This window comes from Lolium rigidum, chromosome 3 (genome assembly GCF_022539505.1).
Source record: "Lolium rigidum isolate FL_2022 chromosome 3, APGP_CSIRO_Lrig_0.1, whole genome shotgun sequence".
NCBI classification, from domain to species: Eukaryota; Viridiplantae; Streptophyta; class Magnoliopsida; order Poales; family Poaceae; genus Lolium; species Lolium rigidum.
This window is the reverse complement of record NC_061510.1, coordinates 355,036,894-355,108,982: the sequence shown is the minus strand read 5'-3', so window position 1 is coordinate 355,108,982 and position 72,089 is coordinate 355,036,894. Positions and strand designations below refer to the sequence as shown.

General features: G+C 44.8%; 2 protein-coding genes and 2 pseudogenes across 3 annotated transcripts; 3 read left to right on the top strand and 1 right to left on the bottom strand.

The window, feature by feature from the left end:
• The window catches only part of LOC124697249, a 38,809-nt pseudogene extending 37,805 nt beyond the window's left edge, over nucleotides 1-1,004 (top strand).
• An 18,789-nt stretch (nucleotides 1,005-19,793) lies between these two features.
• On the top strand, nucleotides 19,794-20,445 carry LOC124700339 (annotated as a pseudogene).
• An 18,307-nt stretch (nucleotides 20,446-38,752) lies between these two features.
• Nucleotides 38,753-41,869, top strand: LOC124704094 (glutamine synthetase cytosolic isozyme 1-3-like). Of its 2 annotated transcripts, none has more exons than XM_047236338.1 (13): nucleotides 38,753-38,948; nucleotides 39,190-39,229; nucleotides 39,494-39,597; nucleotides 39,758-39,806; nucleotides 39,954-40,060; nucleotides 40,157-40,244; nucleotides 40,448-40,576; nucleotides 40,697-40,771; nucleotides 40,854-40,907; nucleotides 41,041-41,078; nucleotides 41,171-41,330; nucleotides 41,449-41,509; nucleotides 41,598-41,869. In XM_047236338.1, exons 1-13 carry the CDS (start codon nucleotides 38,875-38,877, stop codon nucleotides 41,708-41,710), a joined length of 1,092 nt encoding a protein of 363 aa, XP_047092294.1. In that variant the 5' UTR covers nucleotides 38,753-38,874; the 3' UTR covers nucleotides 41,711-41,869. The 2 variants fall into 2 exon arrangements, with proteins under 2 accessions (XP_047092294.1, XP_047092293.1); XM_047236337.1 differs by having other exon boundaries at nucleotides 39,758-39,848.
• Nucleotides 41,870-42,072: 203 nt separating this feature from the next.
• On the bottom strand, nucleotides 42,073-48,903 carry LOC124704092 (phosphoglucomutase, cytoplasmic-like). The gene is made up of 18 exons (XM_047236336.1): nucleotides 48,791-48,903; nucleotides 47,453-47,534; nucleotides 47,046-47,101; nucleotides 46,670-46,783; nucleotides 46,246-46,308; nucleotides 46,033-46,152; nucleotides 45,839-45,939; nucleotides 45,618-45,677; nucleotides 45,435-45,534; nucleotides 45,192-45,349; nucleotides 45,016-45,111; nucleotides 44,031-44,094; nucleotides 43,878-43,959; nucleotides 43,566-43,741; nucleotides 43,408-43,484; nucleotides 43,018-43,150; nucleotides 42,477-42,593; nucleotides 42,073-42,380 (listed from the first exon to the last, which is right to left on the bottom strand). The coding sequence occupies exons 1-18, from the start codon at nucleotides 48,866-48,868 to the stop codon at nucleotides 42,309-42,311; spliced, it is 1,749 nt and encodes a 582-aa protein (XP_047092292.1). The 5' UTR covers nucleotides 48,869-48,903; the 3' UTR covers nucleotides 42,073-42,308.
• Between the last annotated feature and the right edge of the window lie 23,186 nt (nucleotides 48,904-72,089).

The window sequence follows — 72,089 nt, the reverse complement described above, 5'->3', positions numbered from 1 at the left end:
CAACGAGATCTAATCTCGTAGGCTTTGGAATCTTCGAGGGTTAGTCTCATGATCTTCTCGTTGCTACCATCTTCTAGATTGGATCTTGGCTTGTTATTCGTTCTTGCGGTAGGAAATTTTTTGTTTTCTATGCTACGAATCCCATCAAGATCTGTATAACCGACGCTCACATACAAGCGCATACACTCATCTCTATGAACGCACACACACCCTACCCCTATGAGCATCTCCGGAAACTGAGCCGACAGATTGGATCTTGAAATTGACGAAGTCACCACATCCGCCTCGCTGTCGAGGGAAACGTCACCTCCCATTGAATGAATATTCCGCCTTTATGAGATACACAGATGTCAAACTTGGGGTTTGAACTCTGGTGTGCTGGGGGTACAACCACCCTTCTAACCACCCAACCTCAGGTTGGTTCTCGACTGACTAGCCTTGCTTACTCTTGTTGACAATTGTTTTCCTCGCTTAGCACTAATGGTTTATCTTCTTTTAATGGAATAATGCAGGCCAGAAACTAAGAAGATGGCGGGCTTGCCACTTGCCACCAGTTCACCAGCGGGGAGCTCCACGCCCTGCAGCCGATCTTCCGAATGTACGGTCGGCGGCAGGTCTTCGCAGTCCCCGTCGTGACGCTCAAGGTGTTCAAGGACAACATCTTGGTGCGTGAGTTCCTAGAGAAGGGGCAGGGCCGGGTGCTGGTGGTGGAGGGCGGCCTGCGCTGCGCCATCCTGGGTGGGAACCTCGCGCAGCTGGCGCTGAACAACGAGTGGGCGGGCATCGTGGTGAACGCGTGCATCCGGGACGTGGACAAGATCGATGGCTGCGACATCGGCGTGCGCGCGCTCGGCTCGCATCCCATGAAGTTCAACAAGTAGGGGATGGGCGAGAAGCACGCACCGGTGGCCATAGCGGGGACAAATGTCTGCGACGGCGAGTGGCTCTACCTCTACGCCGACGCCAACAGGATCCTCGTCTCCAGGACCAAGCTCATCGTGTAGACAGACCCTGTAAAATGATGGATGAATGAACTGGGCTGTAAATAAAAGAGGACGAGTGAGCACTCTTGTTTCTGCTTGCTTCTGCCCTCCCTAACTGAATATGTTGGCGATATATCACTTCTCGAAATAGACTTTCACCCCGTTTTATAAATAAAGCAACCACATTCATACAAGGTCGAGTACAACACACCTAGAAACTACCGAAACACCAAAGGTCTGCTAGGGCCACAGCACATCATGCCTAAAGAACGAGCTCAAGCGATACAACCCAAAGAGAAGGGCCACTCAGCTGGCGCTATATCTGAAGCTCAGAACTTTGCAACAAGGAAGCTTTGGCAGATGCGAATAATAATTTGATGCCGTCGAAGTTCCAGGTTGGGGTCCGAATCCTGCTGTATCTCCAAACTGCCTGTGTGTGGGTTTAGGGTTTGATCCCTCCTGATGTATCTCCAAGTTGAGGATGTGATCCCTCCTGTGTTCAACGGCGTTGGGGCAGCGAGGGCAGCACGGCGACTTGAGAAAGTTGTATTCCTGATACCACCCATGCCCAATACATGTCTACCTGGTCAATGACCGCTGCAAATGGTACAGCGTGCTAGCCAAGGTACTTGTTAATAGCTCATTTACATCGCACGAAGCAAACACTGGATGCATCGGGTGAGCGCGTGTATATATATACACACGCATCTGACACATCTTACAAAGGCATAGCTCGACTACTGGGGTCCCAGTTTATCAATGATGTAAGTGTCGGAAATGTGCTCTTATTGATCATTGAGGGATAAAAGATTTGATGAAATGGCACTCATATGCACCAATTGAATCTGATCAATGTAATCGCAGGAACTTGAACTTGAAATAGGGCCGACGCAATCCATGTAGTGAAGCCTACTTATGATGCTCTAATATAGAGTAATGTTCCCTGGTACGTTTTCGCTGAACGGTGATGTTTTCCTCTCAGCCAGACGCATAAAAGCAATGCTCCGGGCTACACACAGGGATAACCCTGAGTCATAGCCATTGAGCCACCATGCTAGAAGAAGCCATTGAAATCCGACGGTCCTTGAATAAAACAACGCCGTAACCATGTATCTAGAGTCCATTGGGACATCTCGTACTCGTACCAGTCTGTAGAGCTTGAAGAGGCTCACTCGTACCAATCTGTAGAGCTTGAAGAGGATCACTCGTACCAGTCTGTAGAGCTTGAAGAGGCTCACGATGCCGCATGGCCAGAAACAGTGAAGTTTTGTTTTTTTTTTAAAAAGAAGGCAGTGCCCAAACATTTGCACTGATCGATGCATGCGACTCCTTTTGTTCTTCTATTAAAAAAATAATTCTTACAAAAAAAATACATCATGGATCATATATGGTTGATACAAGAATCAGACATCTATAAAAAAACATGAAGTGGCTCTACACTAATAACATGTTAACCCATGATTAAAACGCCAATTGAAGCTAGTAGCTAAATCCTCACGACAACGGAATTACCTACACAAAAAGTTGATTTTACATATAATTATTCTGAATGTTCCATATGACCCAAAGTAAGGCACACTCCAACTTGAGTTTCCATTTTATCTTTTTTCGCAACCCTCGTAACTAATTTCCAAACAAATTCGTGATATCAACGGGAGCGATAATATTAAATATCATATGAAGACAACATGGGCTTAGCCCAGTGGTTGGGGTCGCAGTGGCGCATGTGGGGACCCCGGACTAGCTGTCCGAAATTCCCTGTTATGTATACAGTTCACGATCCCATGATCAGTGCGCCGTGAACACATAACCGAACTGATACCAAATTACACCATCCATTACAAAGCGGAATAAGAAAATTACAACATGGGCACATGACCAATACTTACATAATAGCCTCGAAGGGCCTAACTAAACATCGAGTAGCATCATCACTTCAGCAGCACGAAGCACCCAAGTCATCTCGCCATAACCCTACGAGCAACCGATCGGGAAGACGTTCCTAGCTCGCATAGACGTCGTCAACTCCTTCTTCATCTGTCGAGTTCCTTCAAGTCTGGCCAAGTAAATAGCCAGGGACAAAGCCGTGAGTACATTGGAATTGTACTCGCAAACCATCAAGAAGGTGATAACGATGCTAACTAAAAGAGACAAGAGAGGAAGAATAGTTTCTCTTGTGGATATAGCATGTGAAAGAGAATCAGTTTGATGCGGACACTATGGTGTTCCTATGACATCTCTATATCTTTGTTAAAGAAGATACTTCAAAAGTTACACTACGACATCTCTACATCTTTAGGGAAGAGGTAGCGTTCCGACATCTCAAGTGATGCGGTGCTATGGAAGTCCTATGACATCTCTATATCTTTATTGAAGAAGAGTTAGCATACCGCCATCTCATTTGGTGGGGATGCTAGGGAAGTCCTATGACATCTCTACATCTTTATTAAAGAAGAGTTCCTCTCCATGAAACACTAGGAAAGAGTTCCCCACTTGGTCTCAATTTTTCCCACGACCATCTCCATATGGTCAACACACGCCCATTTTCCGTACCCTTCCGGTACATATAAACACAACATTTCCTTTGCAAAGCTTTTGCCAAAACAAAATGCAAGCCCCGGTAAAGGTAGACCTTTGCAACCCGTCCATGACCGCGGACGCGGCTATTCGAATAGATTTGACTCTGCAGAGTTTGCACACTTTCCCCACAACTATCCGGATACCTGTCGTGTGGGCATCATCCCTGCATAACAACATATGCCACGACGGATACCCGGACATAACCTTTCGCCCATCTCCACTGGCACGAGTCCTTCCCTCGCGGGCTTACCCCTTCCCGGCACCCCGGCAGCATACCTCCTTTTGAGCGTATCTCCGGCGCCATGACGAAGACCCTCGCAATCGTCCGGCTATCGGCTAAGACAGTGTATTGCCTCCTCCGGAGCGCAACCCGGCGTCGGAGGTCGTCATGACCCTCCCTAGAAAGTTGTGAAGGGTGCTCCCGCCAGCTTCAACAAACTACGGGCTAAGCCCCGTCCCACACCAGGGTAGAGTGGTTGCGCGATAAAAGTTGGGCTGGTGTACACTTATACGCAAGTGCTCCTTTTTAAAACCATTTTTCCCACAACACCTTGGCTGTTCAACAAACAGCCATACACCACTTTTCCGAACATCTTTACCAAGATCCTTTGCTTTCTTAAACCATACGCTTGGGTTAACTCACCCAAGGTTTTCATAAAACATTTACAACAAGGTAAGCCTTGAGGGGTTCCCAACCTATAGTTTCATGAGTTGAACTAGAATTGCACTATGGCCGAGATGAGAGTCATCTTGTCATAGAGGGTGTAAAAAGAGTAATGGGTGGATCATACTCGCTTAAGGTAAGCATGTATGATGACAACACAACGAGGAATATAATCTCAGATTTGTGGTACTAACTATACAATTTGGATAGTGGAGAATCACTATCCAACCAACTCTCCAAGAGGGTACACGGCATACTCCTCTTAAATTGAGGATTACACCAAGATCATGACATTGATACCTCTAAACTACAAAAGTGGTGAGTGTGGTGTAAGTTACTATCTTGAGAGGGAAGATGCTCAAGTTGAGCATACAAGATGACCAAGTGGAATAGCACGGCCATGATGCCATGCATCCCATAATCACAACGACAATAGTGGAGTATCACCACTAGGGAGTACCCCACTAGGAAACACACATAGATGACATAAATAGAGAGATTAACACACATAGAATTCAAGGTGCTTTGGACATCAACAAATGACATCCAACTAGACACCAAATCAGAGATCAAAAGATGGCTTGCCTTGGCTTATTTGTCCCTGGACTTCTTCAACTCCATCAATATAAGAATCCCAACAATATAAATAAAATCCTCGTCCGATTCCACTTCTTCTTCTTCTCCGGAATTGTTCGCATCTATCGCCGGAAAATATAAAAGGAACACAATCAATCACATTGCACCAACAAAACAAACATACAACAATCAACAACTAACCAATCAAATAAGGGCCACTATACAAAGGACTTATAGATACCACAAAACAACTTTAAGAGAACCCATTTTATTTACCTAGTAAAGGTATGAGAGTATCACAACTTAGCAATTGCCTCTCTCGGTTATCACCATGGTATAAACCAAACATCCCCTGGTAGATAACATCATAAAGAGGACAAGAGCATTAGTTTGACATCATATGCATTCACAAAACATTTTCAAACATTTTTGGAAAAGTAGAAATCAGTTTTCCTAATTTAATTTGCTCACTTAACACTACACAAGATTAGGAAGCAAGCAAGATACCACACCATTTGAAAACTCAAGCAAAACAATAGAACTTGTTTAAGTTGCAAAGGTTTTGTTTTTCAATCATAAAACAAAGGTTGCCCATTTCTAATAAAAAGAGTTGGCCAAGGGTTTTAAATAAACCGAAAAGTCTTGCTTCAACAATGCATGTCACACATATACATTACTAACAGCAACAAATATGTTCGAACAGAGACTGATAGTATTTTTCCTAGATGGTCAGTACTAATACAAGACTAACCCAATTGGATTCACTCAAAAATATTAATCCTACAATTTTAGGAATTTCTTTGAATCTGACTGTACAGAAAAAAAAGATCTGTAAGCCATAAATCGTAGAAAAATCCTAAAAATATGAGGCCACTTGTCTTTGAAAGGTATTTAAACAGAGATTGACACACAATTGGATTTGGGTTCAAATTGTTTCTGAAACTCTCATAAATGGATTTACAAGTTTACTGCATGTCTGTACCAATTTCTTTCTCTCTGGAGTTACACAACAGATAAATGTTTGAAACTTGTTTGAGATGATTAAGAAAACATTCAGTAATCCTACAGAATTGGAATCACTCAATTAGGTACAAAATTGGATTTTTGATGATTTAAAAGCTAACAGCCATGTCTGCAGAACACACAGAACAAGTTTAATTCACCACAATTCGTATATAAAACATAAAAATATGAGGTCAGTTGCATCTGAAAGGCATTGAAAAGCTGGTTCTCACCCAACTGGTTTCATTCAAAAATTCGTTCCCAAGCTCCTGGTTTAATTCGACAAAGTCAGATCTGTCCAGATCTTGATCTGTGAACCATTTCAGTTTCAGGAGGTCAATCGAAGTGAAACCACCGCCAAAATGAAGGTATTGAAGAGGGCTTTCACCTACAGTTGAGTTTGTTCAAAAAGGTTTTGTAAAACGGGAGAAATATAACAAACAGTGATTCTGCATGTTTTCAGAACTTTATTTACCATGCGAAATCCGTAACGAATTTGAGGATGAGACCAACGCCATATTGTATATCTTTTCCGTATCTAACTGTGGAACTTTGAATCGCTCGATTTGGATCTGCACACGAGATTCGGTGGATTTTACAAGATCGTACCAGAATCTGAAACAGCAAAGTAGCAGAAATTACTGCAAGGTTTTGGACGAACTTTGCTCAAGAACTTCAGATCTGAGGATTGCTCAACCTTCTCCATGCTTGGACCAACATGCACCTGCATCAAGATCCAATCTTAGCAATGGAAGAAGAAGAAGAAGAGGAGATTAATCCATCTAGGGTTGGGGAGAAGATGGAGAGGGAGTCCCTCATGGTGAGGGGAAACTTGAGGGAGGGGGAGAGCTTCATCTTGGTGGGTTTCCATGGCCATGGCCGGCCATGGAGCTTGGGAGGAGCAGCAGCTCGTGGGGAGAGGTAGGAGGAGAGTGTGAGGGAGTGGGGAGTGAAGGAAATGAAGCCAAAGGGGAGGTGGTGGCCGGCTAGGGCCAATTTATAGAGGGAGAGGGGTGGCTGCCTCCTTTTTTGATTGGCCAAGGGAGGTGGCTGTCCATTTATTGATTGGGTTAGGTGGGAGGCAATGCTTGTGGGGGAAGAAAGTAATAAGGACAATGGCTGGCCGAAATTCTTGCCATGGCCGGCTCCTTCATGTTCCACTCAAAAATGAACAAAGAGAGAGATGCACAACATCCATGTGAATAGATCAAGGCATGATGTTGAGGAGGTAATGTCAATGAGTGATTTTGATGATGATAAGATGAGGAGTAAATACATATAGATAGAAAGGAGTATGAGGGTGGCATGTGCCATGTGCCATGATAATAATCTCCACCACTTTGGTTGAGACCATCTTATGATGAAGATGGCTCCCAAGGTATAGTTGATGAATAAAAGTTTTCATTTGAATTCAAAATTGAAAGATTGGGGTTGGCCACATGCAACAATGCATGAGCATGTCAAGGTAGATGGGATGGTGATGGTGGCTTAGTCAATGATAGAGCAAGATTAAGAGAGATGGTGAGTGGAGTATTCATATACTCACAAGGATGAATATATTGACACAATTCATGAGGTCAAGGTGATGATGGGAAAGAATAGAGGATTGAGATGGATATGATGAAATATAAGTTGCTATTCAAATAAGAGGTCAATTGGGAGTGATTTGAAAATATCAAATGATCATCCATTTGATCAAAAATTGGAGGATGAAGGAACATAATGTGGTAGATCAGAGATGTACACAAGATGTGCAAGAGTTGTCATTTGAAAAAGGATTTAATTGAAAAGTATATGGAACACCTCAATTGTCTAGACACAATTGGGAATGAACTCAAGTGAAATGGAATCTTGAAGATGTTGGGAGAAAACTAGTTGGAACATAGGAGTTCAAAATATTCTACTTACTTTCTCAAGTAAAGTAGAGTTTTTCCCAAATTTAAAGTAAACAAGAAATGGTATAGGTACCATAAACAATCCTTTTGTTAAAAACAAAACAAAATAGAGAGTAATGTTTTAGAAATCAGTACTTGGTAGAAATGGGATGAAAAACAAAACCCATTTTAGTTCCTTGTTTTCTTTGAAGAATTATTTTGAAAAGATTTAGTAAAACTAGAAGTAGTTTTGTGATAAAACTAGAGAAGGAAAATCAATAGGACCTTTGAGAGAGAAAACTTAATTTAGGGAGAAATGTTCTCAAGGGTAGATGATGATTACAAAATGTATCCATCATTCCCACTCTTGGTTTTGTGAAGATTAAACTTGAATAAAAACAAGAGGTAAAAGTGAAGGAAGTGATCTAGAGTCGAAGCATTGGATATGGTATAGGATCAAGTGGAAATATGTGCTGCAAGGATTGACTGAGACATGCAAGACGTGGAGGTTGAAGAGGGTGTTACAAAGATGAGATCAATGCACTGAGATCACCAATAACAGTGGTGGTTGCTTAGATATCAATTGCCAAAGTTTGGACATTTTAAGCTTGTCAACACAGATGGTCGACATGGCCTCAAAACCAACAAGGATGAGTGGGTACAAGAGAAAGATGTGATGAGGGGTAGATGATCCCAAGTTTTGAATTAAGGATGATTGAGCTATCTTGTACTACAAAGAGAAAATCAAGATGGCACACACATGTTGCCATCAGAAGAAGAGTTTGATGTAATAAGAAGGAAAACAACTTTTCCTAGGACACACATGTGTTTTATTAGGTGAGTTGTTGGTTTTACCACTAGAGGTGTTGTTCTAAGAGGTGGCTCAAGACAAAACTCAACAAGAAATCAAGACAATACATCTACCAACAGATCAAGGCAATTCAACATAACAAACAGATCAAGGCAATTCATCTTAATTAGTCTATAGAAAAAGTTTTTGTTCCTCCTAATTTTTGCAATAATGACAACTAATCAAGGTTGTAAAAGTTGGGGTGTTACAGATCTTCCACCCTTAAAATAATCTCGTCCCGAGATTACTTAGTGTAGAACTAGAGGGGTTGTAAAGCTTAACGAAAGTTAGACTCCATCCTTCTGTAGATGCACCATTGTAGAGAAGGTCGTTGCTTCATCTTCTAGCAGACATGATGGATTCCTGCCGATGGCGAGCTTCATGAAGAGGTTGACTACTCCGTGCAGATGTTAGACCTGTAGCTTCTTAACGACCCTAGTGGAGCTCACGACTTCAGAAAATTTAGTGCACTCCAATGGTGCCTTAGCGGGGTTGAAACTTTTTAGAGTTATCTTAAATTTTAGTGGAAGACGAAGTCTTCCACCCTTAAAATTGTTCACCGGGGAGGGGGCGTTAAAAACTGTAAGCTTCGGCCACGGGTCTTGTCGGGCGCTTCTTGGAGAAGTCATTGATCTCCTGTCTTGAGTTGAAAACATCTTCAGAGGGTGTTGTGTAGTCCACGGCTTCAAGAGGGGTTAGTGCATCCTACGTTTCCAACGGTGTGTTAGAAAGGTTTAAAATGTTAGGGTTAGCTCCAACTTTTAGTGGAAGACGAAGTCTTCCACCCTTAAGATTTTTCATCGGGCTTTCGGAAAAACTCAGAGCGTTCGCTTTGCGGTCCTGTCGGGGCTTCGAAGAAGTCGTCGATCTTCCTTGTTCAGTTGAAGAGTCTTCGGGGGTGACGTGCAGACCACATCTTCAAGAGGCACTCACGTGTTAACTAAACCATATGGGATGCGCGGTGAGTTAGTAAGTTGATGAAACACCTAGTTGGTATCCATATGAAACAGCAACAGAGGTCGTCGAAGGCAATCTTCAGCTTGACGGTCAGTGCTGACTTATACCAGTTGAGAAGTTAGTGGGTAAACTACACTTAATCTTGAGTCTTGAGGTATCTTCAGGAGCTTCACTTGGTAAGGACCAGATGAACAAGGTGATGTAGCTTGGCTTTGACGCTATTGTTCACTCAACGGGTTAGACGGTGTGTTAGGGGGTATTTTGAAGAAGATATCCTAGAGGTTAGCACGACTATACTCCAAGGTTAGACCAAGTTAGTAAGGCTTCTCGCAGAGGTGCAGTCACTCTTGAAGGTAGGGGCTTCTGCCTTCTTGGCGTAGTGGAGATGCTTCGGATGACCTTGAAAGTAGTCGGCGTAGGTAGGGGTCTGAGTTAGTTTCCCTGATGGTTGAAAAACAACTGCTAACGGGTTTAGAGTTAGAGTCTTTCGTTAATCTACCCAACTAACTAGCAGTTAGCAATACATCGGCGAGGCAAACTTTAATCCTATCATGGCATGTGACACCCATACAACCATAACCAGAGACAAAATACCACTAACAGAGGCTACTGGTATTTTTCCTAGATGCACAGAAACAAAACAAGATCAACACAATTGGAATCATTCAAAAATATTTATTTTTCAATTTTTGAGACTCAAAATACTAACCAGAAATAGTGATCAAGTTTTATTTATTAAAAATCGCACAAAAATCCTAAAAATACAAGGTCAGTGGCGTCTGAAAGATAATTTCATACTGGTTCTAGTGCAATTGGAATCACATCAATCGGAGCTACCAAACTATTTTTATTAGCAAAACAGTACACTGGCAGATTTCCATTTTTAATTTCTGTTTTACAAATTTTCAAACAATTAAAAAGGGCGGGAATGTCTAAATAGCAAGACATACATGCACACAGCAAACAGATACAAACACTCAAGGCAGCACACTAGGGAACTACAAGCAATCATCAAACCAGACATGGTACTCTAAGTACCCAGAAAGTCCTAATGCGCGGGGGTAGCTCAATCAAAGCGATTGAGTTTGTCCTATCCATCCTATAGGTTTGGGGCTGGTCACATATGTCGACGTCTTCATCTTGCTGGCATCGACTTCAATTTGGATCCTTGTAGCAGTTGGTGGTGAAGGGGCCGGGTGTTGAGTCGTTGATGTTGAGGCGGAGGAGAAAGCTGCGTAGAACTTCTAGTCTCGACATCCCGGAAACATGAGGTCTTCGAAGAGGTAGCTGTTGAGGTGCTTCTAAAGTAGAGATCTTCTCGTGGCTGGCCTAAAAATAACTAGTCAAGAAACCGAGGGCTTGATCCCCGACGACCGCAAAAAGTGCAAGTCCACGGAGGAACAAGGTCAGATCTTTGACATACTTTGGTGAAAACCAAAGACATGATGTTATCATCCCTACATGTGCACGACTAAATCGGCATCCAACCTTCAATAGCTGCCGTTGGAGATACGTGAGACTTCATAAAAGGTTGATCCATCTTCGACTTCGAGTCTCCGGTCCGAGTCGGGGACATCGTCCAACATGTAGGTTTGAAGTGGATGAGACAATAGAGCAAGAATTTTCAAACCTTTTTATAAAGCGGAGAGATAAGAATTTAGAAGCTTTGAATAAATAAGAGGAGTAGAAGCTATGCTTCCGACTAAAGAAATACTTTATTTCGCAAATAGTTTTTCCCCAAGTACTTGTTTCCAAACTAACGTCCATGCTAACTAAGGTCTCCTACAGTCAGGATAGCTCTGATACCAGCTCTGTGGGGACCCCGGACTAGCTGTCCGAAATTCCCTGTTATGTATACAGTTCACGATCCCATGATCGCTGCGTCGTGAACACATAACCGAACCGATATCAAATTACACCATCCATTACAAAGCGGAATAAGAAAATTACAACATGGGCACATGACCAATACTTACATAATAGCCTCGAAGGGCCTAACTAAACATCGAGTAGCATCATCACTTCAAGCAGCGCAGCACTCCAAGTCATCCGCCTTAACCCTACAGGCAACTGACTGGGAAGACGTTCCTAGCTCGCATAGACGTCGTCAACTCCTTCTTCAACCGTCGAGTTCCTCCAAGTCAGGCCAAGTAAATAGCCAGGGACAAAGCCGTGAGTACATTGGAATTGTACTCGCAAACCATCAAGAAAGGTGCTAACAATGCTAACTAAAAGAGACAAGAGAGGAAGAATAGTTTCTCTTGTGGATATAGCATGTGAAAGAGAATCAGTTTGATGCAGACACTATGGTGTTCCTATGACATCTCTATATTTTTGTTAAAGAAGATACTTCAAAAGTTACACTACGACATCTCTATATCTTTAGGGAAGAGGTAGCGTTCCGGCATCTCAAGTGATGCGGGCGCTATGGAAGTCCTATGACATCTCTATATCTTTATTGAAGAAGAGTTAGCATACCGCCATCTCATTTGATGGGGATGCTAGGGAAGTCATATGACATCTCTATATCTTTATTGAAGAAGAGTTCCTCTACATGAAACACTAGGAAAGAGTTCCCCACTTGGTCTCAATTTTTCCCACGACCATCTCCATATGGTCAACACACGCCCATTTTCCGTACCCTTCCGGTACATCCAACACAACACTTTCTTTGCAAAGCATTTGTCAAAACAAAACTCAAGCCCCGGTAAAGGTAGACCTTTGCAACCCGTCCATGACCGCGGACGCGGCTATTCGAATAGATTTGACTCTGCAGAGTTTGCACACTTTCCCCACAACTATCCGGATACCTATCGTGTGGGCATCATCCCCGCATAACAACATATGCCACGACGGATACCCGGACATAACCTTTCGCCCATCTCCACCGGCACGAGTCCTTCCCTCGCGGGCTTACCCCTTCCCGGCACCCCGGCAAGCATACCTCCTTTTGAGCGTATCTCCGGCGCCATGACGAAGACCCTCGCAATCGTCCGGCTATCGCTAAGACAGCTGTATTGCCTCCTCCGGAGCGCAACCCGGCGTCGGAGGTCGTCATGACCCTCCCTAGAAAGTTGTGAAGGGTGCTCCCGCCAGCTTCAACAAACTACGGGCTAAGCCCCGTCCCACACCAGGGTAGAGTGGTTGCGCGATAAAAGTTGGGCTGGTGTACACTTATACGCAAGTGCTCCTTTTTAAAACCATTTTTCCCACAACACCTTGGTTGTTCAACAAACAACCATACACCACTTTTCCGAACATCTTTACCAAGATCCTTTGCTTTCTTAAACCATACGCTTGGGTTAACTCACCCAAGGTTTTCATAAAACATTTACAACAAGGTAAGCCTTGAGGGGTTCCCAACCTATAGTTTCATGAGTTGAACTAGAATTGCACTATGGCCGAGATGAGAGTCATCTTGTCATAGAGGGTGTAAAAGGAGTAATGGGTGGATCATACTCGCTTAAGATAAGCATGTATGATGACAACACAACGAGGAATATACTCTCAGATTTGTGGTACTAACTATACAATTTGGATAGTGGAGAATCACTATCCAACCATACTCTCCAAGAGGGTACACGGCATACTCCTCTCAAATTGAGGATTACACCAAGATCATGACATTGATACCTCTAAACTACAAAAGTGGTGAGTGTGGTGTAAGTTACTATCTTGAGAGGGAAGATGCTCAAGTTGAGCATACAAGATGACCAAGTGGAATAGCACGGCCATGATGCCATGCATCCCATAATCACAACGACAATAGTGGAGTATCACCACTAGGGAGTACCCCACTTGGAAACACACATAGATGACATAAATAGAGAGATTAACACACATAGAATTCAAGGTGCTTTGGACATCAACAAATGACATCCAACTAGACACCAAATCAGAGATCAAAAGATGGCTTGCCTTGGCTTATTTGTCCCTGGACTTCTTCAACTCCATCAATATAAGAATCCCAACAATATAAATAAAATCCTCGTCCGATTCCACTTCTTCTTCTTCTCCGGAATTGTTCGCATCTATCGCCGGAAAATATAAAAGGAACACAATCAATCACATTGCACCAACAAAACAAACATACAACAATCAACAACTAACCAATCAAATAAGGGCCACTATACAAAGGACTTATAGATACCACAAAACAACTTTAAGAGAACCCATTTTATTTACCTAGTAAAGGTATGAGAGTATCACAACTTAGCAATTGCCTCTCTCGGTTATCACCATGGTATAAACCAATTATCCCCTGGTAGATAACATCATGAAGAGGACCAGAGCATTAGTTTGGCATCACAAACATTCACAACATAATTTCAAACATTTTTGGAAAAGTAGAAATCAGTTTTCCTAATTTAATTTGCTCACTTAACACTACACAAGGATAGGGAGCAAGCAAGATACCACACCATTTGAAAACTCAAGAAAAACAATAGAACTAGTTTAAGTTGCAAAGGTTTTGTTTTTCAATCATAAAACAAAGGTTGCCCATTTCTAATAAAAAGAGTTGGTCAAGGGTTTTAAATAAACCAACAAGTTTTGCTTCAACAATGCATGTCACACATATACATTACTAACAGCAACAAATATGTATCGAACAGAGACTAATAATATTTTTCCTAGATGCCCAGTACTAATACAAGACTAACCCAAATGGAATCACCTAAAAATATTAATCCTACAAATTTAGGAATTTGTTTGAATCTGACTGTACAGAAAACAAGATCTGTAAGCCATAAATCGTAGAAAAATCCTAAAAATATGAGGCCACAGGCATTTGAAAGGTATTTAAACAGAGATTGACACACAATTGGATTTGGGTTCAAATTGTTTCTGAAACTCTCACAAATGGATTTACAAGTTTACTGCATGTCTGTACCAATTTCTTTCTCTCTGGAGTTACACAACAGATAAATGTTTGAAACTTGTTTGAGATGATTAAGAAAACATTCAGTAATCCTACAGAATTGGAATCACTCAATTAGGTACAAAATTGGATTTTTGATGATTTAAAAGCTAACAGCCATGTCTGCAGAACACACAGAACAAGTTTAATTCACCACAATTCGTACATAAAACATAAAAATATGAGGTCAGTTGCATCTGAAAGGCATTGAAAAGCTGGTTCTCACCCAACTGGTTTCATTCAAAAATTCGTTCCCAAGCTCCTGGTTTAATTCGACAAAGTCAGATCTGTCCAGATCTTGATCTGTGAACCATTTCAGTTTCAGGAGGTCAATCGAAGTGAAACCACCGCCAAAATGAAGGTATTGAAGAGGGCTTTCACCTACAGTTGAGTTTGTTCAAAAAGGTTTTGTAAAACGGGAGAAATCTAACAAACAGTGATTCTGCATGTTTTCAGGACTTTATTTACCATGCAAAATCCGTAACGAATTTGAGGATGAGACCAACGCCATGTTGTAGATCTTTTCAATACCTATCTGTGGAACTTTGAATCACTCGATTTGGATCTGCACACGAGATTTGGTGGATTTTACAAGATCGTACCAGAATCTGAAACAGCAAGATAGCAGAAATTACAGCAAGATTTTGGACGAACTTTGCTCAAGAGTTTCAGATCTGAGGATTGCTCAACCTTCTCCATGCTTGGACCAACATGCACCTGCATCAAGATCCAATCTTAGCAATGGAGGAAGAAGAAGAGGAGATTAATCCATCTAGGGTTGGGGAGAAGATGGAGAGGGAGTCTCTCATGGTGAGGGGAAGCTTGAGGAAGGAGGGGAGCTTCATCTTGGTGGCTTTCCATGGCCATGGCCGGCCATGGAGCTAAGGAGGAGCAGCAGCTCGTGGGTGGAGGTAGGAGGAGAGTGTGAGGGAGTGGAGAGTGAGAAGAAATGAAGCAAAGGGGAGGAGGTGGCCGGCTAGGGCCAATTTATAGAGGGAGAGGGGTGGCTGCCTCCTTTTTTGATTGGCCAAGGTGGGTGGCTGCCCATTTATTGATTGGGTTAGGTGGGAGGCAATGCTTGTAGGAGGAAGAAAGTAAGAAGGACAATGGCTGGCCGAAATTCTTGCCATGGCCGGCTCCTTCATGTTCCACTCAAAAAATGAACAAAGAGAGAGATGCACAACATCCATGTGAATAGATCAAGGCATGATGTTGAGGAGGTAATGTCAATGAGTGATTTTGATGATGATAAGATGAGGAGTAAATACATAAAGATAGAAAGGAGTATGAGGGTGGCATGTGCCATGTGCCATGATAATAATCTCCACCACTTTGGTTGAGACCAACTTATGATGAAGATAGTTCCCAAGGTATGGTTGATGAATAAAAGTTTTCATTTGAATTCAAAATTGAAAGATTGGGGTTGGCCACATGCAACAATGCATGAGCATGTCAAGGTAGATGGGATGGTGATGGTGGCTTAGTCAATGATAGAGCAAGATTAAGAGAGATGGTGAGTGGAGTATTCATATACTCACAAGGATGAATATATTGACACAATTCATGAGGTCAAGGTGATGATGGGAAAGAATAGAGGATTGAGATGGATATGATGAAATATAAGTTGCTATTCAAATAAGAGGTCAATTGGGAGTGATTTGAAAGTATCAAATGATCATCCATTTGATCAAAAATTGGAGGATGGAGGGATATCAATGTGGTAGATCAGAGATGTACACAAGATGTGCAAGAGTTGTCATTTGAAAAAGGATTTAATTGAAAAGTATATGGAACACCTCAATTGTCTAGAGACAATTGGGAATGAACTCAAGTGAAATGGAATTTTGAAGATGTTGAGAGAAAACTAGTTGGAACATAGGAGTTCAAAATATTCTACTTACTTTCTCAAGTAAAGTAGAGTTTTTCCCAAATTTAAAGTAAACAAGAAATGGTATAGGTACCATAAACAAGCCTTTTGTTAAAAACAAAACAAAATAGAGAGTAATGTTTTAGAAATCAGTACTTGGTAGAAATGGGATGAAAAACAAAACCCATTTTAGTTCCTTGTTTTCTTTGAAGAATTATTTTGAAAAGATTTAATAAAACTAGAAGTAGTTTTGTGATCAAAACTAGAGAAGGAAAATCAATAGGACCTTTGAGAGAGAAAACTTAATTTAGGGAGAAGTGTTCTCAAGGGTAGATGGTGGTTACAAAATGTACCCATCATTCCCACTCTTGGTTTTGTGAAGATTAAACTTGAATAAAAACAAGAGGTAAAAGTGAAGGAAGTGATCTAGTAGTCGAAACATTGGATAGTGGTATAAGATCAAGTTGAATATATGTGCTGCAAGGATTGACCGAGACATGCAAGACGTGGAGGTTGAAGAGGATGTTGCATAGATGAGATCCATGCATTGAAGATCAACAATAACAGTTGTGGGTGCTTAGAGATCAATTGCCAAAGTCTGGACATTTTAAGCCTGTCAACACAGATGGTCGACATGGCCTCAAAACCAACAAGGATGAGTGGGTACAAGAGAAGGATGTGATGAGGGGTAGATGATCCCAAGTTTTGAATTAAGGATGATTGAGCTATCTTGTACTACAAAGAGAAAATCAAGATGGCACACTCATGTTGCCATCAGAGGAAGAGTTAGATGTAGTAAGAAGGAAAACAACTTTTCCTAGGTCACACATGTGTTTTATTAGATGAGTTGTTTGTTTTACCACTAGAGGTGTTGTTCTAAGAGGTGGCTCAAGACAAAACTCAACAAGAAAATCAAGACAATACATCTACCAACAGATCAAGGCAATTCATCATAACAAACAGATCAAGGCAATTCATCTTAATTAGTCTATAGAAAAAGTTTTTGTTCCTCCTAATTTTTGCAATAATGACAACTAATCAAGGTTGTAAAAGTTGGGGTGTTACAGCGCACCCCAACGACCGGAGTTCGATTCCAGGGACGAATTTCAGAATTGTCACGCCAAGTCCCGCTTCTACTATATCAAAAAGTATCTAGTTCCTCCTAGACACGGTTTCATTTTTTTTAAATATCATATGAACAACACGTCACACTATTTTTGCTAAGCGACATGATATGAATAAATATTGTATTTGTTCATCTTGATCATAAAAACAATACTATTTTATACTGCATTTGCCAATTTATTTTAGCTAAGTTATTTTTTGTGAGCAATACCTTGCGATGTAAGAACCACATAAAGATTTCTTATCTCGAGTGGTACTTTTATTTTCCTTGCGAAAGAATTTGTATAATCATTCGTGCAACGTAGATAGTATTATTTAACTGCGAAAGAACCTGATGGTGTTAGCTTCCAAACAAAAGCATCCAATTGCATGGACAACTGTATATAAATCAATCAACTACTTAAATGGAGCCATCTTTCTTCTATGTTACCAATTAGAGCTTTCCTAAACCCACTGTTATTGTTTAGTGACATTGGAGACATAACATTAGACACTGAAGCAGTTACGGGGGGTGGCGTGCTCCTTGACAAACATGTCATCTCACCACGGGATTTTGTGTGTGTACCGAGACTCCGCAACAAGCCGCTCGACAACCCCTAGTAGGGCGGTGCAAGGATCCTGAGGTCGGCAAGCGCGCTCCTACTTGAGGGTAAGGTTGTTGCAGCCGCCTCCTCTTCCATGACCCAATCCATCCTCATGTTTTTTTCTCCAGGGCGACATGGTGGCAGTGGCGTGGAGAAGGTGTGGAAGGGGTGAGCCGACATGAAGTGCTACGCAGCGTGCGCCGGGACGACCGGGTAGATCGATAAAGGTGAGGCGGTGCGCTACTTGCTAACACAAATCAGTAACATGTGCGTCATTTTTCGTTCACCGATAATACAAATGCCCCAATTAAGTAGTAGAAATCAACGCGTATGACACTAGGAGCTCCCCAACGTCAAGCTGTGACGACCTGCAAAATAAGTACGTCATTGGTTTTAGGAACAAAATTATGAAACACATTTATAATTGGCAGTTGTTGTTATGCTTTAGACCCTAGAAGGCCGGAAATGGACCACTGTCACCAATCCCCCCCCCTCCCCCAGGGCACTCCCCAGAGCAACTACCAATGATATGTTGTCATAATGGGCATTAGAGGATACATACCAGCCATCGACCTATCGTTCAAGGATTTTTCTTCGACTATATTTTAGATGGCTATTGCTCCGGTGTCCCCCCCCCCCCCCCTCTAAACTTTGTTCTATTTAGACGGCTAGGATCTCGTCGATACCCCTTCGTGGGTTGACTTAACATGTGTGTTTGGTTCATGGGCAAACATGTACGGGATGGGATGGGATAAAATATGTTTAATTAACGATTAATAGAAAAATATAAATATGCCATTAACACACCGGTTAATATGTAATTAACGGGTCCTTTTCCCTTTGTGGTGGAGGCCGGACCTAGCGGGCAGCCGCCTACCCGTGCCTAGCAAGGTCACTACCCGCACATACTTAGCGAGGCCGTTTCTTTGACTGGGTGTGGCGCAGACGTAGCAAGCTCGTTGCTCGCCACGCCATGGAGGCCGCCGCCGCCGAGCTAGGGAGCCACGTTGAAAATCAAGCCCCGCCGCTTACCGCGCCCTGGAGGCCGCCGATGTCGAGCTGGGGAGCCACGCGGAAAAGCAAGCCCACCGCTCGCCGTGACATGATGGCCGCCGCTGAGCTGGGGAGCCACACATACGACGGTGGCAGGTGTCGGAGTCGCGTCGACGGCCATGGATTCTCAGGCGGCTAGTGAGATTAGTCATGAAATTTACGGATCATATGGTCCAGCTTTTCTCAGAAATATTCGGCTTTTGGGATGGGATCATCCATATTTTCTGGTCACGAACCAAACGCACGTTTACCACCTATACGTCGTTCGCCGGGGGGGACACCGGAGCACAGCCCATTTTAGATCAACATGGTTTCTCCCCGAAAAACTCTTTCTAAAGACAACTACACCTAGAGGAGTGACATTAGGCACGCTGACCAATCCTTACACAAAATTATGAAACAAATCCGAAACATAACTGGAACACGAATATTTTGTGAAACAAACCCCAGTGATGTTAGGAGTGATGTCATCAGTTTCATTTTTTGGTTTAATATGCAGTCCCAAAGAAGGAAGAATTTTCTAATGCTTGTTAAATGGAAATTCAGCACCATCCCTGTTTGAGATCTGTATAACTGTTAAGCTGTATATAACTGAAGATGTCTTCCTTACGGCAATGTTAAGAACTTAAGTGCATATAATTTGCTTATATGGGTATGCTGAATTGGTGATTGACTGACCAGCCTTGCTTACTCCTGTTGACAATGGTTGCCCTCGCTCAGCGCTAATGATTTATCTTCTTTCAATGGCATAATGCAGGCCTGAAGCTAAGAAGATGGCGGAGTTGCCACTGGCCACGGCGGAGGTCTGCGACGCGAACTCGCACCTGATCACCAGCGGGCAGGTCTTCGCAGGTCCCGTCGTGACGCTCAAGGTGTTCGAGGACAACGTAGCGAGTTCCTGGAGGAGAAGGGGCAGGGCCGGGTGCTGGTGGTGGACGGCGGAGGCAGCCTGCGCTGCGCCATCTTGGGTGGAAACCTCGCGCAGCTGGCGCAGAACAACGGGTGGGCAGGCATCGTGGTGAACGCGTGCATCCGGGACGTGGACGAGATCGACGGCTGCGACATCGGCGTGCGCGCGCTCGGCTCGCACCCGATGAAGTCCAACAAGAAGGGGATGGGCGAGAAGCACGCGCCGGTGGCCTTAGCGGGAACCAGGGTCTGCGACGGCGAGTGGCTCTATGCCGACGCCGACGGGATCCTCGTCTCCAGGACCGAGCTCATCGTCTAGATAGACCCCCTGTAAAGTGATGGATGAATGAACTGGGCTGTTCATAAGAGAGGAGCAGGGAGTACTGCTGTTGCTGCTTGCTTCTGTCCTCCGCTATACTGAAGCTTTGCATTTTGTAACAAGGAAGCTTTGGCAAATGCGAATAATAATTTGATGCCGTCGAAGTTCCAGGTTGGGGTCCGAATCCTGCCGTGCTTCCAAACTGCGTGTGTGTGGCAGACAAGTTGAGGATCTGATGCCTGTGTTCAACGGCGTTGGGGCAGCGAGGGCAGCACGGCGACTTGAGAAAGTTGTGTTCCTGATGCCACCTATGCCCAATACATGTCTACCTGGTCAATGACCGCTGCAAATGGTTCATGGTGCTAGCCAAGATACTCTACTTGTTAAAAGCTCATTTACATCGCACGAAGCAAGCACTGAAAGTATCGGGTGAGCGCGTATATATACACAGTCTGACACCTCTTACAAAGGCATAGCTCGACTACTAGGGTCCCAGTTTATCAATGATATAAATGTTGGAAATGTGCTCTTATTGATCATTGAGGGATAAAAGATTTGATGAAATGGCACTCATATGCACCAATTGAATCTGATCAATGTAATCGCAGGATCTGGAACTTGAAATAGGGCCGACGCAATCCATGTAGTGAAGTCTACTTATGAGGCTCTAATATAGAGTAATGTTCCCTGGTACGTTTTCGCTGAACGGTGATGTTTTCCACTCAGCTGGACGCATAAAAGAAATTCTCCGGGCTACACATAGGGATAACCCTGCGTCATAGCCATTGAGCCCTCATGCTAGAACAAGCCATCGAAATCCCACGGTACTTGAATAAGACGACGCCATAACCATCTGGAGTCCATTGGCAAACCTCAGGACATCTCGTACTCGCACCAGCCTGTAGAGCTTGAAGAGCCTCGGGATGCCGCATGGCCTGAAACAATGAAGTTTTTTTTTTAAAAAAAAGGCAGCGCCTCTACATTTGCACTGATCGATCCATGCGACTTTGTTTTGTTATTTTATTAAAAATTACATCATGGATCATATATGGTTGATACAAGAATCAGACATCTACAAAAAGAAAATAAGAAAATATGGAGTCGCTCTACACCAATAAGTATTAACCTATGAAACGTCAATTGAAGCTAGTAGCTAAATCCTCGCGCTTCTCCATTGGTTATAAAGACCACAGACAGATTCAATGCGTAGACAATGGAGTTACCTGCACAAAAAAGTTGATTTTACATTGTTAAAAGTATAATCATTCTGAATGCTCCCTAAGAGCCAATGAAACGCACACTCCAACTTAAATTTCCATTTTATCTTTTTCTGCAACCCGCGCTAACTAATTTCCAAATAAATTTGTGATATCGGTGGGAGCGATAATATTAAATATCATATGAACAATGTGGTCAAACTATTTTTGCTAAAGAATGAATGTTGTATTGATTCATCTTGATCACAAAAACAACATTTATAATGCATTGTCAATTTTTTTTAGCTAAATTATTCTTTGTGAGCAATACCTTGTGATGTAAGAACCACATAAAGATTCTTATCTTGAGTGGCATTTTCATTTTCCTTTGCGAAAGAACTTTGTAGGAGCGATGTTTTGGCACATGGGAGCGTATGCTCCCTTTATTTTGAAATACATGTTACACACATTTTAAAATGTTAAAAAAATTAAAACAAAAATTTCGCACGTACATCTTCATGTGCTACGCGCTCACAAAGTCGTTTCATGAAAAATCGACATGTCATGTGGCGTGTGTAAAAAAGACAAAATTCGGTGCTGAAACAAAGACTTGTCACAAGATAAATTTTCTCTTTTTCGCTTAGACTACAAAAAATAACATTTTTTCGTGAAACTTGACGAATACACATATATTATGGAGATGTACATATAAATTTTTTTGTCAAAATTTTTTAACACTTAAAAATATATTTTTATGGTAGAGGGATCATACGCACCCGGGAACCGAATTGAGTTTCTGAACTAGATGGTGCTAGCTTCCAAACAAAAGCATCCGTTTGCAGGAACAACTTTATATCCGTCAATCAGCTACTTAAATGGACCCATCTTTCTTCTACTAGAGCTTTCCTGAAACCAACGTTTAATGACACTGGACAAACAACATTAGATACTGAAGCGGTTGCGCGGGGTGGTGTGCTCCTTGACAAACATGTCATCCCAACACGGGCTTTTGTGAATGTACCGAGGTTTCCGCCGCCTCGATGCCGTGGGCGAGGCCGACAGGTTGGACCGGCAGTACGGGCACGCTAGCCAGACTCAACACCAAGGTGCTCGACAGCCCCTAGTACGGCGGTGCAAGGATCCCGAGGTCGGCAACCATGCTCTACACGCCTCGCCTGCTCGGCACAATCATGTGTGCTTTTGATCGCCACGCTGGTCATCTCCCTCAAGCCTATGAACAAGATAAAATCCTTCCACACGGGCGTAGTATCGGAGGTTGGGAGTCATCGTGGTCCGCTTGAGTGGCTTGGCGGGAGGCACAAGAGCATGTAGCTAGCCAGCACACTCTTTTGCAAACCGGCTCCATTGTGAACCCACATCAAACACCACTAACCCAAATCTCGAATCCCCAATTCAAATTATAAATATAAGATGTTTTAGTTATTTTAAAATAAGCTAGATATACATCATAGTGAGTGAATCTACACACTAAATGTAGACCAGATACATATAAAATAGATGAATCCACTAAAAGTTAAAACATCTTATATTATGAACGAAGGGAGTAGAACATAACCGACGAATTGATGGTTGTAATACAACGACGGAGGCAGCGACTACACTGGCTTCTACCGTAATTTCGACATGTAGAAGGCCGTTATTAAATCTAGTTTTTGTTTCCATGTCGCCGAATTCAAATATATTACGAATTCGGCCTATATATGTACGAACTCGCCTATATATGTTAAATATCTTTAAATTTTGCCTATGTTTGAACGAATTTCGTCTTTTTTTTTCTAAATTCGCCACTATTTGTCTAAAAAATTCATTCATCCTAGACTCACCGCTGGGAAAATGGGCCTCCCTAGACCAAAAATTACATCCATCTGGCGCTAAATAGCATCAGATTTCGGCCTGGGGAGCCCCAACGGCTGGAGATGCTCTCAATTTACAATATATGACAAAGATATATTCCTAATAAGTCAAAATCTTTAATGTTTGATAAACTATATAAAAAAGGATATCTACACTTAGAATCTCAAACCGATATTATTACAACAAGTGTGAAATATATTTTCATATTATGTGTATTTGATATAATAAATATTTTACTTTTTATATACCTAGTCAAACTTTAAGTAGTTTGATTTTAACCAAAAACTATATGCGGCATATATATTTTGGGAAAGAGGAAGTACTCGGAATTGAGGTAGTAATAACTATGGAACTCGTGTGGTGGGGTTTGTCTAGAGTCTACAGGGATACAACTGTTGCATGCGAGTACCGCCTTGCCGGCCAATCAATCATACATTTGTATTTATGGTTACTAGGACAAATGCCCGTGCGTTGCCACGGGATAACAAAAAAAAAAAAACTACCGGTAAACAATCATTTCGGTCTATAAATGTGTGCGAAACATAAGTAATATGGTTCCCGTTCATATATGGATGAATATCGACTCTCTCTTTCTCCTGTTTTTCTCCTTTGTAAATGTCATGTCTCGCGGCTTCTTCCACTCCACCTCTCCACCCCTTCATTTACCTTTGGTTTAGCTATGTCATCTTCACCCCCTTTATTTGTCCTTGGTTTAGCATTGCCATCGCTTTAAAAGTCTGTCATCTCACGTAGCCTGATGGAACATCAAATAGTGATGTCAAACTTTGACGTACTAACCAAATCTACGTTTTTAGTCGAGGAGGAAAATCAATAGGAAGTATACAGTAAAATTTGCACTTACTTTACCTTACTACATCATTAATAAAAGTGAGGAAAAGAAGGGTATTAACTATATGTTGCATAGGACAAATTTTTGGTAAACATTAACAAATGTAAAATCCTGAAATTGTGGAATGCACCAGTGTTCCTGCAGAATCATTCGTAACAACCAACTAAAAAAATACTACTATCGAAAGTGTAGTTGAAAACATTTCTTTATTTGTATCCTTCGTATTTCGAAAACCGCCATCTGATCCCCAATCGATCAATCTTAGCCTCGCGCCGGCGGAGTCCCGTGCTCGCGCTAGCAGCCTCCTGCCAGTTGACTCCCACGATGCAGCCTCGCGCCGATGGGCGGCCTCCCGCCCTTGGAGTCGGTGGCCTCTCGCGGGCGGGCTGGCGTCCTCACGCGCTCCGCCGCCGCGTTAGCTCGCCTCTTGTCGCCGCTGCTCGAGCTCTCCTCTTGCCGCCACTGCTCAAGTTCACCTCTTGCTGCTACTGTTGGAGCTCGCCTCTCTCGCCGCCGCTAGAGCTCGCCTCCTCCTGCGCCCATGTGTCTGACTCAAGGAGGCCGGCGCCATCGGGCCAGCTTCATCTCCCACCCTGCTGGCCCCGACTACACCCTGTTCCCGGCCGGCATCCCTCTCGACATGATGCCATGGAGGCAAGCCCGATCGCCATCGCTTCCCCCGACGTAGCCCCTCCTATGTCTTGAGCTGGTAGGTTTGCATAACTTGTTAATTCACCTCATACTTCACCATAATCTGCAGCACGGGATGACTTATGCGCATCAGTAAGTCTAATTTTGCAACTCAAGAACGTGTTAATTCTGTCAATAAGAACACCTTGATTATCTTGCCCCCACCTAGATTGTGTCAAAATAAGAACAAGCCAGATTATATGCCTCCTGAAAGGTTATGCATCTGTGAAAGATAACAACAACTTCCTACTCCCATTTGCAAGGATAAGTTGATACTATACCACATTCCCATTTGCAAGTTAAGAGGGATTAGGTTTCTTGTATTGTCGAAAAAAAGTGGTTTGCTGGCATTAGTTTATTACTGCAGTCGGTCGGATTATTAGGATCTCATAAGGAAAGAAAGACATCAGTGACATCACGAAAGAAAGATCTCAGTTTCTTTTATGATTAGAAAGTAGAAGTAGTAACAACAATCTAAGTAGTTAATACTATTGGTCGGTATGTAGCTAAGTTTCAGAGATGTGGACTTCGCCTGAAGTTATTGTCTCCCCTAGATGGAGTACAATACTTGTTATTTAGCTAATGCCATATATGCCATGTACACTTACCAAAATTCCATATTGCCAAAATGCATTTGGTCTTGTCTGACCATGGATACCAGGCTTGATTCCTTGCACATTCTTGATCTACCCAAGCATGGAGTACTAAAGGGCCTCCTTTCTCTGTCAGCATCTTGCAAAGTGAGGATAGTTTAAGTATACAATACTATCCAGATCTTAATAGTGGGAAAAATAAGGAGATGTCATCATTATACAATATGCAAAGTGAGGATTGTTTTGCACTTTTGGTGCTGTATATTCTGCATTTGTTTGTAGTATGACATATATCGCATTTGTTTCACGAAAGTTGCAGGCAATTGGATTCATATAACCAGGAAGATATCTTAAATTATATGACACACCTAAAAACGAAATAAAGGAAGATTAGAAAAGGAAGTATTAAAAAATATATACCTCATACCCTCTATCTACAGGAAAGCCATGGAAAGCTGAACCACAGTAGTGTTACTCTTAATTAATAAAACATGAGACTCGGCCATGATTTGAACAAACGAAGTTTAAAATATTAAATAACTAAATCAAACTTCCATAGTCAAAAGAACCACATTATCTATTAGATGGTGGGAAAATTTGCACTGATCTAAAATGTCTACTTTTTTTTTGACACAAAAACAGTGGGGAAGGTCCCCACTATGTCATTTTTTATATATTTCATAAATGGGGGAATATTTCTAAAATGTCTACTTTAACATGCCATAAAGCTACATAAAAACAATACATGTAGCATCATAACTATTAAGAAGACACATAAGAAAATGATGATGCACCTTGTTGAGTAAAAATAATTTTAGAGAGATAAATTAAAATCCATGAGGTAAATATGAATAAGAAAACTATTATGTTTATATTTATATTCTGGCATGACTTGCAAATTTTGGGAAGCCAGACATACTGCTCGACTTGTTATAGTTCATTTGGAGCTAAAATAAGCCAAATTAATCAACTTGTTTCTCCATCCAGGCTCCCTACTTACCTCCATGAGAGACCAAAGAATTTCTTCGACAATAGAAGTAAGGCACACTACGTTGATGTTTACAAATATAAATTAGAATCCACATGGTATAACAAGCAAATTAGGTAATGAATGAATAAAGAGTGGAAGCAATCTTCCAGGTTCGATTCTCTGCTTAGTACTAATGAGATCTCACCTGATGAATCCATCAGTACACATAAGTGGATATTCTGACGCCCCTCAACACATGAACTCAATCCCATGGAGTAGCCCTATCAGACCATCCTGCAGCACCAACCAAAATGTTCCCATATTAAAGCACGCTGGTTATCTTAGTGAAACAAATAGATGCTAATGTGCATGAACATCCTCTCTAAATAAATATGCATGAAGAGGATGCCATTACCTGAATCATGTCATCCACCTCCGCCCCCAGCTTATCACACTTATGTGCAACGGGTATGACTGAATGGATGTTTAGAGACAAAGAAAAAGCGTGTTAACAATGCAAAGTAGCAATTGTAGTGGCTGATTTTCAGAGAACTGTATACTGAACAGATGATTGAATTTTGGAAACAACAACTGTATTGTTCATGTACCTGGGTGTACTTTTGATCTTTTGCTGCTGCAGCCACATCCTATCCTTGGTTGTCTTGGAGAGATGACAAATGTGCTTGTGTATGAGGAGCTCCTTGCTGACGGTTCCACTTAGCTATATTCGGTTCCTATGCAATCAAATGATAATGCTGTCAGCATCTGCTTCTAAATAATCTTATGATAGAAAATAAAAGATATGGTTCTATGCTACGACTGCATCGATCACCGGTCATCCAAGCAGCAAAGTGCTCATTCCAAAAAGAAAATGATGCACACATGACTGGTCATTGAAAGGTTGGAATGTAAATCAATTGGGGAATGGCTGGAGCTGAGAATGTTATGGTATAGCGAACTCCTCCCAGATCCGGCACCACACAATCGGATTCCACCACTCCATCACGACATACCTTGGGGACGAATAAGCCGCGCCCGCCATGGCAGTCCACCATCAGCTCGAGGCCAAACCGCTCTTCCACCATGTCGTCTCCGCGCTTGGTGGTCCAGTGGCGGACATGCATCTGCACGAGTTGCTCATAAAAAAGAAGGCATGGCGGCCTTGATCTTCCGATTCCGCCAAACTTTGTTGTCGCTTGCGGCCGCGGCTAGGTACTGGAGCGGCTCGAGCGATGAACTGATTCATTGCCGTTGGAGGGGATCCCGCCTCATACCAAGAGATCATGCGTTTTTGGAAAGTGCAAATCAGTAATCAAGCTCGAGCGAGATTTGGAAAGGGCAAAAATTACTCAGACCAAAATCTACGGAGAAGGAATTTATGAGGAGCATCAAGGAATCGCTGATTTTGGGGAAGAGAAAGAGAGTCGAAGGACGACAGACGGATGACCAAAGACGACGAAACGTATTGGCAGAATAAGGAACCAGTTTAGTCTTTTTAAGTAGTAGAGATATTAGAAATTACTTTTTACCTCAGACAAAAGCTTTGCCTCAATCAATTTGTTAAGAAACATTTTTGACAAGTAACTTTTAAAGTGTAGAAAAAAAAGGAGACCGAAACACAAGCATACTCTCTATGAAGGAGTAATCGTTTTCAAGTGTTTTGCTCCCACCGACGCCCACATCCGCCCCTCGTGCTTGATCTTCATATCAAAAACTTAAAAAGCTCTAACTTCGGCTAAATTCATACCGACACATATTTAAGTATGGAGTACGGAGGAGTAGTTAGTAGATCAATCTTTGCAAGCCTTTGGTGCGGCTAATGCCGAGAGCTGCATACATGCTTTGTTGTCAGACCAATTGCGCGGTATCTAGTTGACTAGTTGCGCCTGAAGAATTATTCAGGTCGACGCAGCTAACTTGAGCACACGTCTGTGTCACACTTGCATTTCGCCTCCCAGACTCTGGGTGCGTCGCGCCGTGACACTTGGTAGCTCCATCGCGTAACATTCGTGCAGCAATAATCTTGCATACCACATACTTCCATTGGCATAAATAATATCCCGATGCCTCTCGACCCTATGCAAACATCTATCCAGGTTGACGTAAAGTTGGTAGGCATGACATGATCGTTCTAGTGTTGCTAATTTCCTCAAACCTAGATGCCATTATATATGGGAGCTTGCTACTCTGCCCCACGCCACGTGACATGCTATAAGCATCACTAGTGGAACCGGGACCAATTAGGCGGGACTAAAGGTCCCCCCCTTTAGTCCCGGTTGTAAAACAAACCGGGACTAAAGATCCCGCCACGTGGGCTGCTGGCGCGCGTCGAGGAAAAAACCCTTTAGTCCCGATTTGTAACACGAACCGGGACTAAAGGTTATTTCGTTATTTTTTTTATCTATTTGGTTCCCAATTATTTTTCGCTCCTCTTTTTTTTCCTATTTTTTCAGAATTTCTAGTATTTCAGTTATTTAACTAGTTTAGTTTCTAACTCCACTTAATCTCTAGTCAAATTACTTACTCGTGGTCCAACTTCCCGCTCGGTCACCCATCCTCCCACTACTCCAGCACTAGCACGCTTAACTTCCAAGTTCCTTTCCCATCCCGCTATACCTGGGCATGGGAAGCCCGGCCCGAACGGCCCGACCCGGCCCGGCCCGAAAATCCCGGGCCGGGCCGGGCTTTTTCTCTCTATCGGGCCGGGCTCGGGCCAACATTTTTCAGCCCGTAACTAAATCGGGCCGGCTCGGGCCACGAAAAAGCAAAATACCATTAGATCGGGCCGGGCCGTCGGGCCAGCCCGGAAATATTCGGGCTTTTTCGGGCCGCGGGCCGGGCTCGGGCCGGAATTTGCTGAAAGTTGGTCGGGCCGGGCCGGGCCGGGCTCGGGCCAAGGATTTCCCGTCGGGCTTTTTTCGGGCCAGCCCGAAGCCCGGCCCGGCCCGAGAAATCCCCAGGAAGACATCCCGCTTCCAAGTGCTTCGCGCGCATGTTGTGATACTAGTGTCATATCAATCCTATTAACATGTTGGTCGATGTCACACTTATTTATTATTCGAATTCCAAATAATTATTTTAATAAACAAACTAATAACGTACATGTTGTGGTAATGGTATTATAATTATAATTTTTTAAATCTGTATTATAATTGTTTTTTTTAATTTATTATTTTTTAATATTTTTTGCCAAACTTGAAAATTTGAAAATCTAAAAAATTGGCTAACTTTATGGTTAAGTAATAGTAATCTTTATGCATGATGTAATTATTATTTTAAAAAAATTTAAAAAATAAAATTCCGAATTTCTGGCAAAAACTAAAATCTTCCTGCTTTCATATTTTCATTTGGAATTTTGAGAATCTAAAAATTGGCTAACCGGGTAAACCCGGGTGAAATCGGATGTAACTTTTTCCCAGGATTTTTTTGATATATTATACGTTTTTTTCGACGTCGTATGCAAAAGTTATTGCGGTTTTACCATTTTTCAAAACTTTTTTGCAAAAAAAGTAAAAATTCAAATTTGTTAATTTTCCCTAATAGTAAGTTGCATAACATACAAGAATCTGAAAAGATTTTATTTTTTGAATTTTCTATCATTTTGTTTTATATTTTACAGTGTTAAAAAAGGCGATCCACGGGGGGGGTGGAGCTGCATGGGGAGGCAAAAACCCTTTAGTCCCCCTTCATGTCACGAACCGGGACTAAAGGGTAGCCTTTAGTCCCGGTTGGTAATACGAACCGGGACTAAAGGGTTTTGCCCCATAGACCACCCTTTAGTCCCGGTTTGTATTACCAACCGGGACTAAAGGGTCCAAACGAACCGGGACTAAAGGGTTTTCATGATGAACCGGGATCAATACCCCCTATTGATCCCGGTTTGGTTCAAAACGGGGACTAAAGGGTGGGACGAAAGGCCTCTTTTCCACTAGTGCATGATAACTCCTTAATTCTCTTTTATGACCTCCAACTACGATCACGGGTTTATGAGGCAGTAAATGGTGCCATGCAAATGTGATGTTGAGGGAAACATGATTCAACCACTATTTTGTCCAATAAACAAACACGACTAACATCTTCATTTTTTCCATGCAACGTATATATAGCGGGTACATCATCATATATATAGCCAGTGTGAAGTCATCTTGTATTCAACCTTGCTATATATCACTAATAGTTCATCATGGTTGGTTCTGATGCACTGTTTTGTTCCTCCGTCATCTATACATTATTGCAGGACCTGGGGGTCAACGGCAATGTTGGACTTGCGTTTCGGGCGCTTCTAAGAGCAAGTACAATAAAATCTAGTCAGCTGGCTATAAGTATTACTAGCAAAATGCCCGCGCGTTGCTGCAAGTCCACGTAACCCTCTTAAGGTGTACAGTTAACTTTTTGCGAGTTAACAAATACTCCCTTCATCAAATGTTTTTTTACTGTGAACATATTTAGATGGAATTAGATATTAAAATATGTCACGTAAATTAATTTAGAACACAATTATTTTATGTGTATCCCATAAAATTGAGACGTATAAACAGACAACGGTTTTCTTCTCACCGTGGCTTCGGTTATGGCTCTCCTTCTGCCATGTTAAGCTCAACACGGCCTCATGTTTCCTATCAATTTTTGAAGAAACGGAAACACCCCACTTATGTATTGTTGACAATAAAATTGTAGACACTCGTCGTCTTGAAAAAGTTTTTGCAATTTGTTTAGATTTAAATTTACCTAAGCCATACGCGGACAAGGCCCACAATATACTTTCTATAGAAGATGGAGAGATATGAGGACTGGATGAGCTCGGGGGCGACCAAGGTGGCGCTTGGCGGCTGCCCAAACAAAGTCGCGCTCGACGGCAACCTAGGCCGCGCTCGACAGCAACTTGGGACGCAGTCGACCCCTGCCCTTGCCGTGCTCAGTCGCTGCTTCCTCCCATAACTACACATGGTTCGCTGCTTCCTCCCATAACTACACATGGTTGTTGCTTGAGGCAGCTGGGGTGTGCAACGCAGCGCGAGCTGAGACATGCGGCTTATCGATCGGTTTAGAATTCTTTTCTCCTTCAGCGCCTGGTTCAGTGCGACGCGCTGAATCCAGTCGATCTCGGAGAGAGAGAAGGAGAGAGAAGGAGAGTGAGCTCTTAGAGCAAGGATAATAACATAGCCAGCTACCGGCTATATAGTCATGCCATGTCATATAAAGCTTTCATACAATAAGCTGGCCATTGGGTTGGCCCTATAAATATTTTAGTATTAAATGGTTACATGTGAATGTGTTTGCATACAAGACTCAAAACATGAGAACAGCCGGCTATAACATCTATGGTAGGCGGGCTGCAGCTTTTTGAAATTTGTGCTTTAGCCAGGCTACAAGTGAAGAGCCAACTCTCTTCTCTCCCCTCCCTTCTCTCTCTTCCACATAAGATTTTGCTGATATTTAATTGCTTATAGTCTGCTGAGTAGGATCTATTGTACTTGCTCTTATGCAAGAATCAGCTCTAGCACGTGCTCCTAGGCACTTTGCGAGAGTAAAAGGTGGACCATATATTGATAAAGTACTACATTTTTATAGCTCACTATTATATATGTTGGTTCTAAGTTAGCTATAGACGACATGACATTTGGCTTATAACCAGCAGCCGGTTACACTATTGGAATTGCTCTAAAGATGTGTGACCATCATTTATCTATGCAAGGAGAACGAGCAGGGGCTATACACCACAACATGTACTCTCTTCGCAGATCTCCAAAAACCTCTTCAACCTTTTGTTCTCCAGAAATCTCTTCAGCGTTCATTCGAAGGCTCCGTGATTCCTTTCATTCAAAACCATCAATACCAGCGGAACATCATCTAAGATTGTTAATATTGTGTATTCCGTGTTGTGATATAGAATCCATCAGGACCAAGTCCTTCGCCGTATGCTTATATTGTATAAAAGCATTGTAAGACTTCTGTCTATATAAGGTTGATCCTTAAACATCATCTAAGATTGTTTTATTTGATGTGATCGGAACATCATATACAAAGGTCATCAATGCCTTGTTTGTTGGTTCCGCAGAAGCTGCACGGGCCATATATAGTTGTACTAGGAAATATATTCAATCCCACATCCCATAGTTTTAAGAGCACCTCCAGCCGTTGGCGCTTCCTACGGCCTAATCCGGGGTGAAGTACCGCCGGATTGGATGAAAGTTTAGTGTGGAGAGAGCCGAACTTTCAGTCGTCCCCCCAGCTAGGCGCCCAACGATCGGCGTATTTGTCTTTATTTTCACAAATAAACTCACAGTTCGGCGTATTTGACAAATTTTGGCCAATATTTGGCCTATTTTCACAAAGCGTGAGGAGTAGCCCGACGGCGGAATATAGGCAGACGGGAATAGGTCGATGGAATATAGGCTTGTGGGAGGAGGGACGGCGGAATATAGGCTTGTGTGGTGCCGGCAGCGAGAGAGTTACGAGGGGGGGGGGGATTTGCGGTGAGAAAGTGGTGGGGTTCACGTGTTTCTCGCCGATATAGGGGGCATGTCTCCGCTTTTCTCTCGTCTGGACTCCCCGAGCGCACCCCGGGAGGCCGGGGATGGCCTGCGCTCTCCGGATAGATTTTAGACCCTTTTCCGGGGAAACGAGGAACCGGATGCGTGGCTGGGCCGAGTAACGCCGTCCGAATGAAAAAAAGGATATCGTGGGCCTCATCGGGGAGACGGCTGGAGGTGCTCTAACTGAACTTCAGCCCGGTTCCAACCTCGTGTTGGCGGAGCCTGGACTTCACCAAGACCAAGAAAAAATTAAGCTCTTTTATTAGATACACAAAAGTAGCCCCAACTCATGTTTACTTTTATGAGACGGTGACAGTGTTGTAGCAGGGTGGACAAAGGCACCATAGATTAGGGAGGAAAGACACCACGGTGAGGTCAAGGTGTATAGGCGGGGCCGAGAGAGACATTGAGACGTACACGGAAGCAAGCCAAGTTTTCATATTTACGTTCAATAGCCTCATAAAAGGCCATAAGCTATGGATTTTTTTGACTCCATTATTCACTCTCTTCTGCGAGAAAAAGACCATCGTCGTGGTAAGTTTCCGTAGGGATGTCAGAGCAACTCTACCAGATTTCTTATATCAGCCCGTAAAGTGGAATTGGACCGATATAACGTTTTACGCTTTTTCTTGGGGCTAGATCAGACCACTTAGAGCAATTCTAATAGTATAGCCAACTGTTGGCTATAACAAGATGTCATATCATTTGTAGTCATCATATAGCTAACATGTACAATAGTTGGCTATAAGAATGTAGTACTTTACTAATATATGACCCACCTTTCACTCTCACAAGCGTGCCTAGGAGACGCTGCAAGAAATTCTGCTATCGCGATAAGTAAGTTTCACCCTCCTTCTCTCTCCTCTTCTCTCTCCTCCAACTCATCTAAAATATATTATTTAATGTCTTATAGTCAGCTGACTGGACTCTATTGTACTTGCTCTTATACACGGTTTGGAATGGGGCAACTTAACATTTAAAAACGTAAATATTTAAGCAGCACAATTATATCATACGGAGTAATATTCACCAACACTCAACGACAACAAAGCAAAATGATATCTCGTGCAGGTGGGCTCGGTATATTTTGATCATGCTAGACATGTTAATTAAGGAGGTTAATTAAGCATGTCGTTTGGGTCAGCTGCAATAATTACAAGACACATGTGGTAAGGTGCATAAGAGGTTTTGTGTTTGTGTTTTGTGCAACAAATACGACAAAGGCTAGTGTTAGCCGGAATTTTCTCCGCTGGTAAAAATTTCAGGTCCCGGGCCCTTAATGACATTTTGACTAGCGACACCCTTGTTTGATTCAAACAAATAGTATATGAATTCGGTAGGATTTTGTTATTTAAAATTTCTTATGTGTACTGTTCAATTTGTAGGGTTGGAATCCTTAAAAGTGTACGGGAAGTTTTCCTATGTGGAATTGCATCGCGCTATGCTTCGGAGGAAAAAAAAATCCATCCGCTCAAACATCATGCTACGATTTATTTATTCGGTGAGTGCAGATTTTAGTTTCTGTAGAATTTAAGTAGATGTGACATTCTAATCTTGTAATCTTCCTGTTGAAACAAGCCTTTGGTGTGTCAGCGCGAACAACTTCAAAGATTCGTCGTCGGTGCCACGTCGTACCCACATCTGTGAGTGACATATACTCTCCCATATTCCCGTAAGTCGTGTCGTGTCTCGTGTCACAAGCTAACTAGGTCGCGTGATATTCTTGCAGGAATAAACTAGTTTGCAGATTACTTAAAGATTGTCCACGTCGCCGGGTGTATCGATCGGGTGAGTTTGCATGATTGATCTCGGCCTGCCTCGATCGACGTGTGTACTGAATCCTGATTCAGTCATGCCCACACTCACAAACACGGATGGGCGCATTTTCTCGTCGATTCGTCGGCGTTGTACGGAAGAAACCAGACGGTGCCGCGTGCTCCTAATGGACGGCGCTAGCTTCTTCCTTGAAGCTTCTGGACACCGGGATAGACAAACAAAGACTCGGCTTTCCGTTGAGTGATTCTCACGTGGTGCTGCTCATCATGCCTTATCTATTATTTAAACCAGGGCCACCTACTTATCTTGTTTCTGCTTTGTATCTTTGCAAGCATGTAACGTGCGTAGCACCGTGAAATGTTATACGCATCAATAAACTTTTATGGAAAAAATTACGGCCAAACTAAGTTACTCCCTCTATACCAGTTTACTGGGCTTATTGTGAATTTGGAAATATACCAAGAAATTTGGTTCAATTCGGTAATTAATACATGATTAATTCCTGTAATCCCGCTTTCCTTGCATACAAAACAAACGTAACCATCCAATGCATGCACTTAATTTGGAGGAAGCAATTAAGAACGCCAATGCATGTGCTCATTTTCAGCCAGGACGGTGGCCTGACCCCGCTCATTACCTAGGTCACAACGCTGGCTCTAATAAGCCCAATAAACCGGTATGGAGGAAGTAGTACTCCGTACTATCTTCATTTCGAAATGTTAGCCTTTTCAAAAGCTTAGGTTTCTAAAAGGCCTTAATTACATTTTAGAACTCGGGTAATAATTACCCAGCTCGAATTGGGTAGAATGTGGTGTGGGGTTTGTCTAGAGTCTACGGGGCTGCATGCGAGTAGCGCCTTGCCGACCAATCAATTAGAGTGGTCACAATATAGAGAAATGGAGATTTTAACTTACAAAATGGAGCAGTAAATTCGGACATAAAGTTTAATGGATACATCTCGAAATTCTACATGCTCACACAGTCATTTCCCGGAAAACCATCATTTTTAGTGTCATGTGTAAAAAAAGATGAATTTTGGTATAAAAAAGAGGTTAGCACGTGACAATTTAATTTTTGTCTTTTTTACACAAGTCACAAAAATGTCAGTTTTTCGTAAAACTTGATATGTGCACATTGAAGATTGATATGTAAGTTTGTTCAATTTCTTTCTTACATTTTGAAATATTTTTTCCGATGGCAGAAGCATATGCTCTTATGTGCCGAATTGAATTTATGGTGCTCTTCGATCTTATTTTACTTCTTCGCTCATCTTGTGTGTCGTGTATACATCACTGTCATCTCTTCTTATGCATGTTTGGTTGGGTCGAGTCCTTGCTTTGAACGTTCAATTATTGTATATCCTTTTTGGGGCCTAACTCCACAAACACATCCTGCCAGAAAAGAGTGATGTTGCGTGGTTTCAAGATGAAGATCACCTTATCTCTGATCCATCAGATCGTGATACGACTTTTGAATTAAAAATATCTCACGTCTGGCGCGACAGGTGGATTCTTGGAAGATCTGCTGCTGATATTGCTCCTTCCCTGACACGAAGCTAGTTAACACTGAAGTGCGCAACAGAAGAAATGTGGCGCGGAGGCTGCAAAACAACAGTTGGGCTGACGATCTTAGAACTCACGCTCCTCTCTCTGAACAATGTGCCCGGGAGTGTCTTCAGCTCTGGATTGCGGTTGCGGGTGTGATTAGAGATGTCTCGAGGCCAGATACGTTCAACTGGCCATGGTCGAGTTCCGGAGAGTACACTGCACAGTCCACGTACAGCCTGCTCAAGCAGGGCGACATCAGATTTCCGCTACCCAAAACCATCTGGAAGAGCAAGATCTTCCTCTGGCTAGCTGCGCGACACCGTATTTGGACCTCTGGCCGTCGTCGCCTGCGCCATGGACTTCAAGAAGCACACCTCTCCTTGCTTCGTGTCCGGCCAGGAGGAGGGCGCTAAGGAGCATATACTGATTCAATGCATTTTCGCGAGGGGGGTCTGGCAAAAGTGTTGTCGGGCATTATGCATTGCGAGTTTGCGACCCAAATTCCTATGCCGAACAACATGTTGGAGGAGTGGTGGCTCCGTGAGCGGCGGAGGATCAGCAAACTCTGCACGACTTGTTGCGCCTTATGGAATGACATGAACACTTGGGCATCGAGAACTCACACCGTCACTCAACTATCGACACCCATCCTTGCAGGGTTCAAGATGATCATCCCTTCTAGAGGAGTAGGAGTAGGAGTACCTACAGAAGTCGTGATGAGTTAGTTTTTCTGTCTTTTGTAGTGTGCCATACCCTTTCTTGTTCGCAAGAAGAGCATGTTCTTGTAATTATAACTTTTCCTTCTATAACATTATGGTACGCTTTCATGTACTCTCGAAAAAAAAATTACATCGTGTTTTATCGTGCATATTGATCTAAATATATTATACATAGATAGTATTTTTTCAGTCCTTGATAGTATATAATCTCCATGATCAATTGGCAAATAGATGGAATTCTAAAGGGCAGTAGACGAGCTAGCTTACCTACCATTTGATCATGATCCTCTTCAAAATACTGTTTCGTCCCATTTATAAATAAAGCACACATGACCGAAAATATTAAGAAAGGAAGAGCTCTAGGCAGGGCTCGAGCCCACGTCGCGTGAATGGGTGTAGAAAGGTACGCGTGTAGCTACCAACTGGGCGACGCCTAGTTCCCCCCCCCCATAAAAAGAGACCGGTGGGAGAGATGAGACCATGCGGAAATATATTTGGAAAGGATAAGCTCTAGACGCGACATCGTAAGGAGCCGGGACTTGATCTCATGTTGCGGGAACTTACGCAGAAAGCGAAACTCTGATAACGCTCCCGGCCTAATCTTGTTATTAAGGTTCATTCAGAAGATGTCAAAATAAAACATTGATATGCATTCTATCGACCTCTTTAAAAAGGAATGCGTGAATTATGTCGGTGTGTCACAGTCTCACGAAGCCACGGTACGTGTTATGTTATCCCACAAGGGGATAGCGAGTGATGCCGCGGGAGGTACGAAAGCTAAGCTAGTCGCTTTCCTATCTCCCAAGTATCCCACATCACCGTCCTTGGCCGCTAGGCAAGATCCGATAATCCACTCTACAAGATTCCGACGAGCGTGGCGTCGGGCGTAGAGAACCGTTTGCCCTTTAGCGACGGTGCGTAGTCATGGTCCGCTAGGCACATCACGCAAACCGTACTACCTTCATGCATAAGCAAATATCCCCGGGATGCTTGCCCATGTACACATAGCCAGTTTTTGATGCACCGTAGTACCGTGGACCGATTCACGGTGGCTCGGTTCGTTTGGATCGCACCGCACCTCTAAGTCGTGCCTTTTTTCGTGTAAACGGGACTGAACTGCCTCATTTTTTAGGTTATCCTGCTGAAGAAGATGCTCACTTGTTCGTCACAAAATGGTAACGGTACGTGCAAAGACCCGTACTGAAAGACGGCAGTCCCAGTCTACCCTACACGGAAGTACCCCTCCGGTCTTTTTTAGTTGACTCAAATTTAGTATAATTTTTATACTAAATTTAAGTCAATTAAAAGAGACCGGTGTTTTCCGCAAAAAAAAAAAGAGACCGGTGCTATCGACTCTAGAGTGTCGTTGTCGTTAACGTCCTGATCGTACTCAACGATTTCGACGGGCGCGCGCCGGGGCTCGACAACGTTTTTGTTTGGACTTTTCACTCGCAAGAACAGCATGGTGGTGTGCGCTAGCTCGGCCGGTCTGTGTGCACGCTAGCGCGTCCCGTGTACCGTGTACGTGCACCGGTGGTGGTGCCACAAGAGACGTAGTACGTGACCCAAGGACAGCCGTACGTTACACATTACGTACGCCGGCCCAGTCACAGATTTCGAGAGCCTGCCGCATCTCACCGGCCAAGGCCACCAACCTTTCAGGCAGGCCTCGTCACTTCACTACTTATAGACGGAAGGGCGTAGGTGTCCAGCCACCAAATCACACGCTCGCTCTGCATTTCCAAGAGAACTATCTAGGCTGCCACCGGAACACCTCTCCAGCCATCTCCTTGCTCTGCCTCCTTCCTCCGGGGGAAGAAGAAGAAACGAAACCGTCAGCACCAGCTGAGCGCCGGCCGCCATGTCTCTGCTCACCGACCTCCTCAACCTCGACCTGTCCGACTGCACCGGCAAGATCATCGCCGAGTACATATGGTAAGATTGCTCCTCTACTTCCTCCACCTTCTTCGGCACCGTCCCATCCCATCCGATGTTAATTTCTTCCCAAGAAAATCCTTGTGTTCCAACTTCCATCTTGTCTTGTGGGTTTTCTTTTCCTCCAGGCCAGTAAGAAATGTTCTGTTTTCTGTCGTTTTAATCAATGATATCTTGCTTTTAGTTTAGTTTATAGGCCTCATTAATCTACTTCCGTTGACACCTCGTGTGTGTAATCCAGGGTCGGCGGCACCGGGATGGATGTGAGGAGCAAAGCCAGGGTAAGCCCGCTTCCTATCCTAGTATCCTACTACCCTCATAGCTCCAGCTCTAAATTTCTTGTACTCCTACTAGACTCAGCGTCGCGGCTTTTTCTAGATACGGATATATCGATCGAGACGTATTTCAGCGTCTAGATAGATATGGTACTTAGACAAAGCCGTGACACTTACTTAGTTTGGAACGGAGGCAATATTTCTTAGCCATGAAGGCATTGCAAGTTCTGGCAGTTCTTGAGCCGTGAATTGTCTTTACTGAATCATCAGACGTTACCTGGACCTGTCGATGACCCGAGCAAGCTTCCAAACTGGAATTTTGACGGCTCCAGCACAGGACAAGCCACGGGTGACGACAGCGAAGTCATCCTCCGGTACGCTCTTGGTTACACACACTCTCTCTCTCTCTCTCTCTTTAAAGGAAACTCTTGATTACACTCTTAATTTACATTGATTTGTGTGCCTTGAGGTTGAACTAAATTTGTCCTTTTCTCCAAACATGAACTAATATGTCTTCGTTTGCTTTCTGTCAAGCCCTCAAGCCATCTTCAGGGATCCGTTCAGGAAGGGGAATAACATCCTGGTAAAATCAACAACCTCCTTTCGTCATCTTAAAAAAAACCTTGTTTCGTATAACACAAAAGTTTATGCCATCTTTTTTTTGAGAATGGAATTTTATAATTTTCCATTCTCACAAATTTTCACCTAATTTTGAACCCTGTATATATAGGTTATCTGTGACTGCTACTCACCTACCGGAGAGCCGATTCCGTCCAACAAGCGGTATAACGCGGAAAGGATATTCAGCCATCCAGATGTCAAGGCTGAAGAACCATGGTCGGTACTCAGTATCTCAGCCAATTTACAGCACAAATAATCAATTTATTTTGTTCCAACTGATCGTGTTGTGCCTCTCATATTGCGAAATTCAAGGTATGGGATCGAGCAGGAGTACACCCTTCTTCAGAAGGACACCAACTGGCCTATTGGATGGCCACTAGGGGGCTACCCTGGTCCTCAGGTAACTAACTAGGCATGTCGCATATTGCACTATTGCAGCAATCTTAACCGAGATCCATCCCGTAAGCAAGGGTGGAAACTTAGTTGCAGACGCTACATCTTAGCTCAGCACTTGCTGATAAGCACTTCAAAAATGCTGAGCTGACAGAGTAAGCCGTGCTTGCCAATCCTACTTCAGTAATGAACGATGAAATCGTGTGACAGGGACCATATTACTGCGCCGCCGGTGCGGATAAATCCTACGGGCGCGACATCGTCGACGCGCACTACAAGGCCTGCCTCTACGCCGGCATCAGTATCGGTGGCATCAACGCAGAGGTTATGCCAGGACAGGTAGTTTCAGGCACACAAAATTACCTCCAGATGAACTGAACCTTGCCTGCCTGCTGTATTCCGATGCATGTTCTTTCATCAGATTCTTCATGTACTTATTGTTGTCTGAACTCTGAACAGTGGGAGTTCCAAGTCGGCCCTTCCGTCGGCATCTCGGCCGGCGACCAGCTCTGGGCGGCTCGCTACATTCTGGAGGTAAGAACTACCTCGGCTTGTTAACTGAAATGGAACTTTCAAGGTTTTCATTTGGTTTATTTAACCTGTGTGTGCCTAACAGCGGATCACCGAGATCGCTGGCGTCGTCGTCTCCTTCGACCCCAAGCCGATCCCCGTGAGCATTTCTTCTGCTGCTGCTTCTTTCCCCAAAGACTTTCAGCTCAATCTGCTGCTACATCGGCCATGGTCATTACTCATTAGCATTAGGCGTCAGCCGTAACCGTAACTCTCTTTGTATGTGACTGCAGGGAGAATGGAATGGAGCTGGTGCGCACGTCAACTTCAGGTGAGAAAATGAAAACTAGCGGGCAATGCATCATTATGGTCTACGACTCCTTGTGTTATGACATTTCCCCTGTTGTGGTTCTCTCAATGCAGCACCAAGTCGATGAGGAGCGAGGGCGGGTACGAGCTGATCAAGAAGGCGATCAAGAAGCTGGAGGCGCGGCACATGGAGCACATCGCCGCCTACGGCGAAGGCAACGAGCGGCGGCTCACCGGCCGCCACGAGACCGCCGACATCAACACCTTCACATGGGTAAAACACTAAAACTTGATACCGACAAGCCCTAGCAACGGCATGTTCAGACTTCAGAGTCGCATTTGCAGTGCTCTCTCATCTTACCTGCTTCTTGCTGTTGTTGTGTCTATTCCAGGGCGTCGCGAACCGTGGCGCGTCAGTTCGGGTCGGCCGCGACACCGAGAAGGAAGGCAAAGGTGAGACCCCAGAGATAATGGCTGCCTTCTTGCCGGTGACGAAGTGCTCTGGTTTTTGCGCTGGTGTGTTGATTGGTTTTCGTTTCAGGTTACTTCGAGGACAGGAGGCCGTCGTCCAACATGGATCCCTACGTCGTCACCTCCATGATCGCCGAGACCACCGTCCTCTGCAACAGCAATCTCTCCAATGGCAGCAAGTAGAATGTGTTCATTCTGTGGTCTGCACTACTACCAATGGGGCCGAGTGTAAGGGTTGCCGTGCTGGATGAGACTGGCAGACAGGGTCAGAGACTTCGTTTGAATAACAAATCAATAACAGAAGCAATGTGCTTAGCATCGTAACTGGTTGTACATTACTCACTCGCCCTGAACTTTGTGGCTTGTAAACCTCTCAGTGTTTGAGACTTCGAGTGAGACTTGTGTTCATCGTTCTGAATTTGGCCGGAAGAGTATCTCATGTGCTTTGTTTTCCCAGGATATTAATCAACCACGAAGACTAACTATACCAACAAGTGGCGCCATCCATCCCGTGGATGATCAAGATAAGTTGGGCACACAAATACTCGACCAAAAAAACACACGTCAATATATCGCTTGAAGAATTCACTCTGGATTACATCACTGTGACAACATTACAGCCGCATACTGTACCAGCAGCAGTGTGTGCAGTATAGGCAACGAAACAGGGACGGTCTGGTACATACAATTTATTCATGTGTGAGATGTAAAAAGAAAGCTATCGAACAGGAGGCCAAAACGGAACTGCATAAGCGGCCTCGGCACGTATCTAAGTCAAAATTTATGTGATCACAGTTGGGGCAGATCGACCAGTGTACTCCTGAATCTTTGAAAGCTTCAGGGCGACATCAACCTGGATACGGAGGTACAATCAGAACTGCAAACCTCGCAAAAATGTTTGACGATTTGTTCAAAGCATATAATGGGTATACACGGGATCTGATCTTACCAGTGGGGAAAGAGCATCCGAAGACTCCCTCCCGGTTTTGGATGAATCATTCTCGTACTGCTCAATGTAGATACGAATAGTAGCACCAACTGAACCAGTTCCTGAAAGGCGGAACACCTGAAACGCCGCGAGCTACTGTTAGTTCATCATCATTTGTAGCAACCACTATCAAACAGCTAGCAAAAAATGGATCGCCTCGACCACTAATAACCATTAACTGGTTATATTGCAACTTCAAATATGTGCATGCAGACTAAATATATGTGCTGCTTCATTTGCTTTGGTTTACGAAACAAAACAAGGCATATTTAAAGAGGACATATTCAACGACATTAGGTCTTATGCGCGGCAATGGGCGGACGCGGGAGCCGGGGTGTCCGTCAACTCCTCCCCTAGACTAGTTTTTCTTGGGTTGAGTTGTATGGCGGGGTGTGTCCTCTAGGGGACTTGTACATATAACCTTCTTTTCTATCAATGCATCGAAACGCAATGCTTTTGCGTTTTCGCGAAAAAACCAATTAATAGCCATGATGTTTCATACCAGTCGGGAACCATCTCCGAAGAGATATCTGATACCCTGATGCTTGGAGACAGAGCCATCAACAGGATCCTTATACTCAAACTCATCAGCAGAGACAACATCCGCCACATTAGGCTGGATTTCCTTGATCAACCTGAGGAAAAGGAAAACAATTTAGATCTACCGTCTTCTAATGCATATGCTTTGTCAGTGACATGGAAGTATCAAGCTTTGAGGGCTGAGAAAAGTATGCAAGTTTGCAGAGAATCAAACAGTCGTATACTGTATATCATTGTGCATAAGACTGCATAAGTAATTTTCATATCAATTCCATTTGTATGCGTAAGAAATTTTTTCATATAGGTCTTCATTTTGAATTATTGCCTACTGCATCGAATAGAAGTAACTTACTTGTTAACATCAGACAGGGACGACTGCAGCTTGACTAGGTTTGCCATAAGTTCCTTAGCAGCTTCTGCATCAACATTCTTTAATAATAAACAGTTATGTTAGCAACTTAACATTTTCAAATGTGTTGTATGAACATATATGTCAGTTGAGTGAAGTACCTCATAGTCATATCGTGTATAATAATGGCGACCATAAGTAGCCCAGTGCTGAAGAACAATATCTTCAACAGTAACAAGTTTATCTCCTCCAAGGTTGTCTTTGTTCTTGTAAGCTAGGATAGATAGCCATGCTAGAACAGCCCAAATACCATCCTTTTCGCGAATGTGGTCAGAACCTAAAACAAAGTAAACAATGTAGGATGTCTAGTTAGTGGAACGAAAAGGCAAAACCAACTTGTTCAATCAATTCTGGTTGCTTTTTTTGTGATTAAGACATGCATTGAAGGTAAGCTAAGACTTCCCAAACATTACCAGTGCCAAAGCTTTCTTCACCACAAACTGAGCACATTCCAGCATCCATCAGGTTCCCGAAAAATTTCCACCCGGTAGGCACCTGAAACATGGCATTTTTCATATATATTTGTCCATTATTTGAAATTAGTGACTTATGATCATAATACTTACCTCGAAGAACTTGAGATTCAAATTCTTGGCAACTACATCAAGGGCAGCTGATGTCGGCATGCTCCTGCAATTTCACCACTGGATCAACTTACTGAAGCACAACAGCACATTTTAAATGGTAGGTGGCATGGCAATTATAATCCCAGCCACGTCATACAAGATCCAACAACAACATAGATACAAATCGTAAATGGCATTTTATAAATCTAAATACCACAGTATATAAAAAAACCTGGAACAGGATTAGTTAGACAGAGAAGCTGAACGTTTAAGCGAGATATGGATACATTTCTAATCAATGTTGCTGCAAATTATGTGAAATTCACGCCTTACATGGATGAATGTACATTATTTTTCTATGTTATCACCTTATCGGAGCAGCAAGAATGCTCTTATCACCGTTTTCCCAATCGGGATAAAGGCCAAGACTAGATGGCACTTGGCAGATTTCTGCCGCAGCAGCTGGCTGATCATAAACTTTACGACGTACAAGCCATGGGGCCAGCAACAATAAATATATCAGGCATCCACAGTTGGGGTCCCATTTACAAGATTTTTTCAGTGACATTTCCAGTTAAGTATAACTTACTACCCTTTTCATCTTCACATTTTGTATGTTTTTTTTCTCAAACAGTAGCAGGTCTAGCAAAACAGTCCATAGCTCTAGATTGGTGTTTTAGGTTCTAGACTATCAACGGGCCAAAAGTTTCTGTAACTAGCTGTAAGCCTGTAACCGACCAGTTACCATCGGGAAATGGAGAGCTACCACAGTATCATGTCTACTGTACAGCATTAGGACAGCATGACTACTATCTTCTATCGACGGCATGCTTATTCAGATGCAGAACTGCTTAGTGAAATATGCATGGTTACTGCAGGCAGCAGTGCTATCTGCACCTAAAGCCTTGATTAAACTACATACGGAAGTTTCAGCCATAAAAAAAGAGCGTATTCTAGAAGATCAATATGCTGGAGATATTTTTACCTGGCAACTCCCTTCAGGCCAGAAGCAAAGTAAGGAATCGATTGAACAGCATTGGCTGCAATGATGGCAACCGAATCTGATGGTGTCACGAAGAATCTATAACAGAAGAAGGTATTCATCATCAACTGCATCAAATGCTTTTGTAGATTTTCAAAATGTAGTCTACTAAACAATACCTTTTGCCCAGAACCATGTTCCGGTCAGCATCTCCATCAGCTGCAGCACCAAATTCAGGGGGCTCAACATTTGAGCTTGACTTCCCAAGACCCATCCGTTCAACCAATTCTTTTGCATAGGTGAGGTTAGGATCCGGATGACCACCGCCAAAGTCCTCCTGTAACAATAGAAATGGAAAATTAACACCAACCAAAATATGTTTTCAACTTGGGATGACACAAGATATCAAGAACACATTATACCTTTGGAACACAGTTCAACAGTGAGCTTTCACTAGCGCCAAGCTCGTCCACAAACATGCGCTTTGCGTAAGCTCCAGCAACACCATGGAGGCCATCAAAACTAAAATCACAAACCAAGGATTCAGATGTGTTATGGGTTGTTCATAAGAAGCTTGTAGAAACATTTGTGCTATAGGTAAGTACCAGAACGAGAACTTTGGAGATGCCAGAAGCTTTTTAATTGCCTCGAAGTCAAAGATCGACCTGGAATTGAATGGATAAGAGTTAATATTCTCCTTTAAAAATTATTATTATTAGGGATTTCCCATTATAAAATGCAAGGTAAGCTCACACTTTAGTACAAGAAAAGATCATATAATAGTTGAAATAAAAATAATTAATGTATCCAAATAGAAGTTACATACTTCATCAGCTTTATGTAATCTGTAGCAGAGTCAAAGACATCAACATCAAAAGGACCTTCTGGTCCAGTGAAGGTAGTGACACCTACCGCGGAAACATCAACCTACATAGGGGGAAAATAAAAGAATGAACAGGGGGTTCCAATATCCTGCGAGTAAAAGGAACAGAAAGATAGAAGTGAAGGAACAAATCATACATCTGGAAGGTCGTCAGCAATGAGGTATTCAGTAATCGTCTTTGTATTAGAGAAAATCTTGTCAGTAACAGATTCAGGGGCAGGTCCACCATTCCCCATGTTATATTTGATACCAAAGTCCTGGCAAGTCCAACAAAAGGTGTTAATTTACACAGAACATCAGCCGATTGATTCGCAAGGAATATAGTAATAGTGAACATCATAATATTTTACCTCAGTCGGACCACCTGGGTTGTGACTGGCTGTTAAAATGAAGGCACCAGTAGCCTTTGATCCCTGTTAATAATTGTGTTAATAAATCACTAGATGCATAGTTTGTTGTAACAGGAAAAGAAGGATATGGTGATTAATGTTTACATGCGTTCATATAAACATGTGGGTTAGTGGTAATTGTGCATTTGGCATGACAACGCCATTACCCGACAAAAGGGACCAATTGGAAAAGTTGGTAACTAACAGCAAAATATAAATTGCTGGTCAAGTGGTTTGAATACAAGACCTCTTGATTTGGACGTACAGATAGTATCCCAACCAAATACATATTTATGTTATTTTTTAGATACGTGAACCAATTATATGCAGCTACGGCAATCAGGCAATGGCCCATGCAAGGCACTTTGGGAGAAACAAAACTTACATCAGCAGCAATTCTTTCCCGGATTATAGCAGATACAGCTGGAGTAGACAAGAGAGTGTCTTGTCCAACCCAGACACGTCTCACTCCATTAGCAGCAGCCATTTTTGTGATGATCTATAACAAAATATGTCAAATTTCCAAGCATAGTTCACTGAAAAATGACGATGTGCTAACATAATACAAGTCACGCATATAGAAGAGTTACATAAAATAGGTGATTTAAAGTTTTGACTGTAAATAGGTAAAATCTTGCAAACATTATTTTAAAAATGTGAGCGCTAAGACAAAAATCTGGAAATGAGGTCTGCAACAGCATCTTTATAACTATACATGTGACTTATAGACCTTACAAAATGAATAGACAATTGTGAATCACCTGAACAGCATCCTTTGAGAAATAGCGGCCATCACCGGAGACAACAATGGTTGCACCTATATGGAAAGAGGACAGCTTATATGAGAAAGAATTGTGGAGACAAGACAAGGAACATCGCGGAATATCTCAACTGTATTAACTCCTAAAATCATTTACAGTCTAAACGGCAAAGAAATGTGTAAGAGTAGCTCAATTATAATTCATTTAGCGCTTCTGATATCTTGAAAACTGGATAGATCTAGCATTTTCTTGCTACTAGACAGTTACCAGTTAACATCTGGAAATGGAATAATGACTATAGTTATAATTATGTGAAGGCCTGGCAGTACTAGATTATTTTATAAGAACAGGCAATGTGCAGTCAGATGTTCTAAGCAGGACGCATGTTCGTCTGATAAGCAACTAACCTTTCACTTCCTCAGCTGGAAGGGCATTAAATGTCGACTGGACAAAATTCGCAAGGTAATGAGGCTGCTGGAATACTGTAACCTGATAACAGAAACAGTCAACTATGAATAAGCATATATTACCAATGAATTTCGGTGGACTGTTGACAGAAGATATATCAAGAGAAGAGCTATGCCATAAGCCATCAGTGATCATCATTCATAAACATCCGATCATCTTTTATGTATTTAAAAACTACGCCAGCTAAACTATCGATCCTATTATTTTTCTTAAAGACAGGGTTAGCTGGCTATGAACACTTCCTTAGATCAATCAATTGAAACTAGATATCTATATACACTTGCACCAGGAAATACAGATCACATGGAGTTGGCTGCCTGAACATCAGAAATAATTTATCGCTCTAAAACTCATTAAATAACGAAATTCAACTGCGTGTTTACTCATTATGAAAAAGCACTCTAACACCATCAAAAATTCCACCCAAACATAAATTAGGCCACAACTTATGGACAGTCACCATGGCCACGGAGAAACGAAACCAAAACAGCAGGTGACCAGAGATGTGCTGTATAAAATACACGGGGTGGGTCTTGGAGCACTCTGCCGCACGTCACATCCAGAGCTTAGGAATCTGAACTGCTCTACTCAACGATTGCCACCTTTACAGCGTGTGAACATACGCGACATATTTAAGCAGTAGTTAACAAATCGTCAAGATCTTCTGCATCATATTGTTTACAAAAAAAACTACGGGAACACTCCTGAATTAAATATGAGGCGGAATCCAAAAAATGATCAGAGTAACCATGGCACCGCTGCATGCCGAGCCAGATCCCAGACGCAACGAGACGTTCCAGTATGGCTGGCATGGCAAGAGATCCTCGCAATGAGTACCGAGCAACAGACCCCGCGACATCAAACGGCCAGCCAGTGTGCAACTGTAAGGCATCAAACAACCGTACTCAGCGAGATCCAGCGATCGCTGCTGCAAATCTCCCGGGTTCGGGTCACGCTACTCCAGTTGCGATCCGACGTTCAGAACGGAACCGGCTGATCCCGCTGAAACGCGCGGTGCCGAACCAATTTCGATGGATCAAGCGCAAGCAAGCACGCACGCGCGCGCAGATCACGGTTAGGCCATTGGAGCAGGACGCGGATCAGCCCGATTACGGAGAAGTAAGAGCTACGCAGCGGCGGACGTGGCGAGCGAGCGAGATCCGCAGCCCGGAAGAGGAGCGGTTATCGCGGATCGGGGCACCCCCAAGCCTATCCTACGCTGCCACGGCGCATTGAGATCCGGATCGGGGGTGCGGGAACGGGAGCAGGGGGCGGACCTTCTTCCGGAGGCCGGAGGTGCCGGGCTTCTGGCCGTCGAAGGGCGTGGTTTCCTTCCTCGCCACCGAGAACACCATGGCTGCTGCTGCTGCCGGCTGCGTGCCGAGCCGCGGCGGCCGCTGCGCGGGCGAGAGGGAGGCGGAGAGCTGGCGGTGGGGAGATGGGGGGGAGTGAGGTAGGGAGGGAGTGGTGGTGCGGTGGCGAAGGCGACGAGGGCGTGGCGCTATTATAGCAGCGGGCGCCCAGGAGCATAACAGGATCATTCCTTTTCTTTTCTTTCTCTCCCTTTTTCTTCTACTCTATATAGGAAATTCGGTGGGTTTCTTTCTCTTCTGGTGTGCTTTCTGCTTTGGGTTGTTTATTGAGCTGGCGGTGGATGTAAAAAAGCTGTGGGAAAAAAACAAGGGGAGCTGTTTCTACCATCCGAGGGGCGCGGTAGATTTCTCACCGGGTTGCTCGTTGTTTTGAAAGAAATGAAAATGTTTTGGTGAATGGTTCTTAACATATTATACTATTTCATCATCACAGTCAACTTTGATATTTTTGAGGTGCTGTTTGTACTGTGGTTTACAAAAATAAAATTACAATTAAAAGTTGTACAACACTAGGGTGATTGAGCATATAAATTTAGACACCAAATAAAAACCTGTCAATAGATTACTCCATCCGTTCCTATATTTTTTGAAGTACACAAGCTAAGTAAACTTTGATCAAATCTTTAGAAAAAAATTATCAAGAACAACGATATTATAGAGATACCATATGAAAATATTTTCATGGTGTATCTAAAGGCCTTGATTTTGGATTGTATGGAGTAATATCTTTTCCTAAAAACTTGGTCAAACTTCAAGTAGTTTGACTTTTACAAAAAAAATAAGCCTTTATTCATTCGAAAAGTGCATTTGGCACATGAGCACCAGTATAAATACCCACATACATACAGACATTCCGAAGGTAAAAGACAAATTTATGACAAATATTTGCCCCTATACAGCCACAATTTTGTTTTTGCCCTGTAGCTCAAAATACAGTGCTATTTCTACCAAAACTTTGCACGAGTATTCATGACATGTGTATGTAGTCATAGAATAAATTTGACAATTTTTCGAAACACAAAAGTACAATTTTTAAATATTTTAAAAACTGGGCGCACTGAATCTCATGTGCACCAAATCTACTTCCTTATTTTTTCGAGGGGGGATCTACTTCCTTATTCATTGGAATGGGGTTAGTATTATGAAGAGATGGAGCAATTTCTCCCAACCACCCTACATGGATACTTGAATCTTCAATATGCAGCCTTTTACATTTTGTTACCTCCACTGATCAAACTGGTGGCATGGAAAACTATCCCAATTCCTGTCAAACAACCAATCTCGGCACAGTATAAGAAAGAAGGGTTATATCCATCTATCAATGGTGGTATTCCTACTTACACTGGTGGAAAAAGGGGCTTTGGTCGCGGTTGGCAACTGCCATTAGTCGCGGTGGCCCAACCGCGACCAAAGCAGCGCGACTAAAGGCCCCCCGCTTTAGTCGCGGTTCCTTACGAACCGCGACTAAAGGCACATCCACGTGGGCCGCAGGGCGAGCGCTGGGGCGGAGGACCTTTAGTCGCGGTTCTTCCGGCCAACCGCGACTAAAGGCCTCCGCAGGGTTTAGGGTTTAGCCCCCCTCCCCCTAAATCTGGTTTCTTTTTAATTTGTATTATTTTATTTCTTTTGGGTTTTAATTTTGAAGGAGTTTCACATATTCTACGGTACTCGTATACATACATGCATATGAATGTACAATTTCAAACAAATTTGAAATTAGAACCAAAAAGAATTCAAGAGGAATATACAATATATATTCAATATCGGATGACCATATACAATATATATTCAATATCGGATGACCATATACAATTTTGAACAAGTTAGTTACAAATTCCGGTGCACATAAAGATCTACGTCATCGTAATAGTGTTCTCCTCTAGGATCGATGACTTCCTCGCCAACCATCCAGCCTAGTTCCTCTTGAAGTGGTCGGAAGCGAGCTTCGGACTAAGCGTCTTCCGGAGGTTATTCCTCGGGATGTTGTTCTCACACGTCCGGTCCCGCTCATTGCGCATCTCCGGATCCTCTCACAAACATAGTATCCACATAGATTGGTCCCCGGTGGCTGAGTATCCCCAGATCGTCGGCACTCGCCATTTTAAAATGTAGCTCTTTTTTGAATTCACCGACCTTGGTATCTACGAACCGTCTCCAAACCCTACGAGGCAAAGAAAATTAAATAAACAAGAGAGTTATTAATTAGTTACTTGATATTAGGAAATGATGAACGAAATAGGCCGATCGATATAGAGCGCAAATGAATGAAAATAATTACTTTTGCATCATTTTTCTCATGTCGCCCCAAAGCGCCGGATCCATATTCGGAGAGTCGTGGACGAGAACCGAGGAGGTCCGAACTTTAATTACCATAAGAATCCAGTGGAACCCGCGGACACGATACATGCACAGATCATGCATAACTCATCGATTAGCCACATACCATGCATGGAGTAAACAAAAGAGAATGTGCTCAAGACAGAAACACTCACCCAAAATGGTAAGGAAATAGAATATCACTTTTCTCTTGCTGTTTTCTAATAAACCGCCACAGGTCTTCCTCCACGTCGGCGGGGTGGTGTTCTAACACATATGAATTAACGATGTGTGGGTCAATGAACCCAACATCATGGATGTTCCTTATTCGCATTTCCCGCTTCTTCATTCCGCATAATATATAGCGTACACAACAAGATAGTTAGGATAATATATATATATATATATATAGTGCAGTGCAATGAACGAGATGGGGTAGAAATTAATAAATCACTTACGTAACGTAGCAACCGATGATAGATTTGTCGAGGTCGCGCAGATTGAACAGCCGGAACAATTCACTCGGAGGAATTTGTACCCAGTAACGTTTGAAGTGATGCACATATTTAACTTCCGCATAGATATAGTCTTTGGCGTTTTCATGTTTTATGTAACCCTTGTACCAATTTAGCAGTACATTTCATTTGTCGAGGTAGATCCTCTTCCTGCGCAGTGCTCGATGAGAGGGCCATTCTTCACATATGTAAATACTACGTCCTTCATTGGCGCCTCATCAAGGCCTAGCAAGTGCACGAAGAGTGATACCTAACTCGGCCGCTTGTTCTCCGGCACTCGTTACGCTCAATCCATGTGCTGCCGCAGCTGCTATGATATCGGGGGCATCCGGACCGGCGGCTTGCACTATGAGCGGGGCGATCGATTGTTTACTTTGTTCCCCGAGCTGGGCAACTTCTTTCCCCCTTTCTAATTTTGACTCGGCCTCGTCCTTCAAGGCTTTCTTCTCCGCCAACTCTTTCCTCGTTCTTGAACGCGAGTGCTTGCCTACGAAGTTCACGTAAATAGTCGTCGTGCAGATTCTTCGCGGCTTGGGACGGTGTGTTCAAAAATGACTTAGCCCACCGCTTTTCCTTGTCGAATATACCGGCTTGGGCTCGCCCTCTATTTTCTTCTTGACGCTCGCCTTCCATTTCTCTAAATCAGCCAGCCGCGCCCGCCTCGACTTCCTCGGCACTACTTTCCCAAGCCCTCGTGGGGAGAGGCTTCGATGATACCTCCGGTACCTTTGTTTTCTTAGGTACGTAAGGGTCCGGGTTAATAACCCAGGACCGCTTCTCGCTTCTTCGCCGGAGGTGGATTGGGGGGCGGTACCGGTGTCTGATCACCCGCCGGACGAGGACTGGGGGGCGGTAGCGTCGGCTGACGTGAATGAGGTGTATTAGGTGAAGCACCACCGCCACCGTCACCGCCACCGCCACCACCACCGCCACCACCACCACCGTACGGGGGTGGACTTGTTGGCGCCTCGCCTGGAAACTTGATAAATTTCTTCTGCCATAGAATGAACTGGCGCTTGACATCTCCAAGTCTTTTCACCCCTTCAGGTGTAGCAATGTCAATGTCCAGGTCCTCAAACCCTTGGACTATCTCCTCCACCGTCACACGAGCATAGCCATCTTGAATGGGGTTGTTGTGGTGGAGTGCTCCAGTGGTAAAGCACCGCCGATGGCTACCTTCATGGACATGTTCCCGATAGGATAATACAGATGACATGCTTTCATCTCCTTTATATCGTCCACGGGGTAGCGAGGAGGCTCCGGTGCAGTAACTTCGACCACCAGCCGAGGCTCCGGTGCAGTAATTTCGATCGTCGGTGCACCGGCCGGTGAGGCCTCCGTGGAAGCCACGCCGCTTCTTCTCCGCCGCCGGCTTCCGAGATCCATTGGATGATCTTCATGCTGCGCCCGAGCTGCATCTCTTTCGGCGACTAGTACACTCACGGTTTTCTTCATCACATCCATTTCCGTTACCAACTTCGCCACAACATCCGCATCCCGATCCATCTTTCTCTTACGGCTTCGTAACCGTACGGGTCATCTTTCCGGGGAACCCTAGTTTCCACGAAATGTCCCCGGCATGCCTCGTACACGTCCTCCGTGTTCAGGATTCCCGAGGGCTTTTGTCGTGGCGTCGTTCTCTCCGTTGAACCTGATCCTCCCTCTTGAGCATCCCTCATTGCCTCAATAAGGTTTTGGGTGGGTGTAATTATTTTGCCCCGGTAAACACACTCCCCCGTCTCCGGGTTCAGCCGATCCCCCATGCCCGTACCACCAGCTTTTGGCCCTTGGGTCCCATCCCTCCGTACCCGGACGGATTCCTCGCGCCCTCGCCTCGTTCTCCATCTTCTCCCACTTAGGCTGCCAAAAGCGATACGCTCCTGCCCCATTTTATGATTGTAATTTCTTGGCGACTTCCGATTTCTTTTGCTTCACAAATTCTGGCCAATCATGTTGCAGTTTCTCATATTGTCCTTTGAAATTCGGAGTCTTGCCCTGGTTGACAAAGTCATGGGCTAGATTTTGCTTGTATTTCCGAATGCGTTGGCCATCCTAGAAAGAGCGAATCGTTTGACTAGCTTGCGCCTCTCCTTGTTTTCCGCAATCTTTTTACCCTCCTCATCGTATTTGCGGTATTCCGGAGGTAGAACGAAATGTTCCATAAGCTTGTTGAAGCAATCTTTTTTTCTCTCTTATCGACAAAAGTGAAACCAACACGTGCCTTCTTTGGCTCATTCCACTTCGGCGGGTGATCGAGACGTTGTCTCTAACAACGGCTCCGCATTGGCCGACAAACTTGGTGGCGTTCTTGCTCGGGCTCCAGCCGGCTCGCCGGTTGCTTCGTCGACAACATCGATGGTGCATGTTTCTCCCGCTTTCATCGTCTTCGTTGCGCCACGCTTTGACGACGACGTACTCGATTTTTCGACGATCCGGCCGAGGGCTAAAATAAGAAAGAGAGTCGCGCGCGTTAGTACACACACATTTATTCAAATCGCGTTAGTTGTATCACCGTACGCTCAATATGTATATATATATACCTCGGCGCCGGAGGTGGTTGCTACTTCCAACCGAAGATCGTCGTTTATCGACGTTTCTTCCGCACCATCTTGCCGACAGCCGCCCTTCATCTTCACCCTCAAGGTTCGTATAAGAAGAGATATCATCTTCTTCTTCTCCGGTCGGCACATATATAACATCGCCTTTTATGATGCCGAAGATATGTTCTTCAGCGACCGGATCATAGTTGTCCGTAATCGGGTCAGCTCTATCGTCCGCCATATGTCGGTCCCGAAAACATGTAGTCAAAACAAATTAATTAAGTGCGTAAGGGGGCGGTGGCGGTGGCGAAAGGGCGGTGCCAAAAGGAGGGGGCCGGCGAGCCGGAAGGGGTGGGAGAGGGTGTCGCGGAAGAGCGTGTGTGTGCGCCGGGAGAGATTGGAGGGGCCGGGCGCCGGCGGGCGCCGCCCTAGCTATTGCATGTGTGCGTGTGTGGCGCGCGCCCGGCAGTCCCCTCCGTATACGCGCCCCGGCCGGCGAAAGAGAAAAATACAAATAATATGTTAAGTTATTTTGAGTTCTTGTAAAATTTAAGTCATATTAAGTCAAAATTTTAGTTAAGTTAATTTTATTAAGTCATAATAATATGTTAAGTTTTAATTTTATTAAGTCAAAATTTTAAGTCATATTAAGTCAAAATTTAAGTCATATTAAGTCAAAATTTTATTAAGTCATAATAATATGTTAAGTTTTAATTTTATTAAGTCAAAAGTTTAAGTAATTAAGTTATTTTCGTTTACAATTTATTTAAGTTACAATTTATTTAAGTTACAATTTTAATTTTAATTTTAATTTTAAGTTGATTAACAAATTGTGAGTTCATATGAAAAAAACAAAAAAAAAAACAAAAAAGGGCCGGCCGCCGGCCGGCCTTCTCCCTCACGCGCTCTCCCTCTCTCCTCTCTGTAACGACGCGCGCGGCGCGGGCTAGGCGGCGCGCGGCGGTGCGGGCGGCGGGCGAGGCGGGCGACGTGCGGGCGCCGGTGCGGGCGACGGGCGAGGCGGGCGACGTGCGGGCGCCGGCCGTGCGGGCGGGCGAGGGCGGCGCGGCCGCGGGCGGCGACGGCGCGGCGCTAGGTCGGTCCGCGGCGCGGCGGCCGCGACCGTCGACGGAGGCGGCGGCGCGCGTCGTCTGGCGGCGGCGTGCCGGGCCGGGTTCGGGGGCGGGGGGCGCCGGGGCAGATCGAGGGAGACGACGACGTACACGGGGCGGGCGCGGGGAGAAGAAGGAGGCGCGGCGGCTGACGGCGGCGACGAGGGCGGCGGTCGGCGAGGAGAGGCAGACGGTCGACGAAGCGGCGCAGCCTGGCGGTTCGAGCGAGGAAGAAGAGAAGTGAGATCTGCGCGGGCGCCCGCGCGTATTTATAGGGGAGGGGATTTAGTCGCGGTTGGTGTTACCAACCGCGACTAAAGGGTACCCTTTAGTCGCGGTTGGTAACACCAACCGCGACTAAATCCCATTTTTCGCCCGTTTTTGCGGTTCCCGCGGAAAATGAGCTTTAGTCGCGGTTGGCCAGGCCAACCGCGACTAAAGGCCTTTTTCGAAATTCAGAAAATTCAGAAAAATAAAACTAATTCATTTCAAAATTTTAAAAATACAAATTATATATCAAAAAAATCAGAAAAATAAAACTAATTCATTTCAATATGTTAAAAATACAAATAATATATCAAAAAATTAAGAAAAATAAAACTAATTCAATTCAATATGTTAAAAATACATATAATATATCAAAAAATTCATAAAAATAAAACTAATTCAATTCAAAATGTTTAAAATACATATAATATATCAAAAAAATCAGAAAAATAAAACTAATTCATTTCAATATGTTAAAAATACAAATAATATATCAAAAAATTAAGAAAAATAAAACTAATTCAATTCAATATGTTAAAAATACATATAATATATCAAAAAATTCATAAAAATAAAACTAATTCAATTCAAAATGTTTAAAATACATATAATATATCAAAAAATTCATAAAAATAAAACTAATTCAATTCAAAAATTTAAAAATACAAATTATCAAAAATTCATAAAAATAAAACTAATTCAATTCAAAAGTTCGTTGGCCCCCTCTTCCCGCCTCTTTCCGCCGACCCCTCTTCCCTCCTCGTCTTCCCGCCATTTCTTCCCCGTCTTCCCGCCTCTTTCTTCCCGCCAATTGTTTCCCGCCAATTTCTTCCGGCATCTTTCTTCCCGCCAATTTTTTCCCGCCAATTTCTTCCCGCCACTTTCTCCCCGCCTCTTTCTTCCCGCCTCCCGTCTTCCCGCTCCCATTTTTCCCGCCATTTGTCACTACATATAGGTAGCCCGGCTTGGCCAGCATCACATCTCTACAATCTCTCATCACTCTCTCATGGCTTCCACCGCACCCACTCTAACCTACCAGCGAGTGGAGGAGCTTTGCGCCTCGAACTACCCTTGCCCTCCGGGCTACCGCGTCCCCGCCGGGCCGGAGCCTAAGCGCCGGCGGCGTGCCGGTCCCTCCCGTCCCTCGTGTACCGCGCGCCGGGCGGCCATCACGAACCACTACTACCTCGACCTCACGCCGGAGCAGCCGGATGAATCCCCGCCGGCATCCCGATAACCAGCATACTTGGGACGCCTTCTTCATCAATCGGCGTGAGAGGGCGCTCGCCGGTGATGAGGAGGACGGTCTCGCCTCCCGGAAACTTCCACGAGGCCGGCCGTCGGCTATGGTGGTACGGCCGGACTCGCAGAGCGTCATGGACTACATCACGGCCGGCGATATCCCCCGCCTGCGCTACCCTCGGCTCGAGCCACGAGCGCCGCCCGACAACAGCCGACGACAAGCAGGCGACGACGACGCCGGCAACTTAGAAGGCGACGACTACCGAGTACAACGGCGGCGGCTATGAAGACTACGAGTATGCATATTATACGCCTAGGCAGGAGTATGACTAAATCACTCCAAATTTCATGTATGCAGGAGTATGACTTAGTCACTCCAAATTTCCTATATGCAGGAGTATGACTTAGTCGATCACTCCAAATTTCATGTATGCATGAGTATGACTTAGTCACTCCAAATTTCATGTATCATCAGTGCTATCTCGAGTCAATTGAATCATTCGAAAATGGACACGAAACACATCACGGGTAATATAATTCACATGATTCATTCAACAAAGTTTGGTACAATAAATTATTACACATCATTTCTTCCCTTGTGTCCCCGCTTGCTTACGATTGTGCCGTATCCATGGAGCATCCTCATCATTTAACTTAATGCTTGGGTCGGTGTTCACTTTGAAGGGCGGAATTTCAGCAAACATATTATAATCTTCCGACATGTCCGTCTTGTCCTCCACTCCCACGATGTTTCTTTTCCCCGAAAGAACAATGTGGCGCTTTGGATCATCGCATGATGTACCGATCGTTTTCTTATCTTTCCGTTTCCTCGGTTTGCTACTCATGTACTTCACATAGAAAACCCGAGCGACATCTTTCGCTAGGACGAATGGTTCGTCAAGGTAACCAAGATTGTTGAAATCCACCATTGTCATTCCGTATTGCTGGTCCACCTTTACCCCACCTCCTGTTAGCTTGAACCATTTGCACCGGAACAAAGGGACCCTAAAGGAGGGTCCATAGTCAAGTTCCCATATCTCCTCTATGTAACCATAATATGTGACCTTTTGCCCATTCTCGGTTGCTCGCATCAAAGCGGACACCACTGTTTTGGTTGGTGCTCTTTTTATCTTGGGCGATCGTGTAAAATGTATTCCCATTTATCTCGTACCCTTGGAAAGTCGTTATAGTCGAAGATGGTGTCTTGGCCAACATGTACAACTGATCTACAACCTTATTGTCACTCATTAAATGTTTTCTCAACCAACCGCCGAAAGTCTCCATGTGGGCCTTCCTAATCCAGGATTCAGGCTTCCCAGTGGTTGTCCAAGCGTAAAATATTCTTGTGTTTCTCAAAGTACGGAGCCACCAAGCTGGAATTGGTCGAACCGTGTGGTGTGCTTCGGTCGGAGAATGGCCGTCCATACATATCATTGATTTCCTTCCGATCGTGCCTTTTCCACTTAGTCTCCCCTCGTGCCGCGATTGAGGAAGACCAATCGGCTTAAGGTCAGGAACAAAGTCAACACAAAACTCAATTACCTCCTCATTTCCATAGCCCTTGGCGATGCTTCCTTCTGGCCTAGCACGGTTACGAACATATTTCTATAATATTCCCATGAACCTCTCGAAGGGGAACATATTGTGTAGAAATACAGGACCGAGAATGGAAATCTCATCGACTAGGTGAACCAGGAGGTGCGTCATAATATTGAAGAAGGATGGCGGGAACACCAACTCGAAACCGACAAGACATTGTATCACATCGTTCAGTAACCGTGGTAGAACTTTTGGATTGATTACCTTCCGAGAGATTGCATTGAGGAATGCACATAGCTTCACAATGGGCAAGTCGAACATTTTCCGGCAGAGCCCCTCAAAGCAATCGGAAGCAATTGCGTCATAATCACATGGCAGCCGTGAGACTTCAGGTTTTGGAACTTTTTCTCCGCCATGTTTATTATTCCCTTTATATTGGACGAGAATCCTGACGGGACCTTCATACTCGCTCATGCATTCAAAAAAGATGACCTTCTCTTCTTTGGTCGAGCGTAGCCGGCACGACCTTGAAACCGTTCCGGATGCCGGTCATCATGGTCTTTCAAACTTTGCTGGTCCTGCCGTGCTTCCTTTGTATCATTTGACTTCCCATACACGCCCAAGAAGCTTAGGATGTTCACGCAAATATTCTTCGTAACGTGCATCACGTCGATTGCAGAGCGGACTTCTAGGACTTTCCAATATTCTAGCTCCCGTAATATAGATTTCTTCTTCCACATGGCTACGTGCCCGTCGGCTCCCTTCGGAACCGATTGTCCGCCAGGACCCTTTCCAAAGATGACTTTCAAACCCTTGACCATATCAAATACCTCAGCACCGAGTGTGTTCCGCAGGCTTCGGCCGGTGATCCGCCTTGCCGTTGTAATGCTTGCCTTTCTTTCTTACTCGGATGACCTTTCGGAAGAAATCGACGATGCCCAAGGTACACGTTCTTCTTACAATTTGGCAAATGTACACTTTCGAGTCTCATGTAAGCAGTGCGTGCATGCATTGTATCCCTTATTTGACAGATCCCGAAAGGTTACTAAGAGCAGGCCAATCGTTGATGGTTACGAAAAGCAACGCTCGTAGGTCAAATTCCTCTTCTTTGTGCTCATCCCACACACGGACACCGGGTCTGCCCCACAGCTGTAAAAGTTCATCAACTAATGGCCTTAGGTACACATCGATGTCGTTGCCGGGTTGCTTCGGACCTTGGATGAGCACCGGCATCATAATGAACTTCCGCTTCATGCACAACCAAGGAGGAAGGTTGTAGATGCATAGAGTCACGGGCCAGGTGCTATGGCTGGAGCTCGCTCGCCAAAAGGATTCATGCCATCCGTACTTAGACCAAATCTTATGTTCCTTGCGTCAGCTGCAAAATCTTTGAACTCTCTGTCGATCTTTCTCCATTGCGTTCCATCCGCGGGGTGTCTCAACTCCCCGTCCGACTTACGGTCCTCTTTGTGCCATCGCAACAACTTGGCATGCTCTTTGTTCCTGAACGGACGTTTCAACCGTGGTATTATAGGAGCATACCACATCACCTTGGCGGGAACCCTCTTCCCGGGTTTCGGCCCTCAACATCGTCACCGGGTCATCGCCTCGATCTTATAACGCAATGCAGTGCATACTGGGCATTCATTCAAATTCTCGTATTCACCGCGGTAGAGGATGCGATCGTTGATGCATGCATGTATCTTCGAACCTCTAAACCTAGAGGGCGAGACAACCTTCTTTGCTTCGTACGTAGTGGCGGGCAACTCGTTATTCTTTGGAAACATATTCTTCAACATTTTCAGCAAGTTTTCAAATGCCGAGTCAGCTACACCTGCCCGTGCCTTCCATCTCAGCAAATCCGAGTGTGCAGCCCAGCTTTTTCGGACCATCATCGCATCCGGGGTACAGCGCCTTCCCGTGATCCTCTAACATGCGATCCAAATTCTCCCTCTCTTTTTCAGTTTCGCAGCGTCTCCGTGCATCAGCAATGGTCCGACCAAGATCATCAACGGGATCATCACGTGCCTCTTCTTCACCTTCCCCTTCACCTTCCCCTTCACCTTCAGACATCCTCCATGAAAGTATCACCGAAATGAGCAAGATAGCTTTCATCATTGAAATCATCCCCTTCTTCATCTTCTTCCATTATAACCCCTCTTTCTCCATGCTTGGTCCAACAATTATAGCTTGGCATGAAACCGTGCCGAAGCAGGTGCATGTGAACATCTCTTGAGGAAGAGTAACCCTTCCGATTCTTACATTTAACACATGGACAGATAACAAAACCCCCCGCTTGTTCGCATTGGCCACTACGAGGAAATCTTTCAAACCCGCACCGAACTCGCCGGAGAGTCGGTTACCGTACATCCATTGTCGATTCATCTGCATTATTATAATATAAAATATATAATTAACCATCATGCATTTGTTAAACTAACTAGCTACAAACAATATAAATTAAACAATGAACTACACACACATGCACATTTTATCAACGACACATCAAAGGTTCAAGTTGCTAACCGCGATCGAGGAGGAAAAAATAAATGAGAAAGCTCAAGTGTGGCTCCAACACTTCATATCATGTTTGTTTCATGCTCTTGGGGCATTTCATCAAACACCTTATGTGCATAAGAGGAACCAAAAGCAAACCTAACACCCACTTGTGAAGCTTGTGAAGAGAATGGCACCAAATGGCTAAGTGTTGGCTGCTGGATGGGTATATATAGGGGAGGGGCTTTAGTCGCGGTTGGCCTGGCCAACCGCGACTAAAAGCCTTCGGGCACCTTTAGTCGCGGTTGGCCTGGCCAACCGCGACTAAAGACCCCCCACGTGCACCGGCTGGCCACCGTGCGCCCTGGGCCCAGGCCTTTGGTCGCGGTTCTCCTCCCGAACCGCGACTAAAGGTACCATTAGTCGCGGTTCCTTTACCTTCGCGACTTATGGGGCTTCCCGGAAGCCTGTTTTTCCACCAGTGTTATGATGACAATTAAGATCAAAAATCGGTGCCTAGGATTCAGTGCACGGGAGCAATCAAGAGCAGAGAGGTGAGGTAGTGAACAAAAGCTGCATTCTGTTAGAACATGAACAAAGCTATTGTGTAGCCATTATGTTAGAACATGGACAAAGCTATTGTGTTGGACGCCCGTAACCCAAAAGCTGCATACACACAAGCTAGCATGCAAATTACACCGATAAAAAGAGAAATTTGCCCTAGCCATGAATTATGCATCCAATGCAATGTGCAATAGCCGTCCTAGGCTAAGGGTCCAACGAGGCATGTCTATCAAGGGAAAGGGCAAGAGATGATGGATGGATTGACTGCTAAAAACAGAAATAAAGCAATGTCGCCCCTTCTCGGATAGTTGTATTGCTCGACTTCCCTAATATGTGTGTTCACTCTGTTGTGACGCACCCCTCGCTCAACGCCTTATCTCAAGTTAATTATTGGCTTTCGTGTTCCCGATGAGTAAGGACACCTTAAGAAGATCCATCCAAACTCTCAGGACCAAAAATTTAAGATCATAATCCTTCCATTATTCATTAGCCTTTCTTGCATACTTTGAACTTCTATGATTTATCATTGGATGCAAGTGGGGTTGGCGACTTGGCTTCTATTTTGCCTCACGATAACAATTAAGTAAATTAATACTACTATTTATCTGTTTTTTTGGATTCGTATTTTTTTGTAGATTTGAAGATTTTTGTAATAATTCATAATGTGTAATCAGAAAAAAAATGAACAATACATATTTTTGGACTTGTTGCAAAATCCAATAATCAAGAGAGATTCATTTTTTAGCATTTAAAATAATTTATTTAGTTACATACCTATTATGAGGTAATATCGTGAAAAATAATATGGCTATGTGCATCTGCAAATTGCAAAGACAGAAAGGTATATATGAACTTCTTTTCTAAAAAAATATCTAATTTAGGTTACTAGCCATATGCAATAGTATGTTTTACTAACTAGTCTTGAGTTTTGACGATAGGAACCATTTATCCTGGCTTCGGCCCTCTCCAACCCGACACCCCCATTGATTGTAAGCTTATTATTTTCTCATGTCTTTACAACCCCAGCACGTGTGGAGCTCCGTCTTTGATCATGACAATGAATTCTTCGATGTGATAACAGTAGGCATCAACATGAGATGGAGCACTATCACGACCTTCTCCTCTAAGTCGCTACTGTAGACTTCTTCATGGTTAATCCCGCTAGCTAGAGACTTTTTGGTTGCCTACATCGATACATATTTTATGTGATATGTACCATATCTCTCGGTTGCGCGTGCTAATACATATTTCTCGTCAGATATCGCACCTAAATATCTATTTGGGGCTTACACGGTTAGTTTACCCATTTCTATTCCACGGGCTCTTGTCAAAACACTTCAATAGTTCGTGTTGTAGAACCCTCTACCAAGATATGTAAGCATACTGCAATAGGAAAACATAGCATATACTCACATAGTATGATACATCTAAGGGGCACAATATCGAGAAATGTCGTTTTGTCAAGCTTTTTTGTTTGTTTACATTTAGATGTGCCCAATTCAGTTTACCGAGCCATTCTTTTATATATTTTAAACTCTTTTCCAACAAATTAACACAAATTAACCCGAAATATTATGATTCCACTTTAATATGGGTGTATTGGAAACTAAATAAATATTGAACTAACGTAATCATGGACATTGTATACCCATCTATAAATAAGTAAAAATGTTTAATATAAATACGAGATTTTGACACTACGATTTTGTTAATTCTCTCCCGTTATAAGCATATATCGAGTGGAAGTCCATATTGGATATGAGTCCATAAACACATGGGTTAGTATATCACGTAGACACTGCCACGAAATTAACTTATGCGCTCTGTTCGAGGGTCTGCCTTTCTGTATCATCAACATTGCTCCTGTTGTGTCTATGAAGTCGCCGACATTGCCCGGAGGTGCCGCAGTTACAACTGGTGTTGATTTGCGCTGGTAATTGTGGATGGTGGTGGCAGGTGAATTTCACTTCTTGGCCCCTGCACATACCCCCTGTTTGTTGCTTGCGTGTTGGTGTTTTCTGCGTATCTTCGCAAAGCTTGAAAAGCTCGGCAGTCCTTCTGAAGATGACCTGAGACTATCTCTTTCCCTCATTGTCGAGGTAGAAGTGCATCTGGTATGGTCCGTGCAACAAATCTTCGGTAACATGTTGTATGGCCTTGGGAACCTAGGCCGGTTATTTGCTGGAACTCGGCGCATCTCTATGATCGTTGCGCTGGTCATTGTTCCGCTGGTAATCATCCCAATGATTTTCTCCACTATTTCCTCGGAAGCCGGCTGCCACTTGGCTGGGGCCGTCATAATCTGTGAAGTGTCGAAAACGTCGCCTATTTTGATTGTTATTTCTGTTGCGATCCTCTTCGGGTGACCTCTGCCGTTTGTTATGAACAACATCTTCCCCGTCAGCCCAGCGATTCGCTATCTCCATTAGGTCAGTTATTGTTCTTGGATTGGATCTTCCCAATTCCTCGATTAGATCTCTTCTTCGGATTCCTGCAACAAACGTGTCGATTGCTCTTTCATCTGACACGTTCTCAGCCAATTTTTTTATGATGCTCCGCCTCTGGATGTACATCCTCATTGATTCGTCCGACTTCTGCCTGTAGGTCCTTAGCTGTTCTATTGACGCAGGTTTCTTGCACGTGGAACGGAAATTCCTCACGAACAAGTCCTCGAAAGTTTCCCAGCTGTCGATGGATCCTTCCGATAGCTTCTTCATCCAAGATCTTGCGGCTCCATGAGGTGGACCTGAATGCTCTGCATGGCTATTGCTCTGGTTCCGCCCATCAGCTTCACTGTCTCTAAGTAGTCAACTAGCCAATCCTCGGGATCTTGCAATCCATCGAATTTTTTGTAGCTGTCAGGTAACTTGAAGCTAGAAGGTACTTTGCTTTTGCGAACTCGTCGAGTGAAGCAAGGGAGCCCGCATAAATCATCCTCACTAACTTGCGGTTAATGTCGACTCTCTCGTGTTCTGTTTTCACGGTCCCTCTCCTGTCGTGCTCTGTCGACTCGTGTTTGCGTCACTGTGTTTCTCGTGTCACCTTCTCGTGGAGGATCTCGCGCCGCCACCGTAGTGTGTCGAGAACTATTTTGCCTTGGACTATTTCTTCGTGGAGCACTTTCGGGTTGAGGTGTACTCGAACCTGCTATTGTTGTCCCCATAACACCGATTCCTGCCATAGCCATCTGGTACAGTGCTTCCTTGGGATCTCCCGGAGGTGGTTTAGATGCCAATATGAAGGCATGTGTCGCCATATAACCTGCTTCCGGCATTTTTGGGATGATGTGCCCTCTCGTGTCTATCGACATAAAGGACATGTCGAGGTTTTGGATCAGGTTTTCTCGTTCATGCTCGGGCACATTTGCCTATCGCGATCTGTTTCTTCCATGGGCGTCTCTATGACTATCGCCCGAAGTTCCTGATTGCCGACTCAGGTTGGCCCTGCGCACTTGACGCAGAAGTTGCAGCTCTTCTTTCGTCGAGTAACTTTCTTTGTTTTTCTAACTCTCGCTCAACAGGAGAGAGTTTATATTGATGTGCTTGCAACGCCTCCGGTGTAGCCGTGGTAGTCATCGGCTCTGTACCGTTCATGGCTCACTGAGCTCTATCCCAAGCTGTTTGCGGCAGCTGTATTTTTTCTCGCGGCGTGGCCCCGATGTATTTGTTTTCTGTTCCACATGTGAGATCTACGAGATCGATGTATGGATTGCCCAAATCATCGAAAGCTTCCGACGCTTCGTCCTCCTGGCGACTTGCTTCCCCGATTGCGCAGATTTCGTGATATGTTGTAGTTTTGTTATCATCATCTTCAGGGTCGGTGACACCCTTCATATAGATCGGCGAAGACCTCCCTAATAGAAGTAGATTTGTCGATGAAGTCGAAGTTGGTGAGGCCGACGTTGTTGATGCTCTCTGAGTCGCTACCCAGATCAGAATCTGTGAACGACCCGAAAGTCATGTCGCCGAATAGATCGGCGAGTCCCTCGCCGACGGCGGGCTTGGTGAAGCTTGGTGGCGAAACCTCCTCGTCGCCTGACTCCATTGATGATGCTGATTATCCCGAGAAATCGGAATCGGCCGCTAACGGTCCCGAAAAAATCGGTACCGCGAGGCAATGCGATCCTTCTTTCCCGACGAGGAAGCGGAAACTCCCAAACGTCATCTTCGTCGACTCCTCCAGATCGGCATATGCATGCAAACGGGCGGGAGGGTGAGGAACAAAATCGTCGAGATCAGGTTGTATCCGTTTACCTCCGTCCATCGCATTGCTTGTCGTTGATGATGTTGACGATGCCATCGAGATCACCTCCTTGCAGCCTCCAATTCCCACAGACGGCGCCAATTGATAAGGGATTAACTTGCCAATGCCTACAGATTATAGACTTAGGGTTTCGTAAAAAGTAAAGGGCAAGTAGATCTCCTGGTGCATAAGTAGATTGCCTAGCCCTTTCCATCAGTTCGGACTTTTGGTTCAAGTGGCTAGTGCATGAAGCTTAACATGGTACCAGAGCTCCAAGTCTCGAGTTCAAATCCTGGCTTTCACAATTTATTCTAAATTCCCCGCAGCCTCCTGCCGCGCCCGGCCACCCGCTGCCTCTTTGCCTCTCTACACTGTTGACTTGTCATCTCGTCTTCCCGTAAGTAGATTGCCTAGCCCTTTCCATCAGTTCGTACTTTTGGTTCAAGTGGCTAGTGCATGAAGCTTAACATGGTATCAGAGCCCCATGTCTCAAGTTCAAATCCTGGCTTTCACAATTTATTCTAAATTCCCCGCATCCTCATGCCGCACCCGGCCTCCCGCTGCCTCTTTGCCTCTCTACACGTGTTGACTTATCTTCTCGTCTTCCCGTCACATGTGAGAGGGGGTGTTGAAGTGTATAAGTAGATTGCCTAGCCCTTTCCATCAGTTCAGACTTTTGGTTCAAGTGACTAGTGCATGAAGCTTAACACCCGCGTCGTTTTCGATGCGAACCGCCACGTCCCCTCGCTGACAAGACGCCCCCACCCATGAAAACCGTCGTTACGCGAGGCGCCGGCGCGCCTGATTCGCGCCCTTGGTGAAGGAGCCGGCACGGGGTTGCCGGCGATTCTATTGGGCTGCAAAATTGGCCGACGCCGTTTGGGCGCGCCGGTACGAGTCCATTTTCATCCTAGCCCCCAAATTGCTATCGGGGCCGCTGGTGAAGATGCTCTAAGCACAGCTACGACAATTTTAAAAAAGAAACGAAAGAGCCGGACAGCTTTTACTCCGAGCCTCTGATTAAGCTTAATGTACCTCACCCGCATGCATCAAGAAGAGAAATGGAAAAGTGAGATCGTACTCTCGCACAAGGCACAACAGACTACATCTAGAGCGCGAGCAATATGATGTCGACTGCCTTTCTGATTGCCGAACCTTCTCGTACCAACATGACCGTCGGTTCCTACCTTTCTGGTTGCCACTGTTCGCTGGGTTGCCGTCCAGGAGCTTTTCGCTCCATTTCTGTCGTTCCCATAAGCACCTAGTTAAGCTGTCCAAAACTAGCGGTTGCCGTTGCACAATCAAACTGATCTTCGTGGTCTGCTCTGAATTTTGTACAGCCTCTAGGTCTGGTCTCACCATTAGTACACGTGACAGTAAAGGTCCCCGATCGCCAACACTTTTCCCCGTAAGATAAAAAAAAGTTTATATTGAAAGTGGTTGAAGATAGCCTGCTTGTTTCCAATCCCGTGGCATGGTGATTTGGACATGTCATTGTCGAAGCATCTGATTCGACTGCTACCACGTGTCCCCGAGCCGACCTCCACCGGTGGATACGGCACTCTGAGAGAGACCTGTTGTGCAACTGATCGAAAAGGAATTTCAGAAAGCTAGATGTGGAGGTGGCCGCGCGCAGAATGGTTGGCGGGTCTTGGCTGTCGTGCCAGCCACTGTTCGGTAGCCCTGGTCCACCAAATCCGACGTACGCCCAACCCGAATTCCCTTTTTCTACATGCAAACAGACATAGTACGGGCCTACACTACACCAGGATTACGATCGACACAAGTGGTCAAGCCGTGAAACAATCTCCAAATTAACAAACTTCAAGATCTCAGGACCCACGTGTAATTTTATAGTTATTTTTCTATTCTAAGTTATACTATGTGATTTTTTTTAGTAAAATTACATACTCCCCCCATCAAAAAAATGTTATGATTTTTTTAGACATGGATGTATGCATATAGGTACACTTGTTTTTTGACGGAGCTAAATTAGATTTTCCTACTCTAAATTGTACTATGTGAAATTTTGAGTAATATCAAGGACCTCCGATTACAGGGCCTCGTCCTTAGAGTGAGATGGTTCTGGCTTAGACGCACGGATCCGGGGAGGCCATGGCATGGCCTACCGGGGCTAAATGACCCAGAGGCTGAAGGAGTTTTCGCAGTCTGGCACAGTTTTCGGTGGGAGATGGGCGTCTCACCTACTTCTGGAGGGATCGATGGATTAGCGGCTTCACAGCTGAGGAGTTGGCGCCGGAGGTTTTTGCCAGGGTCCCTACCAGGAGGAGGAACATTCGTCTCGTAGCGGACGCTTTGCAGGAGGATGGATGGATATATGACATACAAGGAGATGACCGCTGAGCTTTGGATGCAATGTCTGAGATTGTGGGAGGCTGTCGATGAGGTAGAGAAGGACAATACGAGACCCGATAGAATCACTTGGAAAGGAGTGGAATCGGGAACCTACACGGCGAAGGGCACGTACAAGATGCTGTGTATGGGAGGCATTAGTTGGAGCATGAGTGAGCCGGTGTGGGGTTCTTTCTCCCCCATGAAATGCAAGGTGTTTGCATGGCTGACCCTGAGATATAGGTTGTGGACCTCGGACAGAAGAGCGAGGCATGGGCACCAGGAGCATCCGGATACGTGCTATACATGTCTACAGGAGGAGGACAACGTTGATCATATTTTTACCTTATGCCCTTATGCGAGACAGGTGTGGTGCAGCGTCTTACGGAGTGCGAACCTACATATTGCGGACCCTGGGTTCACGGGGAACCTTCAGCGTTGGTGGACGGAGGCCCGCAAGCGAGTGCGGAGGATCGACAGGAAGCGCTTTGACTCCATGTTCATCAGCACGGCATGGACGCTTTGGAAGCAAGCAGAGGAACGCGAGGGCTTTTGGGAATGAGAGGGAGCAGAAAACGGTAGACCAGATGCTAGGGCAGATTAGAGATGAGTTCCACCTCTGGGAGAGGGCCAAGAGAGGAGGGAGGCTAGATGTAGCGAGAGAGTAGGCCTAGGCGGAGGGAGGTGGTGTGCGTGTGTCCCAGCACTATGTGCTCTCTTGTAAAATGATTGCTTCTTCTTCTATAAAGATAAGGCATGTGCTTTGCGTGCTCTCGAAAAAAAAAATTAGACACGGATGCATGCATATAGACACACTTGTTTTTTGAGGGAGCTAATACTAAATTAGATTTGTACATGAAAAAGAATATAAGGTTTTTTTTGGAAAACATTAAGCTTTTTTGGAAAATCCCACTCCGCTGCCTACTGCTCCATGCACCCTGTTTATTTAAGTTATCATGTAGGCAATGTTTTTGTTTCATAAAGCTAGCTAAAATGCCGATAAATAACTTTGCAACGTGTGAGCGCTGGGTTGCTGAATCCTACGCAAACGAGGCCTGGTCAAGCACATGCAGCCATGACCTCCGCCTAGAAAAAGGAGTCTGGTTGTGTTCCAGACTTGCAGGCTGTTGAAAACAGGCTCGTGGGTCGTGGCTGTAAGTCCAAGACAGAATATTTTTTTTTTTTGAACAAAGGGGCTCAGTCCCGAAGGACCGAGAGTCTCATTATAAGTCAACACTGGTACATTTTACAGATAAGGCAACAGGAAATGTAGAAATTACACACCAGCCCTTACAACTTGCACCTAGGACCCTAAGAAGAATAAGAGGAACGCAATTGGATCCTGCTCCTTCTCCAGTGTGACTGATCCAGAGCTCGATGCAGCCAACCTCGACGTCGCCGGGGACTACGCCACTTGGGACGGGGAGGCGGGAGCCTGCTGCACCGTAGCTGAGAGGCCTCCGCAATGGCATGACAGCCCTGGAGGTTGAAGATGACTTTTGGACGCCGGCCGGAAGAAACCATCGCCGACGTCGAAGGCGGGAGCGGTCGCCCTTCGACCATGATGGACGACGACGAGAAGAACGCCGCCGTGAGAGCGCTCCCTGGAGAAGCACTGCTGCTCCCCTGGTGCGAGTCCAACCGCATGCGCACACAGACTCGATGCTTCCCTTTCCCCTCGTCACCAAGACGAGTTGCAAGGGCAACAACAAAATCTGCACCGCCGCCGCCAGAATCGCGAAAATCGAGCTTATTGAAGCAATCGCCTTCAGATCCGTTCCTCCTACTTGTCGCCCACCATGGACGTACGCCGAGAAGGAGCTTCTCCAAGCTGTGACCACCGCCCGTGAGCAGCCACAGCAGGCGAAGGGAAAGAGGAGACGGCATAGCGCCAAACTGCACATAGGCAAACAACCTCCCCACTAGGGATACTCTAAACCTACAACTACTATTTACAGGGAACCGACCACCTACTCCATCTTCTCGCCGGCCGGCCGCGCCGCCGGAAAGAGAGAAGGAGAGGGGCGGAGGCGGTCTTCTGGAGGCGACTCTCAACAGAGGCACTCAGGGGGCAAGACAGAATATGCCATATTCCAAAAATTGCTAATGGCCCAGCCGAAGGTCCGCCAGTGAGCAGAAATGTCTTTGTCCCGGGAATCCGGGATATCTCGTGCACGTGGTTGTCCTCCGATTCTCTTTGTTTTCTACTTTTAAAAAACGTGCTACAAGTAACATCAGGTTAGGTTTGGTTATGTTTTGAAAATTTAAAACGCAATTTTTTTTTGGAGCAACCGGCAGGAGCTATGCCTTTTCATGAAAAGAGGGAAATTTGGCCAGTTTATAAGGGAAACTGGCCGAAAACCGATACAAACACAACACCGTGTCCGGTTTATAAGGAAAACCAGACAAGAGAAAAACCACACACGACACAGTTTTTCTGGGAAAACCGGCGAAAACCCGCACACCTGGCCACACGACCTGGATAAACCAGGCCTGGAGCGCCGCCGAATGGCACCAGCACGACGGCAACAGCGAGCGCCGCGACTGCCCGATCCACGTCCCTGGAAAGGAAGTCAGAGCCGAGAGAGAGACGGCTAGGCCTTTCAAACTTCGAGAGGTGAGGAAGGGCGCAAAGCAAGCCAGCGGCACTCGCGCACCGACGGAACACGAAAACGTCGACCCAAGACGCAGTCAGGCATTGCCGGAGGTGGCTCCCAAACATTCCAAAAAATGACGCCTCCAAGGAGGTCACGACGTCCAGAGACGCCGCTGTCATTCAATCCAGCGCAGCGAGATTTGGGTTTTCACCCCGGAATGATAGGCGGAGGTGTGTGAGGACTCCACGGCCAACGCCTCCAAGGAGGAGAATGGCGCCCTCGAGCGTCGTCGTTGCCGGCACCGACCGAGTCGGGCAAGACTTTCGTCCGGAGACCTACAACACCGCCACTGTCAAAGACAGCCCAAACCCCGGACGAGCACAAACCACCGCAACAGGGGCGCCGCCCACGCCACGGAGACATGCCCTGCCGCCCACACAGCCAGGGCATATCATCAACACGCCTTGTTTCCGGAGCCGCCGCTCCGGCCTCCACGCACGGTAGCTAGCTCCTCATGCCAACTTACCGCCGTCCCCGGGACGATGCGGAACAAACACCCAGTCCTCCAAAACGCCGCGCCGCCGCGCCGCCGTCCATGCGCCATGGCGCACCTCTGCCATGGGCTTGCAGGTGCCAGCAATGGCAGCCTGCCACACGCGGTGGCCCACCACGGCCACCGGGACACCGACGAAGCTGGGAGCAGCCTCCACGCGACCGCCGCGCTGAGACACCCCGAGATCCGCCGTCCTCCGCGCAACCTCCGTGCCGAGGCGAAGCCGGCCGCCCCAAACCCTCCACCACCGCGTCCCCGGGGCCGCCGCCCCGGCATGCTAGCGCCGGCGAGCACCAACCCCGAGCAGGCCCAGATCGGGCCCTCCCAGGCCCAGATCCAGCCCCGGCCACGCCACCGAGCAGCAGCCACGCCGAGGGGCCGGCGCTAGCGCCAGCCGCGCAGCCCAGCGCGTGCTTGCCGATGCAGAGATCCCCAACCGCCGCCGTCGCTAACCGCCGTCGTCCGGCCGCCGCGGGAGGCGGAGCGAACGGAAGCGGGTCGCCGGTCGGCCACGCGTTCACCGCGGGACTCCCCCAACCACCTTCGGCGGCGAGGGCCGCCGCCACCGCGGCCAGGCTAGCGGCAGCGGCCGGAAGAAGGAGGGTGTCCTAGGGGCCGGCGGCGGCTCGGGTGAGGTTCCCCCGAGTCGCCCGCTGCGGGCGACGCTTCTTCAATTTAAAACGCAATGATTCGCGACAAAACCGAATATTTTCATGCACGAGACGTCCCATGCACTGACTGCTGTCAACCTTGTAGTTACGACTAATAAATACATACACGTAAGCTTTGAGCATCAAATGTTAAAAGACTAAATGAAAGGAAATAATGCACCAAACACAAGTACACAACCATAGTACTTTCTGTGACG

Coding starts and splice junctions, on each gene's coding strand:
- LOC124704094 (XM_047236337.1), top strand. CDS start 38,875: ATGTCTCTGCTCACCGACCTCCTCAACCTCGACCTGTCCGACTGCACC. Junction 38,949..39,189: donor ATCATCGCCGAGTACATATG/GTAAGATTGCTC, acceptor TGTGTAATCCAG/GGTCGGCGGCACCGGGATGG. Junction 40,772..40,853: donor CGGCTCGCTACATTCTGGAG/GTAAGAACTACC, acceptor TGTGCCTAACAG/CGGATCACCGAGATCGCTGG.
- LOC124704092 (XM_047236336.1), bottom strand. CDS start 48,868: ATGGTGTTCTCGGTGGCGAGGAAGGAAACCACGCCCTTCGACGGCCAG. Junction 45,535..45,617: donor TCTCCAAAGTTCTCGTTCTG/GTACTTACCTAT, acceptor TTGTGATTTTAG/TTTTGATGGCCTCCATGGTG. Junction 45,350..45,434: donor TGTTGAACTGTGTTCCAAAG/GTATAATGTGTT, acceptor CTATTGTTACAG/GAGGACTTTGGCGGTGGTCA.